The sequence below is a fragment of the Helianthus annuus genome, chromosome 11 (assembly GCF_002127325.2).
Source record: "Helianthus annuus cultivar XRQ/B chromosome 11, HanXRQr2.0-SUNRISE, whole genome shotgun sequence".
NCBI lineage: Eukaryota > Viridiplantae > Streptophyta > Magnoliopsida > Asterales > Asteraceae > Helianthus > Helianthus annuus.
Window position 1 is genome coordinate 173,669,150 of NC_035443.2, and position 59,783 is coordinate 173,728,932.

The 59,783-nt window shown below is 39.1% G+C and overlaps 4 protein-coding genes across 4 annotated transcripts; all 4 read left to right on the plus strand.

Moving 5' to 3' along the window:
• The first annotated feature begins 26,905 nt into the window (after window positions 1-26,905).
• LOC110891101 lies at window positions 26,906-29,782 on the plus strand. The gene is made up of 2 exons (XM_022138760.2): window positions 26,906-28,891; window positions 29,550-29,782. The coding sequence occupies exons 1-2, from the start codon at window positions 27,769-27,771 to the stop codon at window positions 29,585-29,587; spliced, it is 1,161 nt and encodes a 386-aa protein (XP_021994452.1). The 5' UTR covers window positions 26,906-27,768; the 3' UTR covers window positions 29,588-29,782.
• LOC110888792 (probable serine/threonine-protein kinase PBL21) lies at window positions 27,042-27,434 on the plus strand. Its single transcript, XM_022136299.1, has one exon. It carries the CDS (start codon window positions 27,042-27,044, stop codon window positions 27,432-27,434), a length of 393 nt encoding a protein of 130 aa, XP_021991991.1.
• A 2,250-nt stretch (window positions 29,783-32,032) lies between the features above and the next one.
• Window positions 32,033-42,721, plus strand: LOC118484185 (probable serine/threonine-protein kinase PBL28). Its single transcript, XM_035980170.1, has 5 exons — window positions 32,033-32,393; window positions 32,476-32,514; window positions 35,832-36,812; window positions 42,132-42,626; window positions 42,716-42,721. The coding sequence occupies exons 1-5, from the start codon at window positions 32,253-32,255 to the stop codon at window positions 42,719-42,721; spliced, it is 1,662 nt and encodes a 553-aa protein (XP_035836063.1). The 5' UTR covers window positions 32,033-32,252.
• A 2,918-nt stretch (window positions 42,722-45,639) lies between these two features.
• Window positions 45,640-49,615, plus strand: LOC118484152 (F-box protein At2g02240-like). Its single transcript, XM_035980099.1, has 4 exons — window positions 45,640-46,166; window positions 46,559-46,675; window positions 48,699-48,820; window positions 49,065-49,615. The coding sequence occupies exons 1-4, from the start codon at window positions 45,786-45,788 to the stop codon at window positions 49,459-49,461; spliced, it is 1,017 nt and encodes a 338-aa protein (XP_035835992.1). The 5' UTR covers window positions 45,640-45,785; the 3' UTR covers window positions 49,462-49,615.
• The last annotated feature ends 10,168 nt before the right edge of the window (window positions 49,616-59,783 follow it).

Sequence of the window (59,783 nt, forward strand, 5' to 3'; positions counted from 1 at the left end):
TCTAACATACAAGCATCCTTACAACCATTTCGGGTTCGATTTCCATTGAGTTTGATTCACCTTTGAGTCTTGATTGATTTTGATTGATTCACCACACACTTTAACATAAAAGTAAACATGCACAAATAACACATAAGGCACACACACACGTATAAAAGTATTAAAATCCCCACACTTGAGTTTGATGATTGATTTGATTAGCTTGATTATTGATTGACTAGCTTTATTGCATTGTTACTTCCTATCATTCACAGTCGGTCGTTGTTTCACAGTTCGATTATCGGTCGATTAGTTTGATTATACAACACTTACTCCAAATAATATGAAAATCAAAATGAAACTAAAATGAAATTAATCTTTATTAATCTTTAATTCCAATAACAGTCAACTCTTGACTTTGACGTTGACTTTTGGAAAACACGGGGTGTTACATTATACAATACAAGCCGGACAAGATTAATCGACACACCACAAATATAATCTCACAAGAAGATAATCTCACGAGTGAGTATACGTTATACATATGCAACAGGAGGTGTTCTGCCTACACCTTGTGCTTACGTCGTGGCCATTCACTTTTTAAAATGAGCCAAGGATATCCAGGACACGGTCATTAACCCCCAATGTTATTTGTTATCAATCAACACAGATTAAAACGGGATTATGCAATTTAATCATCTCCGATTAAACAGTTTCTACACCCGACCAAGCGGTATTTTTATAATACCGTATCCCAAGCCCGTATAAGGGAAAATAAGTTAAAAGTATTTACCTGAGCTAGCTCCTGTCTTAAATAGCAAGAATAATAACTCAGCCGTATTCCTAAGTAAGCGTAGGTACAATTTACCGGAAAGCTCTAGTCTGGAACGATGGTATAAATAACCAATTAGGATACTAACGGGTCTTTAATTAAGCCTAAGCTTAGACCGGTTAGTTTTAAGGAAATATGCGGTTCAAGCGCACGATTAAGCGAAGACCGGATAGAACGTGATCTAGACCCGACAAGTTTGAATACTTGTATAATATGGGTATACTAAATACATCCTGGATTTTGAGATAAAAATGATAACGTTTGACCCGCTTCGGTCAATTTACGCAAACTAGTTACGTAACCCGAACCGAACGCAAAAAGGGCGTTACGGATAGCCAAATAAGTCAAATGCAAGTTCCCTGAGATAATATGCTTTAAATATGACATAATATCAGTAAGTTATGTTCTATATTGCCCGGGAAAATTTTTAAACTCAATTTATGCCTTAGAAGGGCATTTTGGTCATTTTAAAAGATCATAAAAGAGTAAAATTAGAAATCTGAGTTTCGGGTCTGGTTGATACAGTAAATATACTTAATTTAACATGTTATAACAGTAGGGTATGACCCATATGTCAAATTTATCATTTAAAACCAAACTATGCACCGCAGGGGTATTTTAGTAATTTCACAAGGGCTGAAAATGCCAAAACTGGAAATCTGAGTTCATATACTTATACTTACTGTTATTATATGAAAATATACTAATTACATCAGTAGGTATAAGTCTTATATGTTTAAAACGAGTATAACGCTTACTATGCGCTTAAAACGCTAAAAATGCGATTTAAGGGCGTTTTCGGGTTTTCAAAGAAAAGCTGAGATTTTTATATTTCCAGAATACTTAAAATGCTTTATTCAACAAATAAAATCAGTAGGAAAAGGTTTCGGGTCAAAAGAATGTATAAAACTCATTTTATGGCTTAAACGGTCAAAACTGGCGTTAACCGAATCGACTTAGCGACGTATGATCCGATCAGCCAAAAATTAAATAAAAATCATCAAAAATCCCAAAATATTATAATACAACAGTGGGTAAAATGTTTTATATCAAAACGTGGCCAGAAATGGGTTATATGCGAAAAGGGCCGTTTATGTAACTTTAAGATATAGTTTTTACGCTAATGGCCATAACTCAAAATCTGGACCACCAACTGATCCGAAATTTTTGGTGCAAGTTTATATATTAGAAATAAAGATTTCTACTCTTTCACTTTTCCAAAAATCACGTTTTATCTCAAAAAGGGCAAAATAGTCAACTTTATGTATAAATCGAAAACATGCATTTGAATCGGCTAAGTATGGACTCAATCAACAAAATTCCAGAAAGTTTTACCAAAATAAAAATGGTCAAAAATACTCTCCAATACAGATCTCAAATATGCATGTACGAATCCGAATCGATAGTCTACGAAATAGTCGTTTTATAAGACTTTCGGTTCCGATTCGTATTTATACTATAGATTGTCGAGTTGATGATGATAAAACTCATTCTTATATGTATTACAAGTTATTTATGATGATCAAACAGATTGCATGTCTATTATATTAACATTCAAGCTTCTTTTCGCAAAAATCACTTCTGTTGACTTTTTAGAATCACGTTTGACTCGACAATTAACATGCATTTAGTGGGAATCGGATAATACCCTTTTGAGGGTTTGTTCCCCACATAATTACCAACATATTTGTGGTTTTAATTCGAGAAATGACTGAGAGAAATTCGTTTAATCAGAAAGTCAAAGCGTAAGAACAACCAGTTTGACTTTTACTAATAATCTATGAAAGAACGAATTAAAGATTGAATTGGAAGCTTACAAAGGTCCTATAGATGCTTAGTTACTACTAGGAATCGGCCTTGATGTTCAGAAATGCTCCAGGAAGTTGTCTTGAGAGTTTTACAAGTTGGATGTTCTTGATCACAATGTATGAGCTCAAAGAAATGAGCTTTTGATCTTGTTTTATGGATGAAATCAGAGGTTATAGAGAGCTTACTATAGTCCTAGGCATGCAAGGGATTTAATTGGTGCAAAAGGAGGTGTTGCAAGCTGTTATACACTCACCAAACTGACCCAAAGTGCAAAATTCGCATTTTTCTGTTACTGGGGGTCTCACGCGGCCCGCTTGGGGGTGCCAGGCGGGCCGCCTGGCTTTGTCTGATCCCCAAAACTTTGTTAAATGTTGCAGTTTGGTCCCTGCACTTTGGTTACGAGGTTTTGGCAACTTTTCTTGACTCGTAAACCCCCAAACTTGGTTTCTAGGAACCTTGGGACATTTACCAACATGGTAATGTCCTCGGATAACTTTGCGCTCAACCGAAAAGCCATGAAATTCGACGTTGACGCTTTTAGTCCCTCAAGTACGGTTTTGGCCATAACTTTCTCATACGTTGACGAAACTTCATGAAATTTTTACCACATATTCTAGTGAGTATATTTTAGCTTTACAAAGCTTCGGGTCTGCCAAAAGTTCACTCAGAGGTATAAATTCAACATGTTGACACTTTTGGCCCCTATAGTTTACAATACTTCACTTTTGTGCAATTTCCGCGTCGTATGACCCATGAACCATCCGTTTAAGGTTATAAACATTATGTTGGGTTATCATAGAGTCTATTTATCCATTGTTGACACTTTGGACCCTTACGTTCCATAGTTTTCACTGTTTGTCACTTTTAGTCCCTCTAAAGTATGTTTTCACATACCGGACCCTTATGACACGTGTCAAGACATTATTGGACGAAATTTTTCGAGGTGTTACATTCCGATATGTGAATACGGTTTAATCGCGCGAAAAGGCGAAAACCGAGAATGGAGTGCGATTCTGACCCAACAAGTTCAGAGACTTGTTTTATATGGGTTTATGGTTCTCACTCTGGATTTTGGGGTTCAAATAATATAATTTGACCCGCATCGGCTAATTTATGAAAACTAGTTTCATAAGCCGAACCGTGCGCGCGATAGGCGAAACGGTTAATCATGAGAGTCGTACGCTTATTTCCTAAGTCAATATGCCTTAAAGAGGTTGTGGTATCAGTAGGATACCTCCCGTGATGCCCGTAACGAGTTTAAGTTAATATTACGCCCCGTAGGGACTTTTCGGTCATTTTAAAGACTTTAAAAGGGCTTTTCGAGTTCTACAGGAAATCTGAGTTTCCCAATCAGTTTGTAAAGTCTAAAATACTTTATTTATTATTTAAAATCAGTAGCAACTGGAATCGGGTCAAAAGACCTTGTAGAACTCATGTTTTGGCCGAAAAGGGCATATTCGGTATTTACCGAACCGTAGCCATAACCGCAGGTTATGAGCAAGGTAAAATTTATTAAAAATCTTTAAAATTCCCAAAATATTATTTTAATACAGTGGGTAAAAGTTTTGGTGACGAAATCTTGGTTTAGATAGGCGTTATGCTAATCGCGCCGTTTATTACAAAAGTTTACTTTAAATGCGCCATTTAGCATAACTCTCATTCTAGACCTCGGATTGACGTGAAACTTTAAGGACATGCTTATAATTTAATAAGCAAGGTTCTGGTCCGTTCACGTGTCCGAAATACTCGTTTTATTTTCAAAATGGCGTTACGGTCAACTTTTAGGCGATTAACGGAAATGCGTAAAAGACTTGGATAACTCATGAACCGATCACAGAGGTTTATACCATCATGTAACCTGGTCCTAAGAGAGTCCTAAGGTATATCTATACCTCACTAAAACGGGTCAGAACTGAAGTCAAAGCAAAAGTCAAACTTTTGCGACATTCGGCTCCGAACCGGTTCAATATAGCAAATGGTCGATTCAAACGAGCGCAAACAAGTTTATATACTTAATATCATATTTTATGAGTGTCAAAACAGGTTTCTTAGTATGTACATTACAGATTATGCATAAATCGCTAAAATAGCTTTCTGTTGACTTTTTAAGTGCGCGTTTGACTCGATATTTGACATAGTTAGAGTGGTGATCAGAGGGAACCCTTTTAGGGGTTTATTACCCACATAAATACCAACTCAAAACTACTTTTGATCCGTCATAAGACTGAACCATTTGCAAGTTATTGTAATGACAACCGTTAGTTATGACGGTTGTGTTTATAAGCTATAACTATGAAAATGCAAGACCAAATTGGTTATGAACGACTTACAGAAGTGGTAACTTGCTTAGAGAGCAGTAGAGAATGCTAGAGGGCCTTTGGAATGATCAGATAGAAGAGTTTGAAGTGTGGTGAACTTATGAACCAAATGTGCTTATTTATAGTGTTCACAAGACCTCAAGATCATCACAACTCAGTCTACATTTGATCATGGATCATGGGCAGGTGTCCCTAAGTGATATGGGTCGAGTAGGGGGCACCCATGCTCCATTAATTGGTTGTTTGGTCGTTCAAAGGCTCCAAAAGGCAAGATGTTACAACTTTCTGCATCTGGGCGTCTAATGCGGCCCGCATGGGAGTTCCATGCGTTTATAATGCGGGTCGCCTAAGATTTGAATATCAGGCGCGTATCTTAGGAGGCTCGCGGCCCGCCTCAACTTAACCATAACCATCACGCGGGTCGCGAGAGGCCTGGTTTCCAGAAATTTTAAATCTTTTGAAATGATTACGAAATCCTGGTAATTAATAACGAAATCTTTCGTAATGATTTACCTGACCTTTCGGGTTTGAAGGGGTAACTTTGCGGTTTGGCCCTCGGTTATTTACCGATAGGGGCCTCGTGTTATTTACCCGCATTATTAAGTCCCCGGTTAGTTTATTAATTATTTGGAAAGCCTTAACTTTCACTGTTGACGCTTTTAACCCTTCTCCTACGAATTCGATCGTAACTTTCTCGTTTCATAACGAAACTTCGCGAAATTTATATATTATATTTTAGTGAGTGTATAATACCGTTACAAAGCCTTGGGAACGTTAAAGGGTCACTCAGAGGTATAATTAAACATGTTGACACAGTTAACCCCTGTAGCTTGTAATCTCTCACTTTCTTTCGTGTTTCGCTTTCGTACGATCTATGATACATTCGTTTGAAGGTTCAAGCATTTATTTAGGGTTACTATACAGTATCTTTACCCTTGTTGACATTTATAACCCTCGAATTTACATACTTTCAAGGTTTGTCAAAATTAGTCCTTTATTAATTACAAATGCCACGTGTAATCAAATGACACGTGTTAACGCATTATTGGACGCAAAAATTCGAGGTGTCATAGCTTCCCCATGTGAACCACTAGACCGTTACCATATCGAAAACTGACGAACAATAGTTGTGCCCTACCGTAATCTGTGGGGGGCTTCCCCATGTGAACCACATATAATATAGTTTAGGGTCTGCAAGATTATAAGGCTATTAATGAATGATAAATTATCTCCGTAACATATAATCAAAATCTATAAGATAACTAACCAAGATGCAAGATGATGGCTGGCTTGAATCATTCAGAGGAAAACGACTTCGAGGAAGGGGAGAGGGCTTACTGCCTTATATATTCTTGAAGGGAGGGTAGGGTTTGTCTTACTTTAAAAGAGTTTGCATAAATAATTAAAGGATTGGGCCGTAGACTAACTGCACCGAGAACCTGACTGGCGAAACAAGACTCCGACGAAACGCCAAGGGTTTCGTCGAGCATGGTTATAGCGAAACTTCAAAGTTTCGTCGAGCGGGTATAAGGTTGCGTGGGTTTTGTTATAACTTTGACACATATATAGTTCTAACGATTAAACTAAACAATTACACAATCAAATAATCAATCATTTATCAAACAATTAAATAATCAGATAACTAATCATTTAGCAAGGGTGCACGTACTACGAATCAACGGATTATGAGAACACAGTTATGAAACAAGTAACGTGTCTAGTGAGGACCTTGAAACTCTGGTTGTCACATCATCCCCAACTTGAAAGAAATTTCGTCCCGAATTTTAGGACGTGGTTACTGAGGAAGCTAGTTGTGTTGCGTTGTTTTCCTGGTTTTCCTTGGGTGTCATATCATCCCCCCGTTGGTTTGGAATTTCGTCCCAAAAATCCGCAGTAGCTTCAGCCTGAGTAGTGGTTGCACTATTCTCGAACAATGGGGATATGTGAGTTTCATTTGGTTCTCTCGTTCCCAGGTAACCTGTGGGTCACGACGGGAGTTCCAACGAACTCGAACAATAGGTATCCTGGTGTGTTTGAGAATTTTTACCTCCCGGTCCAAGATTTCCACTAATTCTTCGATAAATTGCAACTGACTATCGATGGTGAGCTCCTTGGAAGGATCTGTGAGGGTTTCATCTGACAGACACTTCTTCTAATTCGACCCACGGAATATGTTGTGAACTCCACTGAGTTCTTCGGGTAGGTTCAATCTGTATGCCACCTTACCAAAACTCTCTGTGATTTCGAAAGGTTCAACATATCGCAGTTTGAGTTTCGTCTCGTATACCAAAATGAAGTACACCTTCCCAAGGTGAGACTTTAGGTAGTACTCGATCCCCAACTTGGATCTCGAGTGGTTTCTTTGCGCTTAACAGCATAGCTTTTCTGGCGGTCAGGAACTGCCGTCATTCGTTTCCGTATCTGAGCAATCTCCTCTGTTGTGTGTATGATGAGTTCCGGGCCGGTGATTTGGCCGTTTCCAACTTCTGCCCAGCAAAGAGGTAGTCGGCACTTACGTCCGTACAGTGCCTCAAACGGAGCGGCCTGTACACCGGTGGTAACTGTCGTTATACGAAAACTCCACTAAAGGGAGGTGTCTTCCCCAACCATTGCCAAAGTCGGTTTCACATGCTCGAAGCGTGTCATCAAGAGTTTGGATGGTGCATTCAGTCTGTCCATCCGTCCGTGGATGATATGGTGTGCTCATGTCTAAATGCGAGCCAAAGGATTTGTGCATTGCCTGCCACAAATCAGATGTAAATCGTGGGTTGCGAGTAGAGGTAATGAAGGTTGGCACCCCGTGCCTAGCGACCGCCTCCTTCAGGTAGATGCCTGCAAGTGTAGAAAACTTATCCATTTCTTTGATGGCTAGAAAGTGTGCTGGTTACGTGGGACAATCAACAATCATCCAGGTGATATTGTTTCCGTTTCGAGTTGTAAGTAGACTATCGACCAAATCCATGGCAGTCTGTTTTTATTTCCATGTGAGCGTTGTTGGTTGCTGATGCTACACCTTGACTTTCCACAAGTCGATCCATCATTCACATACTTAACTAGATGAGCCTTCATGTCCGATTACTAGTACAAGGTTTATAAATCCTAATGCCTTCCATCAATACCCAGACGGCTAGAATGTCGAACTGGTGTGCTTGCTCAACGCGAGTTTCCCTATAGTTGTCGTGTAATGAGACCCACATTCGTTTCATAAAGTAGTGAGTATCGTCCGACTGGTCAAAGGTTGCTTCTCCATGCCCCGCATGGGTTCAACTTGAAAATTCCTCTTCCTTCAGTTCTCCAGTCTAAACATACCGCACTAGGGTCGATTATCATCACTTATGCCTCGATTGACTCATAGGAGTTGGCTCCCATGGGTCGCTAACAAGGGTTAAGGATTCGATTGAAGTCAATTCCCTGGTGCTCATTGTCGGTAATCAGGGTCGTCAAAGTACTGAGGTCGGTAAGGTGCTACGCTTATCCTCCTGTCCATTGATGTTGCAAGTGGTTTGAGTAATACACAGTACGCTGCTGGAGTGTTGCAGAAGTGACCACACTTCAGAATCTAAGGCGTCAATACGTTAAATTCCAGCAAGCGAAGAAAGGTGAGAAAGATATCGATCAATCATTCGACGCTGTGACATCCAACACATGGATGTTCATAAAAGCAACTAACACTCTACGCGGTTCGCTGAGTTCAGATGGGTGTTCAGGTAACACTTGATAGCATCGAGTTTCTAAAAGGATCCAAAGATAAATGAAAAGTTCACGTTTGAGTTTGAGTAGGGGACAATTACTGCTATGACCCCTATAGGCTTGTTATGTTTCACATTAATCAAATGACGGAACGGAACTCCTTTTCCACTTGTCAAGCCTCACTGGGACTCATATGCACCCCACAATATTATTATGTGTGCACCCACAATAATATTGTGATTTGCATGCTCATCTCAGCTCTTCTAACTCATGTCAAATGGTTCTTCCAACTCGAGTAGCAAATGAAGAGTATCACAAAGCGTAAGTCATGAAAGTTTAGGGAAATACCACCCTATCAGTAACATAAGACATGCAAGTATACATGAATTCATACTGTTGTCCTAAACGTGCAATCACATGCAATATCATATGTAGGTGTTCACTAGTTATGCAATACAATGAGTATACGAGAGACGAACCTTGCAATTTGGAGCTAAGTGTCATGGTCGTATTCCCGTTTTCAGAACTTCGGTTATAGTCTGGTTTACAAAAACATTTTCCCCTTTTTAAATAAAACCAAGTTCACTATAACCAATGGCTCTGATACCAATCTGTCACACCCCCAAAATAGCGCATGCGGGAAATACCGCGGGGCGTGTGACATACCAGGATCTTAGCCACCAATCACATTGAACTCATGGGTAATTTTAAATAAAACTTTCATTTATTAATAATAAGTGTTACATCGTTACAAATATTTCACAGTTTACAGCGGAAGCATAATTCATTCGTTAAGAGTTTATAAACCACATGTAAAAGCCATTTGTGTTATGTTGTGTTTCCATATATCTCGACCCATGACCACTCCAGCCTCTCAGACAGCAAGTTCCAGCCAATATGCAACTAAAAACCTGCAAGGCATGTAACAACGAATCAACAACAAAGTTGAGCGAGTTCACAGTTGGGTGTTCGTTTTAAGTTGTTTACGAAAACATAGTTTGTCTTTTGTTGGCTTACTTGTCGTGGGGGTTACCCCATAGTTGAGAGTATGTTTAACCAGTTTCTTCTTTTCCAAACCATAACCCGTACCTTGATTTCCCAAACCATATCCGTAATCAGTAGGGGGCTTCCCCATGTGAACCACTAGACCATTACCATATCGACAACTGACGAACAATAGTTGTGCCCTACGACAATGTCTATCATCATTGACTAAGTGCCCAGATCCATTAGTACACACCCGTCCGACCGACACGGTGTGAGGCTTGCCAACCCTAATAGTGCTATTAACTAATGACCCGTTCGCCATTGGCCTGACGATTAAATCGATATAAAATGAGGGACTTCATGATAGAGTTTTGTCTAGTAAGTTTAAGGTTGTTGTCCTACCCAAGGAGGACGAACGTACGTATTCTACCCAAGGAGAATAGCAGGATTTATAGTGGCATCCTACCCAAGGAGGATGGCCTTACATATCCTACCCAAGGAGGATATGTAGGTTCCGTTTTAGTTTATTAACCCATTCCCAAACCACCGAGAATCCCGTGCCTTGTAGAGAGTAAGAACTCACCTAGGTTTGCTCGGTTTGTTTAGTTACTTGTTCACACATAACCAGTCAAAGCCTATAATGTTCATGTGCAAGAAATCAGTTTACGTTCACGTTGTTCACGTATCACTTAGCAAGCATCTAGATTTCATGCAGGTCTATACGCAGTTCAGGTTCCCATCAACGGTTTCCATTAACATTGGTTTCATAATCAATCCAATCAATAGGTTCACACAGTGTGCACTTAACACAAGATCACAGTTCATTGCATAACATATACACAGTTTATACATGAGATCACATCCCATGCATAACATAAAATAACACACAACCGTTAACTGGACTATCTACCCAACCTAAGCCCAATCAGTTTACCAACAGGTGGTCTCTTTCCAGAATTTGTAATATCAGTCATGGTTATGGGCATTACAAAACAAACTGAAGTAGTTTACTTCCCTAGTTTCCATAAATTCTAATTACCCACTAATTCAATTATCAAAAGTTGACACTCCACGTCAGTTCCAACCATATGCTCATGTCAGGTGATGCTTATATGTGTTCACCACAATCATTAACTAATCACATACAAATAGGTTTTAGCTTGTTATCATAATAATCATTTACCCTATCATCATGATCATTAGGAAATTATCACGTGTCTACATCATAATATTCTACCACCACTCAAACATCCCAACTAATATATAGTTCGTGTTTATTACTGTGGCATTGCCGACGATAGGACCCTCGCAGTTACGCATAACGAAACATAGGTTTCTCCGCAAATGATGTTGACGAAACATAAGGGTTTCGTCGTGAACATATCGATGAAACACAAGGGTTTCGTCATGAATGGTATTGACTGAACATAAGGGTTTCGTCGACGGTCATGATGCACCTGCAACCCTAACTGTTTCATATCATTATCATTATTGGCATACAACTAGATCATGGTTTACATATATTGGCCGACAATCTGCATTCCTAATCTTAATCTTATTGGGCCGCCATTATCAGTGAAACCACATGCAAACAGAATAATTAAATCATCATGTCAAGTTCCATGAAACTTGGTTTCAATTGGACCGAGCATTGCATTTAATATGACAAGAACCCTAATCTATAATCAAGCAGTAGACATCATCATCAAATATTCAAGGGATCATTTATAACATGTCAATTACACATGGCCGAGAGGATTCAGATTATACATATCGGACAAGATCACACAAGGGTTATGAACACATAACATGCATATAAAACATGGTTATCGATCACTAATCCACATACAATCTAGTTTAGGGTCTGCAAGATTATAAAGCTATTAATGAATGATCAGTTACCTCCGTAACACATAATCAAAATCTATAAGATAACTAACCAAGATGCAAGATGATGGCTGGCTTGAATCATTCAGAGGAAAACGACTTTGAGGAAGGGGAGAGGGCTTACTGCCGTACATATTCTTGAAGGGAGGGTAGGGTTTGTCTTACGTTACAAGAGTTTGCATAAATAATTAAAGGATTAGGCCGTAGACTAACTGGACTGAGACCCTGACTGGCGAAACAAGACTCCGACAAAATGCCAAGGGATTCGTCGAGTATGGTTATAGCGAAACTTCTAAATTTCGTCGAGTGGGTATAAGGTTGCGCGGGTTGTGTTATAACTTTGACACATATATAGTTCTAACGATTAAACTAAACACTTACACAATCAAATAATCAATCATTTAGCAAAAAATTAAACAATCAGATAATTAATCATTTAGCACGGGTGCACGTACTACGACTCAACGGATTGTGAGAACACAGCTATGAAACAAGTAACGTGTCTAGTGAGGACCTTGAAACTCGGGTTGTCACATGCAGTGTAACAACTGTCACGAAAATCCATAATTAGGATGGTAATTAGGTAATAAGGAAACCCTAATTAAGAAACCCAAGTGATTCCGCATAAACCCTAAAATTTTCATAACAATCGGAATCAGGATCAGGACCCCTAAAACTCAGGGGGGGTTAAACCCTATTGACATTTATCTTCAAAAACGTGCTGGAGAAGTAAAAGTTTCGTTGATTAACAACTCACCAAGGCTAGTTTGGACACGAAACAGCCTAGGCTACGAAATAGACCCGTCGCGCCACGCGACGGGTACACAGGTCATCTTCGCGTGGCGCGAGGGAGGCCAAAATCCAGCTATAAATAGAAGGCTGTGGGACTTAGTTCTGTGCCTTACTCTGACGTTCAATTTCGAATTGAGCTCTGAGTTATAACAAATATCGTTCACACAAAACACACACCGATCACGAAGTGCTGCCGCAATCAGGGTAATAACTCGATCGCTATTACGATTCAACGTCCGATCGATTATAACTATCCAACGATAGTCCAGGTGCTGCTCAATTGAGCTTGTACTTTGATTATTCGTCGTGATTTCGACTTGAATATTTGAGTACTGTTCGAATTCGGACTATGCTCTGTTATTCGTTGTGAATCCGATTGAATTATCGAGTATCGCACCGATTAATCATTGTGAAAGTTTAATCTCGTGAATTGTCGTAACTGCTGTATTAGTTACTAACCTGCCTGTGTGTGCATTGTGTTAAACTAGGTGAAATCAAGGCTAATCAGTAGGCTTATATCTATTGCTCGTTAATCTGCAATGTGAGTCATTCTTCTTTTTAAACTGTTTTCTCACCGTTTGTGAGTAAGTATTACAAAACTCCAAGTTATTTTCAAAGGTTATAATTACAGGGATTAAGTCTTTGTAGTCACCAAATTACAGCTGGTATGTGGGGTAATTGTGCACATTACTGTTATTATCACTCTATGTGAGTGAATCTTACTCTATGTGAGTTATTATTACTCTGTGTGAGTACACCGTCACTATTTGGGCAACGGGACCCAATAGTGGTATGACCACAGTCACAGAAATGAATCGAGTGACAAATACCCATTCTTGATAATTGGTTGATAGAAACATTGTAATCGCTCTTAATACTGTAAATTATAACTAACGGGTCGTTTTAGAAAACAGAATGATTCACTCAGTATTTCCCGCTGACAAAACCTTTTTCAAACATGTTTCGGGTGATCTGTGTGATCCAGAAGAAGTGCAGTAAAGCACTATCAAGCTCAGAGAAGTGGCTCAGTGTAAATAAATGAATAAAACATGTTTTGAGAAATAAAGATTTCTGTATGAAATCAACATATTGTAAATTATGGGATTTATCCCTTAAACTATGTGTAATATATTAAACGAGCATATTTCACGGATAAAAGATCCTGTTATAAAAAGACTTCCGCTACCGCATTAATTAAATACCACGGGAACTGCCTCGCGGTCCCCCGACTCCGTCCAGGGTGGGTCGAGGGGCCGTGACAGCGAAGGTGGTATCAGAGCTAATAATTAAATTGAGCCACTGATCGAGCCACTGATTAAGCCTAAATTAAGCATTTTGGACCACAGTGCTTAATTTTACTAATTGTTATTCTGTGATTATTTGTTTTATTAACTGGCTATTTTTAGTTACAGTATGGGTAAACAAAAGTTGTCTGCTATCTACCACAAACTAGATGTGGCATCTTCTTCTAAAAATCCAGTAAATTTAGAAGAAGGAATTTTTGTCCGCAAGGCAAACTATGAGAATCCACTTTCCCCAGAGAAAAGGGATTCGATACTTAAAAAGAGTCAGGAGACAAAGAAACCCCGAACCAAGAGAGTTAGGTTCAACCCAGAAGTCCAAGAGTTGGGTAATAGTAAACCTTGGGAAGATAAAATAGACGGGAAATGGGCAAATCTCTATATGCTAGCTACTGTAGCAGAAAATGCTAAATCTCTAAATATCCGATAAGTTGGGTCTAGTAAGAGAAATCACAATCCCGTAAATAAATAAAATCCCAGTGTGTTTATTTCAGTTATTTCTGTACAAAAAGTAATATGCAATAAAACTTCAGTGTTTGTTTGTTAAACTTTGTTCCAAAGTTTTAACATTGCATTTTGCATATATGCTATGCAGCATGAATGAGATGTCGGAAGCCTTCCAGAATCTCAACTTATATCCAGTACCTATCGAAGTCTCTCACGACTTTACTGGTTACATTGCTGACATAGAAGAACCTATGGAATTCAAAGCTACACCGCTGGAAAAAGCCAAACCTAAAAAGAAGAGAAGATATGTAGGGTGGAGGAAAGTACGCCGTAGGAAACCTGCCACTAGGAGACTCCCTAAAATAGAAAATCCTGTGATCATGAGCAAGGGAAAGGAAATAGAAACTGGAGAAAGTTCAAAACCACCAGAAAAAGGAAATAGGAATAGATCTGAAACAAAAGGGAATAGAAATTGGTGAAAGCTCTAAACAATCTGAGGAAATTACGTTCCAGGACGAGATAGATCGCCTACTGGATAATTGTGATGTTTTAGAGCCTATCAATGATAATCTCTTTTCCTACCCAGCTACAGTTCAATTCCCACTAAACCTAGGACCAGTGATTCCAGAACCACTAGTTCATACCCGACCATTAGGCCAAATGGAGGAATGGTGGACCAACGATTGGCAATTCCAAAATATAGTCAACAGTCCTTATAGCTTCCTTCCACAATTTGACCCAGAACCACTCCCAAATCCTCCCATGAGTAATGAAAACCTAGCTGAACTCCGTCAGTTCGGTGAAGAACTGATAGGTACAGGTAATAGGATCAGGGAAATGGGGGAGCATCTAACTTGGAAGTACGATGAGAGGGAGCACCGTTACTAGAATAGTCAATTAAACCACAGAAAACCGTATTGTATAATAGTAACTTAAAAATCTGTAAAATGGGCAATAAAACTTTGTAAAATACAGTGTGTATGGATGCATATACGATATACCATAACAAAGTAAAAGTCGAGAAATCGACAATTTTGATTATGCTTGTATGTTGTGATAATCTATGTGTTTATCTATGTGAATTTTGTCATTGATAAGTTAGACACTAATAATTTTACCAATTAGCAGATGGAAAACGCTAACCATGAACCAATTAATGAAGTAAATCAATCTGAGCAAGAACAGGAAGATCAATATATAACTCGACAAGATATCGAGCACTTTATCGCCCAAGGGATAGCTCATGCTATTCCAGAAATTGTAGCTGCTGTTCGAAAACCTGCCGAACCACAATTAATTCCTAGTAAACATATTCCAGAAGATAACGGCAGTAACAGCATAAATGGAGGCGGTAATCATGACGATCATGATCCGCAGCAGGCCCCACTCCCTAAAAGAATGAAAGCTGCAACGCCTGGTTGCACATACAAAGAATTTCTTGCTTGCAAACCCGCTGAATTTGCAGGTAATGAAGGGGCAACTGCAACACTGCGTTGGTTAGAGAAAACCGAGGCAGTGATTGCAATAAGCAAATGTGCCACAGAGGATCAGGTGATGTATGCATCAAATCTGTTCAAAGAAGGAGCACTCGAATGGTGGAACACGGTCCTCCAGGCAAAAGGAAGAAGGATAGCCTACGCCATAGGTTGGGAAGAATTTAAGAGTTTGGTAGAAAGAAAATTCTGTCCCGAATACGAGAAGGAACAGATGGCAAACAAGTTCCTTAGTCATCGTATGTTAGGTATAGATTGCCGGGGCTATACTTCAACATTCTTTGAATACGCAAGGGTAGTGCCATCACTGGCTTCGCCAGAACCGGTACTTATCTCTCGTTACATCTGGGGGTTAATTAGTGAAATCCGAAACATCGTTAAAGCTGCGAGACCTCGTACTATTGACGATGCTGTAGAATTAGCTAATACCCTAACCGATGAATTGGTACGCACAAGAGAGGAAGATCGCAAGAAGGAATTAGCTCACAAGATTACCCAAGGATTTCGTATGGGTAATGCCAAGAAAAGAGGAACCGGACAATCCTCATCATCTTCTTTCTGCAAAATTTGCAAAAAGAAGCATTATGGACAATGCAACATGGTTTGCAATTTTTGCAAAATGAAAGGACATCGGGAAGAAGACTGCAGGAAGAAAACAAAAGTTTGTTATAATTGCAGAGAAAGGGGACACTTTCAATCTGAATGTCCTAAGTTAGCTAAACCTATAGTTAACCAAGCCAAACCCACGGAAGGAACAACCAAGAAAAATGCTCGTGCATTCCAGCTGACCACTCAAGAGGCCGAACTCATTCCAGATGTGATAGCTGGTACGTTCTTAGTTCACAACGTATTTGCAAAAGTATTATTTGACTCTGGTGCGAACCAAAGTTTTATAAATACTTTATTTTGCCAAGATCTTAAGTTACCTTTAACCACTCTTAGGCAAATCTTCACAGTAGAAACCGCAGAAGGAAATTCTGTGAAAATAGATAAAATCTGGCAAGAAGGAAAAATAGAACTATTAGGCCATAAGTTTTCTGCAAATTTGTTACCAACGAATTTAGCCGGATTCGATGTAGTATTAGGAATGGATTGGTTAGTAGCCAACCATGCCCGAATCCTATGTGACAAAAATGCAGTAGAAATTCAAACCCCTTCAGGAAAAGTAATTTTGATTACTGGGGATAAACCTCGAAAGCCATTAAAATTTATCTCAGTAATGAAATTGGCTAGTTATTCAAGGAAACAAGAAATGGTGTATATGATTTCAGTAATCATTAACACTAAAGATAAAGAACTTCAGGACATCCCCGTAGTCTCAGAATACCCAGACGTTTTTCCAGAAGAATTACCTGGATTACCACCTGATAGGGAAGTAGAGTTTAGAATTCATTTAATTCCAGGTACTGCACCAATAGCTAAAGCACCTTATAGATTAGCACCTACCGAAATGCTAGAATTGAAGAAGCAATTAGATGAATTACTAAGCAAAGGATTCATACAACCGAGTTCATCCCCTTGGGGTGCACCGGTATTGTTTGTGAAAAAGAAAGATGGATCGATGAGAATGTGTATCGATTATAGAGAATTGAATAAGGTTACGATTAAGAATCGATACCCACTACCTAGAATTGATGATCTTTTTGACCAATTGCAAGGAGCTAGGTATTTCTCTAAGATAGATTTAAGATCCGGATACCATCAGTTGAAAGTACAAGAAGAGGACATACCTAAAACTGCGTTTAGAACTAGGTATGGTCATTATGAGTTTACAGTCATGCCCTTTGGATTAACAAATGCCCCAGCAGCATTCATGGACATGATGAATCGAATCTGTAAACCATATTTGGATAAATTTGTAATCGTTTTCATCGACGATATACTTATTTACTCCAAAAGCCAACAGGAACATTGTGAGCATTTACACGTTCTCTTAACTTTGTTAAGAAAAGAAAGGCTTTATGCCAAATTCTCGAAATGTGAATTTTGGCTTCAAGAAGTGCAATTCTTAGGTCATGTGGTAAATCATGAAGGTATCCATGTAGATCCTGCTAAGATAGAAGCCATTACGAAATGGAAAGTTCCACAAACAGCAATGGAGATAAGAAGTTTTCTAGGCTTAGCTGGATACTATAGACGATTTATCAAAGATTTTTCTAAGATAGCCGTACCATTAACTAAGTTAACCTGTAAAGCTGCTAAGTTTGAATGGGGACCAAGACAAGAAGAAGCCTTTAAGATTTTAAAGCATAGGTTGACGAATGCACCAATCTTAACTTTACCTGAAGGAACAGAAGATTTTGAGGTATACTGTGATGCTTCAAAATTAGGATACGGATGTGTGTTAATGCAACGTAAGAAGGTGATTGCGTATGCTTCTAGACAATTGAAAAAGCACGAAGAAAATTATACGACTCATGATTTAGAATTAGGAGCCATAATCTTTGCTCTTAAAATCTGGAGACATTATCTGTATGGAAGTAAGTTTACTGTCTATACCGATCATAAAAGTTTAAGATATATATTTGGGCAAAAAGAATTAAACATGAGGCAAAGAGGATGGATGGAGATGCTAAGCGATTACGACTGTGATATCCAATATCACGAAGGAAAGGCAAATGTAGTTGCAGATGCCTTAAGTCGTAAGTATCATGAGAAACAAAAACAAGTCCGTGCTCTGAGGTTAAATCTACAAGTAGATTTAATGGCACAAATCAAAGAAGTTCAGAAAACAGCGATCCAAGATGATGCTGAAGGAATGAAAGGTTACTTAAAAGAATTAGAACAAGGAAATGATGGAATTTGGAAATTCCATAAGAAACGAATTTGGGTACCTAAGCAAGGAGAGTTAAGAAATAAGATTTTAGAAGAAGCTCATAAATCTAGGTATACTATGCACCCAGGAAACAATAAGATGTACCAAGATTTAAAGAATAATTTCTGGTGGATAGGAATGAAAAAGGATATAGCCGAATACGTATCCAAATGCTTAACTTGTTCACAAGTTAAAGCTGAACACCAGAAACCTTCAGGATTACTACAACAGTTGGAAATGCCTGTATGGAAATGGGAACTCATAACAATGGATTTTGTTACAAAGTTACCCAAAACCAAAAGAGGTAATGATGCGATTTGGGTAATTGTAGACCGATTAACCAAGTCAGCTCATTTCTTACCAATAAAAGAAACCTTTAGCATGGAAAGGTTAGCACAACTGTACGTGGACGAGGTAGTATCTCTACATGGAGTCCCGCTCTCCATTGTATCGGATAGAGATAGTCGTTTTACATCTCATTTCTGGAAAAGTTTTCAGAAGGCAATGGGAACTCGACTAAATCTAAGTACTGCTTATCATCCACAAACAGACGGACAGAGTGAAAGGACAATACAAACGCTAGAAGACATGCTCCGAGCATGTGTAATTGACTTTGGTGGTAATTGGGATAGCCAATTGCCATTAATTGAATTCTCCTATAACAATAGTTATCATTCAAGCATCGAAGCTGCACCATTCGAAGCATTGTACGGACGTAAGTGCAGAACCCCAGTATGTTGGGCAGAAATCGGAGAAAGTCAATTATCAGGTCCTGAAATTGTACAGGAAACCACTGACAAGATAACTCAGATTAAGGAAAGATTGAAAACGGCTCGAGATCGTCAGAAGAGCTATGCAGACAATCGTCGCAAGCCACTCGAATTCCAAATAGGAGATAAGGTACTTTTAAAAGTTTCTCCTTGGAAAGGAGTAGTACGATTCGGAAAGAAAGGAAAGCTAAGTCCAAGATACGTTGGACCATTCCCAGTAATTCAACGAATCGGACCAGTTGCTTATCGTTTACAACTACCAGAAGAATTGGCTGGAGTACATGATGTATTTCATGTATCCAATCTCAAGAAATGTTTAGCAGATGAATCCCTGGTAGTCCCTCTTCAAGATATAGAGGTAAACGAAAAGTTGAAATTTTTAGAGCAACCATTACAGATCGAGGACAGAAAAGTCAAGTTTCTTAAACACAAATGACTGGTGTTGGTCAAAGTCAAATGGAATTCAAGGAGAGGACCAGAATACACTTGGGAACTGGAATCGGAAATGAAGCGAAAGTACCCTCATCTATTCCAGTAAATCTCGAGGACGAGATTTTTCTTAAGGTGGGGAGGATGTAACAACTGTCACGAAAATCCATAATTAGGATGGTAATTAGGTAATAAGGAAACCCTAATTAAGAAACCCAAGTGATTCCGCATAAACCCTAAAATTTTCATAACAATCGGAATCAGGATCAGGACCCCTAAAACTCAGGGGGGGTTAAACCCTATTGACATTTAACTTCAAAAACGTGCTGGAGAAGTAAAAGTTTCGTTGATTAACAACTCACCAAGGCTAGTTTGGACACGAAACAGCCTAGGCTACGAAATAGACCCGTCGCGCCACGCGACGGGTACACAGGTCATCTTCGCGTGGCGCGAGGGAGGCCAAAATCCAGCTATAAATAGAAGGCTGTGGGACTTAGTTCTGTGCCTTACTCTGACGTTCAATTTCGAATTGAGCTCTGAGTTATAACAAATATCGTTCACACAAAACACACACCGATCACGAAGTGCTGCCGCAATCAGGGTAATAACTCGATCGCTATTACGATTCAACGTCCGATCGATTATAACTATCCAACGATAGTCCAGGTGCTGCTCAATTGAGCTTGTACTTTGATTATTCGTCGTGATTTCGACTTGAATATTTGAGTACTGTTCGAATTCGGACTATGCTCTGTTATTCGTTGTGAATCTGATTGAATTATCGAGTATCGCACCGATTAATCATTGTGAAAGTTTAATCTCGTGAATTGTCGTAACTGCTGTATTAGTTACTAACCTGCCTGTGTGTGCATTGTGTTAAACTAGGTGAAATCAAGGCTAATCAGTAGGCTTATATCTATTGCTCGTTAATCTGCAATGTGAGTCATTCTTCTTTTTAAACTGTTTTCTCACCGTTTGTGAGTAAGTATTACAAAACTCCAAGTTATTTTCAAAGGTTATAATTACAGGGATTAAGTCTTTGTAGTCACCAAATTACAGCTGGTATGTGGGGTAATTGTGCACATTACTGTTATTATCACTCTATGTGAGTGAATCTTACTCTATGTGAGTTATTATTACTCTGTGTGAGTACACCGTCACTATTTGGGCAACGGGACCCAATAGTGGTATGACCACAGTCACAGAAATGAATCGAGTGACAAATACCCATTCTTGATAATTGGTTGATAGAAACATTGTAATCGCTCTTAATACTGTAAATTATAACTAACGGGTCGTTTTAGAAAACAGAATGATTCACTCAGTATTTCCCGCTGACAAAACCTTTTTCAAACATGTTTCAGGTGATCTGTGTGATCCAGAAGAAGTGCAGTAAAGCACTATCAAGCTCAGAGAAGTGGCTCAGTGTAAATAAATGAATAAAACATGTTTTGAGAAATAAAGATTTCTGTATGAAATCAACATATTGTAAATTATGGGATTTATCCCTTAAACTATGTGTAATATATTAAACGAGCATATTTCACGGATAAAAGATCCTGTTATAAAAAGACTTCCGCTACCGCATTAATTAAATACCACGGGAACTGCCTCGCGGTCCCCCGACTCCGTCCAGGGTGGGTCGAGGGGCCGTGACATGCAGCCTCCTTGAGGCGTGAAGTAGCGCAAGTACGAACTTCTCCATTTCTTTCCACCAATAATACCGACCCAACTGCCTTGTCCGAAGAAGACAAGTACAGGATGAGTGGTTCTTTTTCGAAGAGCGTTGTTAGTGTAGGGAGCTTTATCAAGCACTCTTTCATCTGTTGGAACGCGGCTTCTGCTTCTAGCGTCCACTTAAATTCTTGTTTCTTTACGCAATTGCGCAAGGTGCTGATAAAAGGGTACGACTTTGCGGCATGGTTTGACAAGAATCGATTGAGCGCGGCCAGGCGGTTGGCTAATCATTGCATCTCTTTGATTGTGCGTGGCGATGGCATTCGCTCTATGGTTTGAACCTTCTCCGGATTTACCTTAAACCCTCCATTTGTAACCACAAAGCCCAAAAATTTGCCTTCCTCCATACCAAAAGAGCACTTGGCTGGATTCAGTTTCATGTTCACATTCCTCAGTGAGTTGAACGTTTTCTCAATGTCTTTTAACATTTGGTCCTCTTCGGGACTCTTGATTACCAGGTCATCGATGTAAACCTCAAAGTGCTTGCGAATATCTTCAGCGAAGATTTTATCCATCAGGCGCTGGTATGTTGCGCCAACATTCTTGAGGCCGAACGACATCTTTGTATAACAGAAGATGCTGAGATCGGTTCTAAAAGTTGTCTAATCCTCGTCTTCGAGACCTGTATTTTTGTGGAAGTCACAGTATAGGTTGGGGTCTTGCCCCTTCTTGTTCGTCATAGGCCTAGGAGCCTTAAAATCATGGTTCTCCGTCATGAGTACCTCTTTGGGCGTCTTTATGAGCGGAGTCCAATGTTTCTCTCGGTTTTCGTTTCTGACTGCCCTCCGATAGCCAATGCGATCGATAGTATCTCGCGCGTCTTCTCTGTATCGAGGTCGGTCGTCATAACCGCTGGAGTGGCTAGCTTTCCATCCAGGGTTTTTGCCTTTGTTGCGCCTGTTGTTATCGCGCGTGGATCCTTTTGAAAATTTATCCTCAGTGTAAGAGTTCTTGTGACCGGCCAATGATTCTTCAGTTTGCGCGACTGTCTTTGCAGCTTCCATGAGTTTATCCCATTCTTTGGGCATTCCATCTTTTCCTGTGATAGTCCGGATAAGGCTATCACAGCGAATGGCTTTCTTGAAATGAGCGCGCATGAGCTGTTCGCTTACACCACCAATTTCCAAACACTCTTTGTTAAAGCGAGTGATGAAATCTTCTAAACCTTCATTCTCCCTTCGCCAAATGTCTGTTACCTCAGCTGTGTCGCGCTGGTAACGTTTTTGCTGACTGAAGTGGCTCACAAACTGTGTTCTGAAATCGACCCACGACTTGATCTTTCCAGGAGGGAGACTGTCGAACCAGGCGCGAGCAGCCCGGATAAAAGTTTGGATAAACAGATGGCACCACATAGGCATGGTCCATCCTCCCATGCAACCAACACTTGTAAAAACTCTAACGTGATCATCTGGATCAGTCAGCCCATTGAACTTTTTCTCTCTTGATAGCGGCGCTAGAGCGATCTTTGGGATGAACTTTGAATGTTCAGTAGCTTCAGCTGGTCGATAGGCAAGGCGAAAATCTCGCTCTGCCTCTTCGCTGTATCCGACGTGTTGTCTAGGTTTGTAATATTCATGATTCTTCTGTAAGCGGTTAAAGACTAAAGACCCCTCGTCATCTTCCCAAGTTGGGTCGTATGGATCTGTGTCATCTCATTCATTGTTCAAGTTGCGCGGCCCAAGTCGGCTTTGAACTGGGCCTCTTTGGCCATGTGACGGATAGTCATAATAGCTTTATGTCTCTCCTCGTGTATCGCGTGTGTCATGCACACTTGGTCTTCTCGTGGGGGGAGGTCTGTTAGCTCTTCCTTGAATGGTTTGTTGTGGGGGTATCTGGCATGCCCCCTGACTCTGTCCTTGAGGCGTAACCAAAGATGGTTCTGCCGTTAAAACCGCTTGCTGTGCGCTCAGAGATTGATATGCTGCATTAATTGTGGCAATTTGTTTGGCGTACCACGAGGCTGGAGTTTCGCCTACAGGTAGCCCTAGTAGCGCCGACATGTTTTGAGTTGGAGCTGGATTTGAAGGTCCAGCACCATTGATTCATGGGGTTACTGTCTGAGTGATGCGAGTCATGCTCGCGCGAGATTCCCCAGTATTGGTTGCTTCGATTTCACTGATTTCTTCTACATGCTGGGCTTGGACGTTTTGATTGACCTCCCCCAACGCTGCATTAGAGTTTGCTCCGAAGCCAAACTCGGGAATGATTCCTTGACCAGCCATGATCGAAGGAAAAAACAACGAAAACTCGGAAAAAAGAAGATGAAAGTGTTTTGTAGAAAACCGGTGGGCGCCAATGAAGAAACACAGAACTAATTTGGTGGTTAATTAGTTTGCTTTATGTTTCTACCATAAGGGCTAATCTTCTTATCAGCTTCTGAGTTCCTTAGCGATTCACTAATCCTGCAAAACAGAACACCGTTAGCTCGTTAAGAGGGGAATATGGGGGGTTTCCCTCTTAACCAGACTCCGGCGTGAGAATAAGCGACTGTTTTGTGGAGATAATCAAGTATTAAGAGTGAGAGTAGAGGGAATGGAATGTTTAACCTGTGAACTGAGGTCTCTATTTATAGCCAGAGAGGTGTAAGAGGATGTGGGTTGATGGGCCTTGGGCCGGAAGGCGACAACATAGCGGATATGCTCCTTGTCTCACTGGTGTGGACCGTTAGTGGCTTCTAGAAGTTCTCCGGTGCTGGCGCACTTTGAATGGAGCCACGTGTCACTGCTGTCCGCCTTGTTGTCCCTCTGCCATCAGCAGGTAAGTGGAGATCGTGGGGCAGGTGTCTCTGCCCTTTGATTGGTGCCACGTAGGCGTCCTTAGGTACTTTTTGTCTCCTGCATGTCAGACGATCGTGGAGCACGATTGAGCAGAGCCTGGAGGATGCGGATTGGCTCTTTTTATCTGCCACTTGTACCTTTTGTACCTTTTGAATTGGTCATGCGCTACAACTTTTATGCGACCCTTGCTGAGCACGGAACTAGCTTGCGCAGATTTATAGGTGCTGAAGATTCTTATCAGAATGCTAAGTGTTGATCTTAACGTTCTTTCTAGTTTAGACCTCGTGCGAGGTCATTCTTCGGTGAAGTAACTCGCGCGAGGTTAAGGTTGAACATGTTGATGATTTAGGAGTACGGTCCTGCGCGGGACCCGGAGAAAGGTCTGCGCGGCTTTTTGGGACCATACCCCTTCAAACCCTAACCCTAGCGACCTATGCATAAACAGACCTCCCATGGAGACGTTTTATCGGTTATCACATCTTCTCCATACTCGTAGCTCCGATTATCCAAACGGTCTACTCATCTTCAGCTCGAAATTCAAGAACCAACCGGTTTTTTGGTTTGCAGCGTCGTTTGGATCCAGTGAGATCAGTTTTTGGCTTCATCGGCGGCTGATTTGGCTAGTCTAACAGAAGAGCCATGGTCGTTTATAGATCTAGATTTAGCTAAGAGTTGAGCTCTAGAACATCAAGATTAAGATTGTGGATTTTAGATCTGGATTTAGTACAGGAACATCAAGATTGTAATAAAATTGGAAATGATAGATCAGTTTTCATTTTGATAGAAATTATGGATTTTAGATTTTGATATTTGGGGGAAGTTCAGGTTTTTTTTAGAGAAATGTCGATTTGACGGAGGGGTTTATTGAGATTCACCGTTAGATTTTGATGTATGTGCTTGTACATTGTGCATAGATACATGTACTTTGTTCATTGTGGTGGTGGTGGTGGGTGGTGGTGGGTTGGTGGTGAGGTGGTGGTGGTAGTAGGTGGAGAAGAAGAACATAAGTATAAGGTTTTATATATCTTTTTTATTTTTTGTTTTCTTGATTTTTTTATTTATAAATAAACTTTTAAATAAAAGGGTAGAGTAAAATGACTGATATACCCTCATGTGCATTATATATGATCAGACTTAATTGATAATTCTAACTGAGTTAGTGCTAAAGGACCTAGAGTGTAATGGGTTTTACAAATAAAGGATTGTGACTGTAATTATTGAAGTTAAAGGGCATCCATTGCAATCTGATACAAACGTAAAGGACGAAAAGTGTAATTTACCCTATTTTTTTTTTCAAGTTCCGCTACAATTGCGTAGCTAATTGCTACACATTTCCAACGCAACACTTGAGATTTTTGTTTGTGTTGCAAATTTGTTTGTAAAATTAGGGGTTTTTTTCGCAAAAAATGTGTAACAAATGTGTCTAAATTTGCAACACATTTTTTTCCGTTAGAAATTTTTGTAGGAAAATGACCATTTTCTAGTAGTGAATATAACCAAAATGTGACTATGATCAAATTGTATCTTCAACGTTGAATATAGCCGACCCTTCCTTTTTTTACCTTCGTAGAGATTTTATTGCCAAAAGTTTATGAAATTATTTTATTTTTAGCATGACATATTAGATTTTAAGACTCTACCTCACTCTCTAATTTTCCCGAACACTAACTTAAGATCCACCAATGTGTGCAATTACAAAATTACAAAGGACAAATGATTCCTTAATTAATTTTTCTTTAAGCGGCTAAGCAGATATTGATTGTATGTGTGTAGTGGCCTGTTTATGAAATATTGCTTGATTCTTTTCTTGAATATAAAATTATTTAGCGTTATTATAGAATGAGAATAAAGCAAAATGAAAATAATGTTTTGCAAAAAATTAAGAATTTGCATATCTCACATAGGAATGATAAAGACATTCATAATCAACAACCCGCTGCAATGCGTTTGTTGCGTTAGCTCATTTTAACACATTATCGAACGTATATAACATCACATTAGACTTGACAAGACAATGGAAAAGATTAGCCTTTAAATAAAGGAATAATGGATTTTAATAATTCTAACTATTAGTTGTTGGTTGATAACGGTTTCAACTTCAAAAATAATCGGTGGTTGTCCTATCTTTTCATATATTGTAAACCAATAGGCTTTTACTAAACTGAAAAGGATAAGGGAACAAAAAGAAATTAAGGTTTTGTTAGTAAAAGTACATTAGTTTACAACACGTGAAAAGTTGGGACCACAACTTATTTTTTTTGAAGTTGGGTTTTTTACTGACCAACGGCTAATAGTTTCAATTATTAAAATCCATTAATCCTTAAATAAAAGCACTCCGGACGTTTTGAGCTGTTGATATCTTAAGAATATTTAATTGAGGTAGTTAACCTCTTTCAACGACATTAGAAAAAAAACATGAAAATTAAGGATTTGAACAAATTAAGGAGAAAAGTTGAGCGTTACTTTAAAGTATGAACTCAAGACTTTTTAGCAGGCTAGCTATTGATGTATGTTGAAAATATTACTTTAAAGTGTGAACTCAAGACTTTTTAGCAGGCTAGCTATTGATGTATGTTGAAAATATATTACTTTAAAGTGTGAACTCAAGACTTTTTAGCAGGCTAGCTATTGATGTATGTTGAAAATATATTACTTTAAAGTGTGAACTTAAGACTTTTTAGCAGGCTAGCTATTGATGTATGTTGAAAATATATTACTTTAAAGTGTGAACTCAAGACTTTTTAGCTGGTTATTGATGTATGTTAAACATATTACCGTAGTCGAAATAATAATCCACAAAAAGAAGAGAGGGAGAGGTTGCCTAAGTCCTATATATACAACACCTAAGCAGACGCATTATTCACTTCCTTCACATTCATAAATATTCATTTTTATCCCTAAGGCTCTACTCTCGTTGACTTCATAAACACAAATCGATCATCATGTCTTCTTTTGAAAAAAAGTTTGATCACCTGAAAATGTCTCTGAGAGACATACAATCCGCTACCAAACATTTTGCTGATGAAAATATAGTCGGACAAGATGGATTTGGAAACCAGTACAAGGGGCAACTACTCTTAAGCTCCGGCCAATTGATTGATATTCTTGCACGGCGGTTAGATCGTCGGTATGGGCAAGGAACCAAAGAGTTTCAGACGGAGATAATGATGCTGGCTAGTCTGAAGCATCCAAATCTGGTCTCTATTGTTGGGTTTTGTGATGAGAAGATCATCATAAACAAGTATGAGGCCAAGGGAAGCCTTGCCCAATACCTAAGTGACCCAGTTACATGGACTCAAAGATTGCAGATCTGTATTGGTATTGGACGTGCCCTCAGTTACATTCACTATGACAAAAAAACGCAGTTTTAGCGTTATACATCGTAATGTTAAAAGTTCTTGTTAGAAAAATAAACCGAGATTTACAGGATCATCAGCCTATCATCACCTCCTTTTTTTATAATATTGTGTTTCTTTTTAAACTTATTTGATTTCCTTGTACTCTAAAGGAGCCGTTGCTTTTAGTCTGTATATTTAGGGTGGCTCCCAAGTTGTAAGATTATCACAGAAATAAAGAACCACATTCATTCAATAGAAATAAACTCATTCTTGGTTTCTTTCCGGCTGATTAACGTTTAACATGGTATTAGAGCGGGAATAAATCCTCGCTTTCATCATTTACCCGAAAAAAAAACGGATTACTGCCATGCCGGATTCCGACGGTAATAATATTTCTTTACAGATTGCCAACCTTTTGAAGGAAGGTTTGAATCAAACCAACACATCCACAAAACATAGCGTTTCCGACAGCCTCCGTATCAATATCCAACTCAATAGCCAGAACTTCGGGCTATGGTCTCATATGATACGGGCGGCTATTGGTGGGAAGTCAAAAAACCTTCTTTACCATCTCGATTCGAAACCACCTGAAAGCACGGATGCTCGATACGACAGTTGGGAACAAGACGATTTGATTGTATTCTCGTGGCTGATTCAAAACATCGAACCAGCAATCGCGAGTAACCTTACAGAATTTCCCACATCTAAAACCTTGTGGGAAGCTCTGCAAACCACATACAGCAGTGGGAAAGACAAGCTACAGATTTTCGACCTTCACGTCAAAGCAAACAGCTTAAAGCAAAAAGAAGTGCCGGTCGAAGATCTCTGGATTAACTTACAAGGGATCTGGGGGGAGATTGACAGAAGAGAGCCAAACCCGATGACCTGCACTACCGATATAAACACGTACAATAGGCTGCGATCTGAACAGAAACTATTCCAGTTTCTAAATGCCCTTGATCATCGATTTGACACCGTGAAACGTGAGATTCTCCGGGGTGAACCTCTTCCAACCGCGGAACCCGCATATGCTACCATCCGGAAGGAAACGACCCACCAAATAATCCTTGGAGCCGGGACCTCCGAAACTCAGATCCATGGAATCGCATCTGGGTTAGCCACCACCAATCTGCAACAAACTGATGGTCTAGGGCTAATCTCCAAAGGGAACTGCCGATCGGAAAAAACCACCGGAAACAAAAATGATCCAAAGGCAAAATTAAAGTGTGATCATTGTGGAAAACCTCGCCATACTAAAGATCAGTGTTTCCATCTGGTAGGCTATCCGGATTGGTGGGAGATTGGACCCAAGAGAAACAATAAGGACGAAGGGAAACGCGACACCTCCACTACCGGCCAAGGCAGTAACGCCGGCGGCCGTGAAGGATTTGGGGGAGTTGTGTCCGGCGACAACAAGGAAAATACGAGCGACGGCCATGGCAGTCAGAAAAACCCTCTCTCTCATGAAGATGACAAAGACCGTAACATAGGTACTGGGGTTGAGAGAGGCTTCTCAAAACCCCCTTCTACTTTGTTTAACTATAAATTTTTCCCTGAAAGTATCCATCACCTTCTAGTAAATACTAAAAAAGATATAGGGACTAAACTTGTAAAGATGGATATTAGTAGGGGACCCAAGTCTGATAAGTGTAAACAGGGAATTGGAATTGGAAAGGCTTAGAATGGTTTTTCTATTGGGAACATCAATAATAATAAGTGATATAAATCTAGAAACCATAAGTTTTTTAAGCTGAAAATAAGGGTAAAAATAAACATCTTGCTTTTAGACGTTTTTTTAATAAAACCAGTTCCCTTAAAATCACTAAACACATAGGGTATGCAAATATGGCTAATCGGAACACCGTTAACACTGGCCCCTTGATTTTCGACTGTGGGGCCACTGACACCATGACATACGACCCGAATAATATTAAAACCCAAAAAAAACCAACAAAAACCCATATTAAAACGGCCAGTGGTGAAATTGTCAAAGTTGACGGGGGAGGGACTATAGAGATTGGGCCCGACTTAAAACTTACCAACTGTCTCTATATTCCCTCGCTATCACATAAACTTTTGTCAATAAGCCATGTCACAAAAGAACTGAATTGCATTGTGTTAATGCATTCCACGTTTTGTATATTACAGGAGATCAGGACGGGGAGGATTATTGGGCGTGGCACTGAGCGTCAAGGCCTGTATTATGTGGATGAGGTGTCCCATGATGGAGTGGCAATGTTGGCTCTTGGAAGTGTGGATCGCGAAGTATGGCTATGGCATCGAGGTCTAGGACATCCCTCAGACGGCTATTTAAGATTATTATTTCCAAATTTTTTTCCTTTACATCAAACTTTAAATTGTGAAACTTGCATTTTAGCTAAGAGTCATAGACAATCTTTTAAACCAAACAATACTAGGGTTAAAATGTCGTTTTCATTAACTCATTCTGACGTTTGGGGGCCTGCCAAAATTCGTGGGGGCCAAAACATCCGCTATTATGTCACCTTTATTGATGATTGCACTCGAATGACCTGGACCTATTTTCTAAAAACCAAATCGGAAGTTGTGGATCAGTTCACAATATTCCACACCATGGCCGAAACCCAGTTAAAAACCCAAATTCAAACTTTACGATCTGATAATGGTGGGGAATTTGTGAATGACCGCATGAGAAGTTTTTGCAATTCTAAAGGGATAATCCACCAGACCACATGTGCCCACACCCCAGAACAAAATGGGGTGGCTGAACGGAAAAATTGTATCCTCCTCGAGGTCACCCGAGCCCTCCTAATCGAGTCTAACATACCTACCTCGTTTTGGCCTAAGGCTTTGGCTACCGCCACGTATCTTCTTAATCGTCTCCCAACCAAAGCCCTCAACCTCAAAACCCCAATCGACACACTCGCTGCTCTTACCAACACCGACCCACCTCTCACCTTAGAACCTCGGATCTTTGGGTCCACGGTCTTCGTTCACATTCCCAAGCATAAACGAAGCAAGCTTGGTCCTTGTGCAGAGAAGTGTGTCTTCCATGGCTATGGTCACAACCAGAAAGGATACCGGTGCTACAACCCTCTTCGCCGTCATATGCACACTACTATACATTGTAAGTTTCTCGAGAGCAGCCTGTTCTATGAATCCCAACTTCACGGTCATGGGGAGACTCGCTCTACAAATGACACATTAAGTTGGTTAGAATGGCCTACTCCTACTCCCGCTCCCACTACTCCTACTCCCATGACTTATGACTGTGACACCCCCGCTACCACATCCTCGCCAAGCCAAAGTGAAGAAATCCATTATGAAGAAATCCACATTGCCTCACAAAGTGAAGAAATCCACGCCAACAACAGTGCCCTGTCCAACAATCACTCCAAGACTACTCTCACTACCCAACAAGAAAATTCGGATATAATTGAGGGGGAACCACCAAACCTGTCACACCCCAACCGATGGCGGAATCATCGTGGCATGGCACTGAGCGAAACAGATTGTCCAGAAGTTTCCACAACAACTATTTACAATATTCAGTTGAATGATACGTCCCATACCGTATCCCGAATAAACAAATAAAAGAAGACGGAGAAAGTACAAACAAAAACCAATACCAACGCCTGGTAGGCAAACTCATCTACCTTTCACACACAAGACCTGACATCGCGTATGCCGTAAGTGTTGTCAGCCAGTTCATGCATCAACCTCAAAAAGGACATATGGAAGCTGTGATGAGAATTATCAGATACCTCAAAGGAACAACAGATCAAGGCATCACATTCAAAGAAAACAAGCAATTGGAAATCAAAGGGTTCACTAATGCAGATTGGGGAGGAGCTAAAGATAACCGCAGATCAACGGCAGGATACTTCACTATGGTCGGAGGCAATTTAGTTACTTGGAGAAGCAAGAAACAGAAGGTCGTGGCATTATCTAGTGCCGAGGCAGAATTCAGAGGCATCGTTCGGGGCATTACGGAAGTGCTATGGCTCAAAAAACTTCTCACAGAATTCGGTTTCCCTCCTACCATTGCCACTGAGATCATGTGTGATAATAAAGCCGCTATTCAAATTTCTGAAAACCCTGTTCAACATGACCGCACAAAACACATCGAAATCGACCGTAATTTCATCAAAGAAAAGATAGACACAGGCATCATCAAACTACCATTTATCCGATCAAAGCTGCAACTAGCTGATGTATTAACCAAAGCCGTCCCATGGAGCCATCTAACTACTTGCCTCAGCAAGTTGGGTTTTGGAAATCCCACAACTCAACCTGAGGGGGAGTGTTAGAAAAATAAACCGAGATTTACAGGATCAGCCTATCATCACCTCCTTTTTTTTTTAATATTGTGTTTCTTTTTAAACTTATTTGGTTTCCTTGTATTCTAAAGGAGTCGTTGCCTTTAGTCTATATATTTAGGGTGGCACCCAAGTTGTAAGATTATCACAGAAATAAAGAATCACATTCATTCAGTAGAAATAAACTCATTCTTGGTTTTTTTCCGGCTGATTACCGTTTAACAGTTCTAAGATCGTATTAGGTGACAAGTGGGAAGCAAAACTATCTGGTTTTGAGCTATCCACGGTGCAACCGGCAACTCAAAGACATGGTCTTGTCCTTGATGCTTTATGTGGATCGTATGGGTATCCGGACCCAGCATATTTAAGGTCTGGAGGTGTGAGCCACAAGTCGGACGTCTACTCATTTGGTATGGTTCTATTTGAAGTCCTGACTGGGAGGAGGGTATATGACTAAGACAACGGAGATTGGACGTTCTTAAGTAAATTGGTCAAATCCCATTATGAAAAAGGAACACTCAATGATATCATCCATCCGGGTCTACTCAACCAAATGGACTCGCAAGCATTAAATGTATTCTCAGAAGTAGCCTATTGCTGCTTGAACGATCAACGAGCACAACGCCCAAGTATAGAGAGGGTTATCTTTGCACTTGAGCAAGCATTAAAACATCAACTCTCACGTGTAAACTCAGTAAGGCCATTTTTATTTCAATTTTTTCAACTATACATATTTTAGTATTTATTAATCCATTTCTTGACATTTGGTTTTGAAGGAACGCCAGGTTGAAGGCATATCAACCAACTACTGGAAGGTAACTAATTTCTTTCATTTCGATTATTATTAAAAATATAAGGCTTCATATCTTTATTTTGAACAAATGAGATAGGAAATGGGAAATGTAGTGAAATATTGTGCAATTGACAAACGCAAGAATTATGCTTTTTCCCAAATAATGTAACATGGCACATGTATTGGTACCCAGTTTTATTGATTTTGGTATTCGGCACTTTCGGTATTGGTACTCGTACGGGTACTGGTACTGAATTTTAGATAGACCTTTAAAAGTTTTTTTTTATTTCGTATTATAGTATTTATAATACTCGTATTGATTTTACCTATATGGTACCCATATCGTATTGGTACTCGTAACAACTTTACCTATTTGATACTCGTACTATATTAGTACTCATGTCAATTTTACCTATTTTGTAACCGTACAAGTGCTCAAAAAATAAATAAAAACAAAATGGTACCAAAGCGGGTACCGTACCAGTATATTTGGTACGGTATTTGGTACTCAGTTTTGTTCAAATTAGATATAGGTATTTTTGGTACCGGTACGGGTACGGGTACGATATGAGTATGGGTATGAGTATGGGTATGGGTCTGTACCAGTCACATCCCTACTCCCCAAAACTGGGGTAATTTTCGCACCCGGGGCCAGCCTCCCCCGCGTCCTTGTAGCTAGATTGATTGTTTGCTTCTTGCTTTTAACCCTGAAAGCCAAAGAAAAAGAAACGCGTCTCTGTGCCCTAAATAATAACAATGACATAATCAAGAAAATGTCATGTGATCACGAAAACTAGTTTGCAATAAATAGGTGAAATAGGATTGCCGCAGGAGAATAATTTTGTAATCTTAAAAGGGTATTTGTGTCATTATGTGTAATTTATTGAATGAAGGGGTGTATCACATGTAATTTAGGTACTATACATATAATGTGTAAAGTTGAAATACAATTTTTTTTTAACATACAAAAAACCAAACTAAGAAGTTAAAAGAGATTTTTTTTTTGAAAAATTTCACCCCTACTATTTCAGAATGAGGTTTAACTACAAAATGTAAAAAAAAAAAAGAAAATCGTGATTTTACATTAGTATAATAATTATTATAGGGTACTTATAATTGTAGGTCCACTTGGAGGATCAAGATTAAACCTACTTCCTTGTCTGTTAACACACTAACGAGTGCGGAATCCACGAGAGTATGCAAACCAAAGCAAAATGGAACAAACACAAAGTAACCAAAGATTCACAATTTTGATTAAGTGAAGAGAATTAGTAACTCTCTTAACTCTCCTCTGTGTCTCACAGGCTGTTTAAATAGTCAAACCACAACAGCACTTCCACGAACTGTGCACTGGGCCACGAACTGTTAACAAGCACTACGAACCCTTCATTGAAAAACAATTCTCATGAACAGTCAAGGGTTCGTCATTCGTGATGAACCCTTTATTTATTTGTTGGGACTCTTCGTGGGCTCCATATAACTAACCCTTCATAGCGAACCATACATTGCAAATGCGACTGTTCGTGAATATGCCATCCAATGAACAATAATATCATTCTTCGTGAACATCATGCAAAAAGGATTTCAAAATATTAAAGGTGACATCATCATGACATCATGGTGATTTCATCTTGTGGCTCTTCGTGCTTCGTGTGTCGAACTCTGGGGCGTACGACGAAGGAATGTCGTGACATCAGGCTTGAACCGAACTGAACCGAGTCAAACCGAACCAAGCCGCATCCACAAAGTGCATCAACAATAATTACTCTATAAAATTACATAATTACTCTACGGATGTAAAATGATGTTTTTTTTTGGATTCTAGACTAAAATAGGAGCTTAATAAGTCAGAAAAAAAATTTATCTCCTTCATTTCTTACATTAAGAGTAATTTGTATGTTAAGACCCATTTGTACAATAACTTAACCCTACGCATAATTAGACATGGTTGTAAAACAAGGTCTCTAAAGCCGAGTACTCCCCGAGTAGTCGCTACAAGGAAGGCTGACGATGCGACTATCTTCAACTACGACTAATTACTCGGAATTGATCAAATGCGGTCAACATCGGCCAAATTCGGATCTAGTATGTCAACTCGAGCCGAGTTTGACTTAAAAAAATAAAACATAAGTTCTATGTCTATCATATTAAAGAATGAATATTAATTTCACGTATTTTGTTATAATTATTAGTAAATTTATGCTATTTGACATATATTTAATTTTCGAAACTAATTTCTTTATAATTTAGCATGTCCGAGTACTCCCCGTGTACTCTCCGTCTAGGCCGAGTACTCTCAACTTCCCGGTTGACCGACTAGGGAGCGTCTAACGACTTTTGCAACCATGTAATTAGATAAGGGGATATATTTAATTCTCCCTACATAAAATATCACACTTCAAATAGTGTAATCTTTTACAGAATTTATAAGAATTTTATACATTCAAAATATTTGAATTTTATTAATCCATAAAATCCTTTTAATAATGCAAGAAAGTCATTTTCTTGTAATCCCGTTAAGAAGTTATCATAAGTCTATCATTTTTGGTAATCTCATTAAGAAGTCATCGTAAAATCTATTTGGTTAAATTATTATTTTCTTGTATATAGTGTGTGGAATGGGTGGTCATTACACTCCATCACTCATCATACTACTACATCCAATCATCAATTCACACCTTATTTCATCACATTCCACTCATCACATTTGCAATGGTCATCACATTCCAAAATAAATATCACACCTAATCACAACTTAACGCCTCAACTTCAAAGTCAAACCCACACACATACAATCACCAACGTGATGTGTATCACACTAAACCATCCATCATGTGTGATATACCCATTTGTGGCGATGTATCACGGTATCACACCACACTATCAAAGACCATCCCGCCCACGCTTAGATAAAAAGAATAAATAATTACACATAAGTTAGTGTTTTAAGGCATTAGGTGTTTTGGGCTAATAATGGGATGATCGTGGGCCAGCCAACCTCCCGGCTCTCGGAAATGATGCCTTTCCATATCTCTGTTGGGCTCGTTTCAAGTTTCATCACATTGTCCTTTGATATTCCATCTTAATCATGACATCCCATAAATACAAGTAAAAATGTGTTAATCTCACTGCAATTTTTGAAGAATCAATCATACTTGGTTCAATTGTTTTACAAAGCAACTTAATTTTCAGAATGTTATGGAAAGTGTATTTATCTCTAGATAGCAATTTAAAGTACTAGCACCATTGTTTCTTTTTAATTAACTCACAACCTCCTTAATTACAGTAGTATTTATGAGGTCAAACACTCTAAGTTTCCCTTGACACATAATGTTGCAGGGAAAAGATTTGGAACACTTGAAGATTGGATTTGATGCTATAAAGTTAGCTACCGAAAATTTTTCTGAAAAATATCGCATTGGGTCAGGCGGGTATGGTGATGTGTACAAAGCAAAACTTGAACATATTGATTTCTCTGTAGTGAAAGACAATAAGGAATCAGAATTGCCTAGGAGACGTAGCACTGTAGCTATAAAAAGGATATTTAACAGAGAAGGAGAACATGGGTTCATTGCAGAAGTTGAAACACTTAGTAGTTGTATGCATCCAAATATAGTGTCTCTTCTTGGATTCTGTCATGAACCTCCTCATATGATCCTTGTCTATGAGCATGTTTCTAATGGAAGCCTTGATGATTATTTGGGAAGAGAAGGAAAGATGACTAATTTTACTTGGGTGCAACGAATAAAGATATGCATTGATATTGCACGTGGATTGAATTACATCCACACCACCACGGACTACAAACAAAAGATAATTCATCGCGACATAAAAAGTGCCAATATTCTGTTGGATGAGAACTGGAGGGCGAAGATTGCTGACTTTGGACTCTCCAAATTTCATCCGCATGATCATATGGCGAGCACTCTCAATGCAAGCATCGTTGCAGGCACACAAGTTTACTTGGATCCAGAATATGAGAGGACGGGCAAGTTGAAAAAGGAATCTGATGTTTACTCTTTTGGGGTAGTATTATTTGAGATGTTGTCTGGGAGATTGGCATATGATCTGGTGTACACAAATGAAAATGAAAAGGGCCTTGCACCCATAATGAGAGAACTCTTTGATAAGGGAAAAATAAAGGAAATAGTAGATCCCAATTTGAAGGAAGAAAGTAATTTTACACTAAGAAAAGGACTCAATCAAGATTCTGTGAATACATTCTCAATAATTGGGTACAAATGTTTGACTGAAAAACAAGCCGATCGTCCAACAATGAAAGTTGTCATTGAGGAATTTGAGAAAGCATTAAACTTTGAGGTAAGTCAAAGCCGTCATAACGGAAACTCTTTTTCCCTTTTCGTATTCTCAATCTTATAACTAATGCTGCATTTTTTCGTTATTATTAAAAAAGAAATGTGCGACTTGTCGGAAAGAAGAAAATAAATAGTATAGAGGGCTAATATGTAACTTGGTGTTCTATATAAGCACCATTTCTTTGTAACCCTGAATAATGAACAGAATACAATTCTCAATACAATTCAAACCCTAATTGTTGTGTTTGTTCTCCACTAGACAACATGGTATCAGAGCAGTGTTGATTATTGAACACTTTGCTCATCATCAATCCAAAATCGAACCAGAAAAAACCCAAAACTAAAATCAAACACCAAAAAAATCCAATACTCTTCTTGTTTTTTTTTTGAAGTTCAAACTGACGCAAGAACCCTAACAAGTATAATCAGCCGCCGCCACCGTCCAGTCGATCATCATCATCATTGCTACCATATCAGCCGTTTTTTTTGTCTGATTTGACCCTTTTGCTACCGAAATTCCTTTTTTGCAACCCTTTTATAATAAATCCTCTCCTTGATTATCGTGTTCCCAAAGATTCCTCAAGGTTGGCTATAAAAGACTAAAAAGTCCCTCCTTCACGTGATGTTGGCTACTATTTAAAAGTTCAATCCCTCACATGAATAATGGTGGCCCACCATGATTATGTTTGTTTTATTTTTTCAACATCGAAGTGATACTCACAAAGCGGATCTGTCTTTCAAAAACTGGCGGATTTACTAGAGTGGTTAAGTTAGCGAATTTGTGGTTTGCGGGCATTTTTAAATCTTGAACGCGAGTTCAAGTTACCAGTGTATTTAATAAATTCACCGGTAAAGTACCTTCGCTACCTAGCGACGATATTCCGATCTAAAATCTTGAACGCGAGTTCAAGTTACCGGTGTATTTAATAAATACGCCGGTAAGCGAGCGCTATTATCTGGCGTCGTTGTTCTGACGAATTTAAGTTACTCATTTTGTTAACGGCGAATTTGACAAGTCTTGAACGCGAGTATACGGGAACTCAGCGAAGTTTTAAAAAAAATGGAAAGCAATCATGGGAAAAATAGTGCTTAGATATTTGATTCTGGTGCTACTGACACCATGACGTTTGAACCACTGGACATACGCTCAATGAGCCAACCTCAAAAAACTAAAATACATACAGCAAACAGCGGAATGATGCAAGTGAAAGGAGGAGGAGTAATTGAAATTTCACCAACTATGAAATTGTCAAATTACCTCTATGTTCCGTCCTTATCACACAAATTACTGTCAATCAGTCATATTACTAAAGAGTTAAATTGCACGGTACTAATGCACCCTACTTCCTGTCTCCTACAGGATATCAGGACGGGTGTGATTATCGGACGTGGTACTGAGCGCCAAGGATTGTACTATGTGGATGAAGTGGCTCACCAGGGTACTGTGATGTTGGCTCATGGAACTGATAACCGGGAAGCATGGCTATGGCATCGACGTTTGGGACATCCATCCCATGGTTATTCGCACCTTTTGTTTCCGAAACTCTTCCTTTCAAATGGGAAAATGGATTGTGAAACCTGTCTTCGCGCCAAAAGCCATCGACACCCGTTCAAACCTAGCAATACGAACGTTGCTTCACCTTTCTCATTAATCCATTCCGATGTGTGGGGTCCTGCTCCTGTAATAGGGGGGCAGGGTCTTCGGTACTTTATATTATTCGTGGATGATTGCACTCGCATGACATGGGTATATTTTTTAAAAAATAAAGCCGAAGTTTACGAAAAATTCGTCATGTTTTATGCTATGATCCAAACTCAATTTCAAACTCAAATCCAAATCCTTCGATCCGACAATGGGGGGGAATTTGTCAATACATCTATGAAACAATTCTTTACAACCAAAGGATTAATTCATCAAACCTCTTGTGCCCATACCCCAGAACAAAATGGTGTTTCCGAACGGAAAAACCGTATTATCCTTGAAATGACTCGAGCCCTTTTGATAGAATCTCAAGTCCCTAAATCTTTCTGGCCGGAAGCAGTTGCAACCTCCGTATATCTGCTAAATCGGCTTCCCACAAAAGCTCTTAAATTCAAGACTCCCCTAGATTGTCTGTCTAAATCTGCCAATATTCCCCATCCTCTTACTCTTGAACCTCGAATCTTTGGGTGTACCGCTTTTGTCCATATACCCAAAACCAACCGGAACAAACTTGGCCCATGTGCTGAGAAATGTGTATTTGTCGGCTATGGGATCGATCAAATCGGTTACCGATGTTATAATCCAACAACTCGTCAAATGTTCACCACAATGAATGTTGATTTTCTTGAAACAAAATACTTTTATAACACCCAACTCAGTGGTCAGGGGGAGAATGACAGTATAGACACTCTGAGCTGGTTAACCCAAATTCCCTCATCTGAAGAAGTCACAACAGAAAACTATCACAGTACGGCGAGTCCTTCAAACACAGACACACAATCCACGGAGCACAGTACCACTGAAGAAAGTCCATCCAACGTGATGCCTGAGGTAAGAAATACTGAGAATCCTGAATGTTCTACGTCTTATAACTATGAGACAACAGGGGAACATATAGAACCGACAACTACAAAACATGTTGATCCAGTTGTTGAACAGGTTGAACCAGTTGTTGATCCAGTTGTTGAACAGGTTGAACCAGTTGTTGAACATGTTGAATCAGGTGCAACGGAGACTATCGGAAGATATTCACTTCCACCCAGATCCAATAGAGGAGTTCCTCCAAAGCGGTACTCCCCAGAGAGGGAAACCAGAAATTCAAGATATCCTGTAGCTAATATGGTCAACGGGAACTTATCTAACAGTGCAAAAGCATTTGTTGCTTCCCTATACACTGAACAGATATCCAATTCCGTAAAGGAAGCTCAAGGTAAGAAGAACTGGGAAGAAGCAATGGAAGTGGAGATGCGTGCTCTTATGAAAAACAATACATGGGAAAAGTGCATTCTTCCTAAAGGAAAGAAAACAGTTGGATGCCGGTGGGTGTATTCGATTAAATATAAACCAGATGGTTCCATTGGAAGATATAAAGCCCGGCTTGTAGCCAAAGGGTACACTCAGACGTATGGGATCGATTACTCTGAGACATTTTCTCCGGTTGCAAAAATGGATACCATCAGAGTCCTCTTTTCCGTTGCAGCTAATAAGGATTGGCCCCTTCATCAATTTGATGTTACAAATGCATTTCTTCATGGAGACCTAACTGAAGAAGTGTACATGGAAGCACCTCCAGGTCTTTCAGGGGGTTTTAAAGATGGGGAAGTGTGTAGGTTGAAGAAATCTCTATACGGGCTAAAATAGTCTCCTCGGGCATGGTTTGGAAAGTTCACCTTGGCCATGAAAGAATACGGGTACCGCCAAAGTAACGCTGATCATACCTTATTCCTCAAAAGGAGGAACGGCCTCGTAACCTGCTTGATCATATATGTGGACGACATGATTATCACCGGAGATGATGTAGAAGAAATAGCACAACTGAAAAGGAATTTGTTTTCAAAGTTTGAAATGAAAGACCTTGGGAATCTCAAGTATTTCCTTGGAATTGAAGTTCTCAGATCTAAACGGGGGATTTTCATCTGCCAAAAGAAGTATGTTCTTGACCTCCTGGCAGAAACTGGGTTGATTGATTGTAAACCAGCTGATACGCCAATGGTGGTGAACCACAATCTTCACATGGAACTCGATGGAAAGCTCGCAGACAGAGAAAGATACCAAAGGCTAGTGGGCAAGCTAATTTATCTTTCCCATACTCGCCCTGATATAGCTTACGCTGTTGGAGTGGTAAGTCAGTTTATGCACCAACCACAAGTTGCCCACATGGAAGCTGCTCGGAGAATTCTAAGGTATCTCAAGGGAACTGCAGGCCATGGTGTGCTGTTCAAAACAAATGGGCATTTAAATGTTGAGCTCTACACTGACGCAGACTGGGCAGGAGATAAGGGAAACCGAAGGTCTACATCAGGGTACTTCTCCTTGGTTGGCGGAAACCTAGTTACCTGGAGAAGTAAGAAACAGAAGGTGGTTGCTCTGTCAAGTGCAGAAGCAGAGTTCAGAGGTATAGCTCGAGGGTTAAGCGAAGTTCTTTGGATCAGGAAGCTGCTAGAAGACATTGGTTTTTCACAAAAGGCTCCTAGTAAAGTTATGTGTGACAATACCGCTGCAATACAAATCTCAGAAAACCCAGTTCAACATGATCGAACAAAACATGTGGAGGTAGATCGACATTTCATCAAAGAAAAGTTGGAAGGAGGAATCATAGAGCTCCCGTATGTAGCATCAAAAGATCAGCTTGCAGATATTCTCACAAAAGCAGTCAACGGAAACACGTTTAATAGCTGTTTGAGCAAGTTGAGCATTGGTAACCCCACTACTCAACTTGAGGGGGAGTGTCGGAAAGAAGAAAATAAATAGTATAGGGGGCTAATATGTAACTTGGTGTTCTATATAAGCACCATTTCTTTGTAACCCTGAATAATGAACAGAATACAATTCTCAATACAATTCAAACCCTAATTGCTGTGTTTGTTCTCCACTAGACAACACGACTTTTATTGATTTTTTAACAAGTAACTCACACACTCTAGTTCTACTTTTAGTTCTATACCTCTCATGGGAAAGGACATGTATTTAATACACCTTGGTACCCCTAGACTACAAGCAGTATTGGAAGAATCGTTAGGTGCTAGTCGGCCAGTGGGGTATGATACGGACTAGCGATTAATCGGATTGGGATGTGTATATGTATTCTTCAGTTTTATATACATATGCACACATTTTTATGTGTAATTTTTTTAGTAAGAAAAGTTTTAACCCCTCATCGGCTCATTTTTTTAAGTAGACAAGATTAGTCACCAAAATTTACAAGGTTTGACCGAAAACCGCCGATTTTTGGCCAGTTAGGACTGTTAAGGGCGTCTATCAATTAATTGGCCGATTATAGGAAAATTATTTAGTGAACATCCTACTAGTGATTAATCGGCAGCTAATAGAATAATAGTTGGGATTTATACAACTATTACAAGCCCTTAAATAATGTCATCTTGCAACATAAATTGCTTTTTTGAATTTATAATTTACTAATATTATGATTATTAATATCTACAACAACTAGAAACTTCTATATATTACCAATTTGTCTTCTATATTTACCGTCTATTGTTTACCAATGCATATATTTTTGTTTGTTTTTCAAGTGTGAAACCAAAAATACAAATTTAGTAATTTTAGATAAGACTTCGATATACTTTTGAACAATCCTCAATTGATTCTCATGATTAACAGGAAACTCACAAGGATAGCCTTCGAATATCATTTGAAGACATAAGATTGGCCACACAAAACTTCAATACTAAAATTGGACGGGGAAGACATGGGAATGTTTATCAAGGAGAAGTTTTAGGTGTGAATGGACCTACCCCCATTGCTGTAAAGCAGTATGAAGAGAACGATGATTATGATGAGGACGGAGAAAGAGAATTTCTGACAGAACTTGAAATTCTTTTTGAATATAAGCACGAGAACATTATTGGCCTTATAGGCTATTGTAACGAAGATAATAAGAAATTCTTAGTTTTTGAGCAGGCCCCTTACGGAGGTTTGAATTTCCACGTAGACAATGATAGTCTTACGTGGACAGAACGGCTTAAGATTGGCATTGATGTTGCAATTGGGTTGGATTTCCTTCATGGAGGTGATTCTCCGGTGATACATAGGGGTATAAACTCCAACAACATTCTACTTAACGATGATTGGAAAGCAAAAATAACAGATTTTGGGGTTTCCTTAATAGCATCAATAAATGACGAGATTGACTTTGTGGTCGATCATGCTTACGGAACACCTGGCTACTTTGACCCAAAATACAGGAATGATGGTTTCTTAACGAGGGAATCCGATATATATTCACTTGGTGTGGTGTTATGTGAGATGATGTGCGGAAGAACGGCCTATTCACACATCAATAAGGATAATCTAGCTGATTTGGTTAAACGTCACTATGAGGAAGGAAAAGTTGATGAGTTGGTGTTTAAGGGTATAAAGGATCAAATCGTGCCAAAATCAATGGTTGCTTTCCTAAAGATAGCATATGAGTGTTTATATGATGAGAGAGAGAAGCGGCCTAAGGCAAGTGAGGTGGTATTACAACTAAAGAAAGCATTGGAATTCCAAGTAAGTTTTCATTTACATACGTATGTTTCCTCATTGGTGAATCAAGAAAATGATGCACAGACTAAGAAGTGAATATCATTAGTTTATTTATTGTTTTTTTTAAAGCACATTTTGTTTTATTTTTAATAATGAATTTATTTAAATTGTATAGGAGGATATTGAAATATGGGAGGCCAAACTGCCTAAGGACTACAAAGAGATAATCCACATGTCAAAAAACCCTAAGATCTACTCAAACCTAAGCAACAAAGATCTATGCGAAAAGTTCTCCAAAGGAATCCTCCTTCAAAATGGCAAAACGGTAACCAACTCATACTCACAGTGGCGGATCCAGGATTTTTTTCTTATGGGTTCACTTTTTTTCGATGGTCAGATTTTCACAACCAAACATTAAGATATTTGGGTCCTGTCGGGAAAAAAAGTATCATGCTTTTATCTCTATCAGCTATCTTATTTGGTTTGTCCAAAGTAATATTGACAGTGCGCTACTCACCTCTTAGTTTGTCTATAGCCTATGTGTAGTCCTCTTAAACATGAGGCAAGTGAAATTTAGGTGTTTTGGTTAGTCATAGATACTTAAGGCATAACGGCAATATGGGAATTTTGTAACTAAATTCCGAAGAGTAAAGTACAATACAAATTTAATGAGGATCAAGTCTTATAAGACATAGCTTGCTTTGGTTGCTCAAATCTACAACATATCAAACGGTAATATAAAAAACTTAACACCCAATTTGAAGTTATGCACTAATGCTACCATACAAATTTTTAGAAAAGTTCAGCTATATTCCCAGACTAACTTTAACTTCAATCAAATGACAAAATGATTTGAACATTTTCCACTAATTTTTTATTTTCTCTTGCCATTTGAGAAAGCTACATGAACTTGTTTCTATATTTGCTGCTGAATAGCAGAAATTAACTACACTTTTTCAAGATTGTCCAAACACACATCAAAGGGTTTCATTATCTGGGCAAAAATTTAAGATTATCAACAAAAATAATGTATCTTTCGTTTCAATAATTATTCCATGGCCCTAAAATTTAAGTTTTAAAAGAACTAAACTCACAAATTCATATTCACATTCACATACAAAATTCAACAGAAAGCCAATGAAAGAAATCGAATATTTACCTCAAAAGGGCATAGTTTAAAGCATACTATAAGACAACAAACTGAAAATTAACATGATTAACCACAACAAACCTGGGAGATTGAGAGAGATTAGGAGTGGTGGAACCGGCATCCGGGATTGGAAAGGTGACCGGAGGTGGTGGTAAGACGATGAGTGGCGGCTGTTGGCTGGAGGGTCAGGGGGCTGAAGAGGGTGGAGGCTATCTGCTGATCTGATGAAGCCGCTCTTTGTTTTTTAGGTTTAATCCCTTAGTATGTATGGGTTTTATAATTAAAGAGCAAAACCTAAAAAAAAGACTGATGGGAGAAATGAATTCACAGAGGAAAAAAACAAAAAAGATTGAGATGGAAGAGTCGAACTTGAGACGGCAAGGTTTACAAAGCCGTGTTTAACCAGCTTACCACTGGATGCTTTTGGTTATGGGTTCATCCAAAATTTATTTATGGGTTCCTACTGTATTTTTTATATAGATTTTCACTAAAAATTACAAACCGACTGGGTTCCTGGGAACCCGTTCTTTTAATGTAAATCCGCCCCTGCATACTCATGCCCCACTTATATCATTTTTTTCACTTCTTTTTAACAAGGATGATCATTTAGTGAAGCGATCCGTGATGAATGATTAACTAAGATTGCATTTCATTTCTTTTGTTTTGTTTTGTGTTGTGTTGTGTTGTGTAACAGTGCTTGTCAGTAAAAGTAAATGGTAACGGAGAAAGAAGTGAAACAGTGTCAGCGACATTGTTTTCATATGAAAACAACAAATTACATAATAAGCGGATATCTATTTCAAATTCAAGGTACGCATACCTTTCTCTCTATTAGATCAGATGGTGTGGAGGCATGAGGCAACGCTCCAGACACCTCATCTGGGTGGCTTCCCCAACACCACCCCGCCTCAGTCAAGCGGGGCGCTATTCATGGCCTTAGCCATGGCGGGCGTGAGAGGAAGAGAAGGAGGAGGCCCACTTGTATCATCCTCAGATTTGTTTTTTTAATCTTTTTTTATATAGTTAAAAGAGACTTTAAAGGGAGCATTATCACACACCGTGTTAGTTAACGGTAAAACTAATCGCTTATGTGACGCATACGTAGTGTTGATGTGATGTGATAAGAGGATTTATGCCTTTATCTCACACCATCCAGCCTTACTAGCACACGTTACTAAGCTAAAACTAATTAATTACTCTATTAACTTAAAATACCAGTTGGGAAAAGGCTATAGGACCTGGCAAACTTTTATTCGAAAATAAAAAAATAAATAATGAAATAATACAAAAGAAAAACGGGAAAGAAAGTCAAGTCCGGGACACGCCCCAAAACATAACTAGTATAGAAATAACTAACAAACTACATCAAAGACCAAACAAGTTGGCTTTATTTATTTATTTATTTTTTTGTGTGATGCAGCTGTCGCATTTAATTTAATATTTAAAAAAAAATATCAAAACAATAACAAGCAAAAGAGTTTATGAATATAAATAAATGTTTAGTTATTATTTGTTAAATAAAAAACGTAATATTAATATTATCTAAACATTTATAAAAATAAAATAAAAGAATAATAAAAACAGTCAGAAGGAATATGGCAAGAGAATAGCTGGTGCCAAAAATTTCAACCAAGTCTTGCATGTGCAGATTTCAAAGAGTGGTGAAGATGATGGACATTTCAGACCTAAAGATTCAAATCAAGATAAAAACTCAGTTTTTATCTCCAAATGTGATTTATGGGGCTCACCTTGTCTTCAAATTTTGTGACCCAAGAAAATTTTCAAGTAATCTAAAATACGTCAACCTCAAGTACAAACTGGGGGGTGAAATCCTACATGCATATTTTGCAACATGCGGAGATGACATGTGGATGATGATAGAATTGTGCAGATTCATACCTCACAAGAAAGATATTGATTTCGAGGTTCTACTTGAGAGCTTGTCAAGATACTATTGTGGAACTGGTGAAATCTATGTTGAAGGCATTCATTTTCAACCGATCAATAACACAACTTTGGAAGTACAATTTCTTTCTTCTTTTTGGGTTATTGGATTTTAATAATCCTAAGTTTCACCGGTTGGTCGAGAATAATCCCAACTTTAAAAATTCCCTCCAATAATCCCAACTTGTAAAAGTTTGGCTGACATTGATCCTTTTCTAACATAGGTGCACTTAAATCAATTAAGGAGTCTCTAGGTGTACTTGAAGCTATTGAGGAGACCAAATTCTTATATGTTTGAAAAAGATGCCAAACTTTTACTAGTTGGGATTATTGGAGGGAAATTTTAAAGTTGGGATTATTATCGGCCAACTGATGAAACTTAGGATTATTAAAATTATATGTAATTAATTCTCTGTGATTATAAAGATGTGAGCAAGTTTATAGCATGATTTTATCTTTTTTTACACAGCCTGAACTATATGAGAAGCTAGAAGGAGTACAAGAAGTCCTGAAATCAAACTTGGATTATGGGCAACAAGTACCGGTTGATTATGACGAAATAAACCGACTAGACGATGATGAAAAGGTATGATTTTGAAAAAGTTATTTATGGATCTATGTTGTCAAAGGCATAAGGCGCAGGCGAGGCCTATGCGCCTCGCCTGGATCCTAGGCGTAAAGCGCAAAAAAAACAAGGGTTTTTTTAAGATAGACGCCTATAGAGGAAAAAAATTAAAAAATATATATTATGCTTTGAAAATTAACACAATTCCACATATAAAATAAAGAAACTATTATAAAAGCCATTTAATTTTGGTGTTTGAATTTTAAAAAAGAGCTAACTGCCATTTTCGTCCCTATGGTTTGGTCACTTTGGCCATTTCAGTCCATTTTTCAAAAATGCGCCATTTTCCTCCCCGACGTTCTGGACAGGTGCCATTTCAGTCCAAAAATCATAACCCAGTTAAGTCAGTTTGTAAATAAGGACTGATTGTGTAAATTTGTAACATAAAGGACCATTTAAGTAAAATGTATAAATATTAATATACTTATAAAATATATATAATATATATATATATAATGTATACACACAGACGAGAGAGGGAGAAAGTCGGAGAGAGAGAGACGTTGATGGTGGTGGTTCCGGCGGCGGCGACGGTGGTTCCGGCGGCGGCGGTGGTGATGCCGTTTTTTCCGGCGATAACCATGTTTGCATGCTTATTCTCCTCGACTGAACCAAGTTCCCCACGCGTTTTATTTGTCCGATACCCGTGCCTGACACCCATCCATTCGATTTTTATTTTATAAAACTTAGAAGTGGTTTATCCACTGATAATTGTCGATTCGATCCAATTAAGTTGTGTTATAAGTCTCCTGGTACACCCACGAACATCACACACCATACAAAACTCACAAATACATCCGAAATCGCTCCTGTTCACGTCTGCAAATAAGTCGCCGGAAAACGTTGCCGGACTTAGCCGATTTCTCCCTTCCGACCGATACCGGTCACGTTTTATTCGATATTTTAGTATGTTCTTGCCTATTCTATGTTCCTGTAAACTTAATTGCAATATAATCCAGTATAGATATGGTAATCGGGCTGTTTGACTTCTGTTGACCAACATTTGGGGAAGATGATGAACAGTACATCATCTTGGTCTTCATCACCACTGCCGCCACCTGCAACTCACCGGAAAAACGGAACCCCCACCGTTGCCGGTTCTCTCCCCCGCCTCCTTCTCTCTCTCTCTCTCTCTCGTCGTTATCTCTCTCTCTCTCCGACTCTCTCCCTCTCTCGTCTGTGTGTATACATTATATATATATATATATATATATATATATATATATATATATAAAATATGTTATCATCACCACCGTCGCCGCCGCCGGAACCACCACCATCAACGTCTCTCTCTCTCTCCGACTTTCTCCCTCTCTCGTCTGTGTGTATACATTATATATATATATATTATATTTTATAATTATATTAATATTTATACATTTTACTTAAATGGTCCTTTATGTTACAAATTTACACAATCAGTCCTTATTTACAAACCGACTTAACTGGGTTATGATTTTTGGACTGAAATGGCACCTTTCCAGAACGTCGGGGAGGAAAATGGCGCATTTTTGAAAAATGGACTGAAATGGCCAAAGTGACCAAACCACAGGGACGAAAATGGCAGTTAACTCTTTAAAAAAAGATGAGTATGGTCTGGTGGCTGATTAGATTAAAAAGGACAAGGAGACACAACTTTATCCAATGGTTAAAAGGTTGACTTTTTAAGTGAGTTGAAACAATGAGTTACAGCTATGAAAAAGCTTTAAAAATAGCATAAAAAAAGAAAGGGGCGCCTGACAGAATTAAGCCCACGTTTTTCTCTCGCTGCGCCTGGTTCCGGGCGCTCGCCTGAGCACAGTTTTTATAAAAAAAGCCCAGATTTGCGCCTAATCTACCACCAGGCGCTATAGCCTCGCCTCGCCTCGTTGCGCCTGCGCGCCCTAGGCGCTGCCCGGCGCGCTTTTGACAACATAGATATGGATAGAACACACTGAAATGGCTGGCTCTTGTTGATGTACTTGTTAACTCTTTTAATGAACAGTTACTCTCGGTAAGCAAAGCGAACGAAAAGAACTGTCACATGCTTCCAGCAAAGATGGTTTTATACGAGTCTTCAGATGTCAAGTGTTTCAATTGGAAATCTCTTGCTGAGCCTGAATCCAGGTTTGAATTTTGAGCCAACTTTTGTACTTTCTTATTCTCGCACATGCAAATTGTTCAAAATAACCTTGCGGCCAGTATGGATGGGATGACTAATTTTGAGATTGTTGTGATTCAGCCGCAAGTCAGGCGCTAAATCTACCACCATATTTTTTGTTGCAAATAGTCAGTTGTGTAGTCGTGGCATCATCCTTTTTTACATAACACTGTACTAAATCATATACAATTGAATTTATCACAAATGCAGATTTCTAGAGGTGGCTGAGCTTATATCACACCAAGTATTTCAAATCAGATGCAAGATCGAAATCCAAAACTTGTCGCCAGATACAGATTATACATGTCATCTTGTATTCAAGCTATCACAAAAATGCCATGGTTTGCATTGTCCGGTGAGGGTACGGGATGTACTTAATAGGAAAAAGAAAGAGTTCATGTTTCTTTATTTTAGATCTCCAAGATTAATAAACTTACACGGTAACGAAAAGGTTCCTAAGCGTAGAGAAGACGGATTGATGGAAGTTATTATGTGGGAATTCAACTCAGGTAACAATGATCATGTTCCCATGAGTTTGAAATTGAGATGCTATGAAGGAACCATGTCTGGTCTTATTGTATATGGCGTTGAATTTCGACCCATATGATGTTTTACAAAATAAAAAGAACTTTAATCATGTTATTATGTACCTAATATTCATCTGTTAGCTTAATTTGTAAGTTACATTTCTCTACCTTGTTTCTTCGCTACTTTCATGGTTTTAATGTTTGCTACTGTTTGATATATATTGGGTTTATTTATCTAGTGGAGAAGTAACAAACAGGGATAACAGAGAGCAGATAAGTTAGGTTCAAGTGTAATTTATGGGCTACCCAAGTTTAATTTCTGAGAGATGTCTTGTAGATATTTTTGTTGGATGAAAAGCAAATTAACCCAAAACCTAAACTCGATTTTTCTTTTTTTATTCAAAACAAAAACCCAATAGCAAATAAACAACAGAATATTTGCAGTGCAATGCAATCCAATTAAGACAGTAAAGTATATCTTAAACTTCGACTAGTTGTTTGAATCAACAACACTTCACCAACAGATGAAGATCAAAGAAGAGGCCAATCCCCCAGCGGGCTTTCGGTAACTACTCTGTTTTGTGTGCGCAGTCCAAAATTCAAATCAAGATAAGCAAATCTGAGTCCAAAACCGATTTAATTTTTTGGTTAAACCCAATATCTGGCCCAAAATCAATTGCCCTTTTAGGCCATGTGGGTTGTCAAGCAAAGACCTTTTTAAATCGAAGATTGGCCCAATCATACTAAATTATCAAATCCTAAATTGTTAATTGTTGACAGGGCCAGCTCTTGAGCCGGCCAACCCATACCGGGCCCCGAGGCCCAAATTTTCAAAGGGCCAAAAAGTATTTATAAGTTTTTTATATGTTTATTAAATTATATATTTAATATATTCATCCGTTTATGAACCGGGAAGTTTGCTAAAATGAAGCATGACTCGTCTCCAAAACATTTCTTTCTTTGCTCGTTGGAATATTTCTTGTTTTTAGAGGTGTGCAAGTACGCCTTGTCCAAGGCGACCTCCTCCTCGCTCTTCCAATGTCTCCGAACGGATGAGGGGACAACTTCTTGAACGTCTTCGTCTTCTTTTTCTTCTTCTTCTTCTTGAACGTCATCTCATCTTCATCGTCATCAAGATTTTGTTGTGGTTCGCGATAAGCACGTGCAAAATGATTAGGGTTGAAATTGGTGGAAACGATTGGGGTTGAAACGGTGGAATAAACGGTTGGTTTTGATACGGTTGTGATTGTAAGGGTGGATATTGTTGGGTTTGAAAGGGTGGAAATTGTTGGGTTTGAAAATATGGGACTTGGTCGGTTCGTCTTGCAACCTAAAGCGCGCTGGCTCGCTAAGATTCGCTCAAATCTTGGGTCGTACGGGATTTTTCTTCGAACCCGAACCTCTTTTCTTCGAACCCGAACCTCTCTTGCTTGAACCTTCCGTATTTGTATTGAATTTTTTGAATTTGGAAGAATGTTTGGACTTTGAAGGGGTATGGTCCCAAAAACCTGCGCAGACCAATCAGGTCGCGCTGGAGACCATACTCCTACTACATCAATCTGACAAACCAACAGACCCCGCGCCGACTAAATAGGTAAAACCTAGGTCGCGCGTGAGGCTCAAGCAAGGTTAAAGCTCAGATCTTACACTTAGCATCCTGGGTGAAAACCCTTAATTGCTGGACCTTGCGCCGGCTATATGGATGTACTCTAGAGGCCGCGCGAGGGCAGGAGCGCAGGTTCATCCTGGATAACACGAAAGGTACGAGTGGCAGAGATATGGGCCAATCAGCGTCAACAGGCTGCATCCTATCGTGCTCCACGATCAACAATCGTGCAGGAGACAAGAAGGTACACAAGGACGCCTACGTGGCACCAATCAGAGGGCGGCGACACCTGCCCCGTGATCTCCACTCACCTGCAGATGTCAGGGAGACAAGAAGGACGACAACCAGGACACGTGGCTCCACTCAAGGTGCGCCAGCTCCATAAACCTTCTAGAAACACTAACGGTCGTGACAAAGGGGACAAGAAGGATATTCCTTATTGCCGACTCCAGGCACAAGGCCCATCAGCCCATCTCCTTCTACACTACTCCGGCTATAAATAGGGACCTTCATGTACAGGTTAATTCTATTCCCCTTTTTTTTGCTCTTTCACTATTAAACACTCACTTATTCCCTCAAAGCATATACTTATTCTCACGCAGGTGAGTGGTTAAGAGGGAAACCTCCATATTCCTCTCTTAACGAGCGTAACGGGGTGTTTAGTGTTTTGCAGGGAGATCAAGACGCCAGCTCAGGAAGGATTAAGAAGATTAACCTTTATGGTCGAAACATAAACCAAACTAATAACCTAAAATTAGTTCCGTGCTGCGCCCACCGATTTTTATAATCACTTACATCTTCTATTTCTGAGCTTTTCTGTGCTCTTGATCAATGGCCAGTCAGGGAATACCAGATTTCGATTTCAGTACACACTCTCAAGTGCGGACGGGGGAGGACACCTCGCACATTTAACCCCATCCCATTAACGAGTTAACCGAGGGCGAAGCAACAAACATTGGGGGACCACGCGTGAGTATCACTTGTATCATTCAAACAGCTACCCCAACAAGTAACACTGCTGGTCCGTTAAAGGCAGCACCTTCGAACATTTCCTCGTAGCTAGGTTTACCAGAGGGTGAAACCCTACCCTCCTGGTACGCCAAGAAGCAAGCTACTTTGAACGTTGTTTATCAATCGTTAAGCGCACAATAGGCAATATTACAAGCGGAACCATCTCTGGTGGCAACTCCTGCACCAACACATGGGGCACGCTAGGTAACTCCTCAGCAGAACATGCCAAGACAGTTTGAGAGACCTCCCACTCATACAAGACCAAGTGTGCATGACACGCGCGATACCCATGAGGAGACAGGCAGTTATTACGATCATCCGTCCAATGCGCAACACAGGCGTCCGTTGCACAGCCGGCTTGGGCCGCGCAATATCAACAATGGGACAACACGGACGAGGATGATCCCACTTGGTAAGAAGAAGAAGCTTCTTCAGTATTCAGCCGCTTGCCAATGTTGTGCCATCTCTTTGTCCAAACTCTAATGGGAGCTGTTCGCGCATGGTTCGACAACCTCCCTTCTGGAAGAATCAAATCTTGGATCGACTTCCAAGAGCAGTTTGTAACACACTTCAACCAACAAAGGCGTTATTAGCGCGACACATCCGAGGTTATGGACATCTGGCGAAGGGAGAATGAAGGGTTGGAAGATTTCATCATGCGTTTTAACAAGGAATGTTTGGAAATTGGAGGCGTGAGTGAAGATTTAATGCGCACCCACTTCAAACATTGCATGGTAGTTATAATATTATAACGTATCATATTTACTTAACACTAGAATTAAGCACCCATGCGTTGAGGCGGGGGGGGGGGGGGGGGCTAAAATGTCACGGCCCCTGACCCGGTTTGACCCGTTTCAGGACCCGCGGGACAGAAATTCTGCGGTATTCTATTTATTGTGAGTTTAGCAGCGGAAAATTTAGTTACAGGATCGGCTAAGTTAAAACTTTTCCCGATTATTTTATTTCACAGTTCGGGATAAAACCCCGAGAATTTACAATACATAAGTTTAGTGATAAATTCTTATTTCAAAACATCTTTATTTATTTTATATTGAGCCACTATCTTAAGCTTGGAATGCCTCCCCTGCATTTTTCCTGAATTACAGCAGATCACCTGTAACATGTTTGAAAAAGATTTTGTCAGCGCGGAAATACTGAGTGAATTATTCTAGTTACTGGAAAATGATGCATTTATTATAATTTACAGTGGTAAGATCTTTTACAATGTTTCTGATATCAACTAACTACCCACAGTACTTTACCACTCGACCCATTGGCCCATACGTCTAATGGTGTCTGTGATTATGGTCATATCACCCAATGGCTGCCCCAATGGTGACGATTATCAAGTAATGTGCACAATACCCCACATACTGGCTGTAATTTGGTGATTCACATAAACTTAATCACTGTAAGTTATAATTCTGAAAATAATTTGGAGTATTGTAAAACAGTTAACAACTCACAAACTGTGAGAAAAGAGTTTATAAAAGAAGAATAACTCACATTGCAGGTTTAGTATTGACAGAATATGCTATTAGCCCTGTTTACCTAATTTTAACAATAATGCACACAAAACAGGGTTAGTGATCAATACAGCAGTTACGATAACTTTACGAGATCAAATTCTCACAATGAATGACCAAGTGCAATACTTCAACTCATTTATCAAAATGACAAACGACAAAGTATAGTACTTCAACTCATTTATCGAATTATCGACAAACGACAAAGTACAATGCTTCAACTCATTTATCGAATTATCGACAAACGACAAAGCATAACCCAATGTGGGTGGCACTTAGACATTCCTTGGATATATTGATCCCGGAAATGAATCGTAATAGCGATCGAGTAATTACCCTGCTCCGCGGCAGCACCTCGATACTAGTGTGTGATTAATTGTAGTGAAATTGATCTAATTCGATGCATAGAATGATTTTGATCGAATCGTGAACACCTTCAGTCGACTGCCAAGGTCGGCTATTTATAGTGCAAATTTCGACTCGCATACGGACCGTATGGCTTAACCTTTACGGTCCGTAAGGGACCTGGTTTGCTTACGGTCCGTAAGCCAAAACCCTTACGGTCCGTAAGGGGTGCGTTTAGGCTTGTAGACTAGCCTTCTCAGTAGCCTAGCTTTGGTGAATCATTCACATTCGAAATTCAGTAATTTACAACGCGAATTTTAAGATAAATATCAAACAGGGTTTAGGGCCCCTGAGTTTTAGGGGCCCTGATCCTTATTCCGATTATTCCGGAAATTTCAGGGTGAGTGCCAAATCACTTGGGTATCTCAATTAGGGTATTCTTATTGACTAATTATTATTCTAATTATTAATTTTAATGAGAGTTGTTACATCCTCCCCACCTTAGGAAAAATCTCGTCCTCGAGATTCACTGGAATAGATGAGGATATTTGCGCTTCATTTCTGACTCCAGTTCCCACGTGTATTCTGGTCCTCTCTTGGAATTCCATTTGACTTTCACTAGTACAAGTTGTTTGTGTTTGAGAAACTTAATTTTCCTATCTTCTATTTGTAAAGGTTTCTCTATAAACTTTAACTTCTCATTGACCTCTATGTCTTTGAGAGGTACTACCAGAGATTCATCTGATAAACATTTCTTGAGATTGGATACATGAAATACATCATGTACTCCAGCTAGTTCTTCTGGTAGCTGTAAGCGATAAGCAACTGGTCCGATTCGTTGAATCACTGGAAATGGTCCAACATATCGGGGACTCAGTTTTCCTTTCTTACCGAATCTTACAACTCCTTTCCAAGGAAATACTTTTAGTAGTACTTTGTCTCCTATTTGGAATTCAAGTGGTTTGCGACGATTGTCTGCATAGCTCTTCTGGCGATCTCTTGCTGTTTTCAATCTTTCCTTGATTTGAGTGATTTTGTCTGTAGTTTCTTGCACAATTTCTGGACCTGATAATTGACTTTCTCCTATTTCTGCCCAACATACGGGTGTTCTGCATTTGCGTCCATACAGTGCTTCGAATGGAGCGGCTTCGATACTTTTGTGATAACTATTGTTATAGGAGAATTCAATTAATGGTAAATGGTTATCCCAATTACCTCCAAAGTCAATTACACATGCTCGAAGCATGTCTTCCAGAGTTTGGATCGTCCTTTCACTTTGTCCGTCTGTCTGTGGATGATATGCGGTGCTTAAATTAAGTCGGGTTCCCATTGATTCTTGGAAACTTGTCCAAAATCGGGAAGTGAAACGACTATCTCGATCCGATACAATGGAGAGCGGGACTCCATGTAAGGATACTATTTCATCCACATACAACTTGGCTAATCTTTCCATGCTAAAGGTTTCCTTTATTGGCAGAAAATGAGCTGATTTGGTTAATCGGTCCACGATTACCCAAATTGCATCATTACCTTTTCTGGTTTTGGGTAACTTAGTAACAAAGTCCATTGTTATGAGTTCCCATTTCCATACTGGCATTTCTAACTGCTGTAACAGACCTGAGGGTTTCTGGTGTTCGGCTTTAACTTGTAAACAAGTTAAACACTTAGATACATATTCAGCTATGTCCTTTTTCATTCCTATCCACCAGAAATTCTTTCTTAAATCTTGGTACATCTTATTGTTTCATGGGTGTACAGTATACCTAGATTTATGTGCTTCTTCTAAGATTTTCGATCTTAAATTTCCTTGTTTAGGTACCCAAATTCTGCTTTTGTGGAATTTCCAAATTCCATCATTTCCTTGTTCTAATTCTTTTAGGTAACCTTTCATTCCTTCGGCATCGTCCTTGATTGCCGTTTTCTGGATTTCCTTCACTTGTTCTCTTAAATCTACTTGTAGATTTATTCTAAGAGCACGGACTCGCCTTTGTGTTTCATGATACTTACGACTTAAGGCATCTGCTACTACATTGGCCTTTCCTTCGTGATATTGAATATCACAGTCGTAATCACTCAAAACTTCCATCCATCTTCTTTGCCTCATGTTTAACTCTTTTTGCCCGAATATATACCTTAAACTCTTATGATCTGTATAAACAGTAAACTTACTTCCATATAGATAATGTCTCCAAATCTTAAGGGCAAAAACTATCGCTCCTAATTCTAAATCATGAGTCGTATAGTTTTCTTCGTGCTTTTTCAATTGTCTGGAGGCATACGCAATTACCTTCTTGCGTTGCATCAACACACATCCGTATCCCAGTTTTGAAGCATCGCAATATACTTCAAAATCTTCTGTTCCTTCTGGTAAGGATAAGATTGGTGCATTGGTTAATTTCTGCTTTAAGACTCTAAAAGCTTCTTCTTGTTTTGGTCCCCATTCAAACTTAGTGGCTTTACAGGTTAGCTTAGTTAATGGTACAGCTATCTTGGAAAAATCCTTAATAAATCGTCTATAATAACCGGCTAAACCTATAAAACTTCTAATTTCCATTGCAGTTTGTGGAACCTTCCAGTTGGTAATTGCTTTGATCTTAGCAGGATCTACGTGAATACCTTCGTGATTCACCATGTGGCCTAAGAATTGCACTTCTTGTAGCCAAAATTCACACTTTGAGAATTTAGCGTACAACTTTTCTTTTCTTAACAAAGTTAAGAGTGCATGCAAGTGCTGACAATGCTCGACTTGACTTTTGGAATAAATGAGTATATCGTCAATGAATACGATCACAAATTTATCCAAATATGGTTTACAGATTCGGTTCATCATGTCCATGAATGCAGCTGGGGCATTGGTTAATCCGAAGGGCATGACTGTAAACTCATAGTGACCATACCTAGTTCTGAAAGCAGTTTTAGGTATGTCTTCCTCTTGTACTTTCAACTGATGGTATCCGGACCTTAAGTCTATTTTAGAGAAATACCTAGCTCCTTGTAATTGATCGAAAAGATCATCATTCCTAGGTAATGGGTATCGATTCTTAATTGTAACCTTATTCATTTCTATAATCAATACACATTCTCATCGATCCATCTTTCTTTTTCACAAACAACACTGGTGCACACCAAGGGGATGAACTAGGTTGTATAAATCCTTTGCTTAGTAATTCATCTAATTGCTTTTTCAATTCTAGCATTTTGGTAGGAGCTAATCGATACGGTGCCTTGGCTATCGGTGTAGTTCCCGGAATTAGATGAATCCTAAATTCTACCTCTCTATCTGGTGGTAATCCAGGTAAATCTTCTGGAAATACATCTGGGTATTCTGAGACTACAGGGATTTCCTTAAGTTCTTTTCCTTTAGTACAAATGATTACTGAAATCACATATACTATTCCTTGGTTCCGTTCATAATTAGCAACTTTCATTACTGATATGAACTTTAATGGTTTCCGAGGTTTATCTCCTGAAATCTTAATTATCTCTCCAGTAGGTGCTTGAATTTCTATAGAATTTCTATCACATATGATTTGAGCATGGTTGGCTATCAACCAATCCATTCCTAACACAACATCAAACTCGGCTAATTTCATAGGCAATAGGTTTGCAACAAATTTATGACCTGAGAGATCTATTTCTACTTTTTGCAAAACCTGATTAATTTCTATGGAATTCCCATCTGCAGTTTCGACTGTAAAGATCTGCCTAATGGTAGTTAATGGTAATTTAAGAGCTTGACAGAATGAAGTATTTATAAAACTTTGGTTTGCACCAGAGTCAAATAATACTTTTGCATAGACGTTGTGAACTAAAAACGTACCGACTATCACATCCGGAATAAGCTCGGCTTCTTGAGTAGTTAGCTGGAAAGCTCTGGCATTTTTCTTAACAGCTCCTTCAACTGGTTTGCCTCTGTTATCAGTGATTTTGTTCAGTTTAGGACATTCGGTTTTGTAATGTCCGGTTTCTCCGAAGTGAAAACAGGTTACAGTTTTCTTCTTACAGTTTTCTTCACTATGGCCTACAGATTTGCAGAAGTTACAAATTGAATTGCATTTTCCAAAATGCTTTCTTCTGCAATTTCTGCAAAATGGCGGAATTGAAGATTGTCTTGTTCCTTTCTTCTTGAAATTACTACTATTACCCACCCTAAATCCTTGGGTAATTTTCTGAGCTAATTCTTTCTTCCTATCTTCATCTCTTGTGCAGATCAGTTCGTCGGTTAAGGTATTAGCTAATTCTACGGCATCGTCAATAGTACGAGGTCTCGCGGCCTTGACGATATTGCGAATTTCGCTAATTAATCCCCAAATATATCGAGAAATGAGTACTGGTTCTGGCGAAGCCAGGTTAGGTACCACTCTCGCATATTCGAAGAATGTCGAAGTATAACCACGACAATCTACCCCGGTCATTCGATGATTTAGGAACTTATTTGCCATCTGTTCCTTCTCGTACTCAGGACAGAATTTTCTTTCAACAAGATTTTTAAATTCGTCCCAAGTCATAGCATAAGCCACTCGTCTACCTTTTGCCTGCAGCACTGTGTTCCACCATTCTAGTGCTCCTTCCTTAAACAGATTTGAGGTATACATGACTTGATCTCCTTCAGCACATTTACTTATTGCAATTACTGCTTCGGTTTTCTCTAACCATTGCAGTGTTGCAGTTGCTCCTTCATTGCCTGCAAATTCAGCGGGTTTACAAGCAAGGAATTCTTTGAAAGTGCAACCAGGTGTTGCAGCCTTTCGTTTCTTAGGGCGCGGCGTGTGCTGAGATTCATTGTCATGATTAACCTGATCGTTGCCCCCATTTATACTATTACTGAAGTTATCTTCAGTAGCATGTTTACTAGGAATGATATGTTGCGGATCGTTTGGAGGTTTTATAGCAACAACGAACATTGGAATTGCGTTGGCTATTCCTTGGGCAACAATATTTTCAATATCTCGTTTGGTCATATATTGATCTTCTGGGTTTTGCTCCGATTGATTAACTTCATTTACTAGTTCGTTACCATTATTTGCCATCTGACGATAATTTATTATGAGTAATTAGCATTTAACAAGTTATACAAATAATTGAACAATTTATAACACATAAGTCAAAATTATCGATTCCTCGATTCCATTTTAAATTAGTATAGTATGCATCAATACACACCGATATTTTACATCGTTTTATTCGTTATGTTACAATGGTTGTCACTATTTACATTTACTATTATACAAAGATAGCTTTACCACCCTCCTACTGGTCATTCTAGAAACGGAGTTCCCTCTCATCATACTTCCAGGCAATTTGTTCCCCTATTTCCCTAATTCTATTCCCTGCATCCATTAACTCTTCACCGAAATAGCGAAGTTCAGTCAGATTTTCATTACTCTTGGTGGATTGGGTAGGGGTTCTGGGTCAAACTGTGGAAGGAACGAATAAGGGCTGTTGACAATATTTTGAAATTGCCAATCATTAGTCCACCATTCTTCCATTTCTACAGGTTGGTCATGGACTATTGGTTCAGTGATTGTTGGTGCAAAATTCATAGGAATTGGGTTTTGGATAGGATAGGTAAAGATACTGGTGTTAACAGGTTGCATAGTTTCACATTTTTCTAGTAAAATATCTATCTGATCCTGAAAAGTAACTCTCTTGGTTTGATTAGAGCTCTCTCCAACTTCTACCTGAGTTGGTCTAGAACTTTGCCCTATTTCTATTTCTATTTCCTGAGAATATTGATCAAACTGTTCCTCCATTTGCCTAGACTCATTATTGGCTTCAGTTTCCTGTTCTTTAGGGTTTTCCTGGATTATAATCGCTTTTCCTTTCTCTAGAGGTTTACTAGTTCTAGGAGGTTTTGTAACTGTCTTTTTCTTACGTATACGGCTTCCCCATACATAATTTTTCTTTGACCTTC

Excerpts from the sequence above, each read along its gene's own strand:
- LOC110891101 (XM_022138760.2), top strand. The coding sequence starts at position 27,769 with ATGCCGGATTCCGACGGTAATAATATTTCTTTACAGATTGCCAACCTT. Across the intron at positions 28,892-29,549 it reads TGACAAAGACCGTAACATAG|GAGATCAGGACGGGGAGGAT; the intron begins GTACTGGGGTTG and ends TGTATATTACAG.
- LOC118484152 (XM_035980099.1), top strand. The coding sequence starts at position 45,786 with ATGTGCAGATTTCAAAGAGTGGTGAAGATGATGGACATTTCAGACCTA. Across the intron at positions 46,167-46,558 it reads TCAATAACACAACTTTGGAA|CCTGAACTATATGAGAAGCT; the intron begins GTACAATTTCTT and ends TTTTTTACACAG. Across the intron at positions 46,676-48,698 it reads GACTAGACGATGATGAAAAG|TTACTCTCGGTAAGCAAAGC; the intron begins GTATGATTTTGA and ends TTTAATGAACAG.
- LOC110888792 (XM_022136299.1), top strand. The coding sequence starts at position 27,042 with ATGTCTCTGAGAGACATACAATCCGCTACCAAACATTTTGCTGATGAA.
- LOC118484185 (XM_035980170.1), top strand. The coding sequence starts at position 32,253 with ATGGACTCGCAAGCATTAAATGTATTCTCAGAAGTAGCCTATTGCTGC. Across the intron at positions 32,394-32,475 it reads AACTCTCACGTGTAAACTCA|GAACGCCAGGTTGAAGGCAT; the intron begins GTAAGGCCATTT and ends TTGGTTTTGAAG. Across the intron at positions 32,515-35,831 it reads TATCAACCAACTACTGGAAG|GGAAAAGATTTGGAACACTT; the intron begins GTAACTAATTTC and ends ATAATGTTGCAG.